The 72,089-nt window shown below is 33.0% G+C and overlaps 1 long non-coding RNA gene across 1 annotated transcript; it reads left to right on the top strand.

Annotated features, from left to right (window-relative positions):
• The first annotated feature begins 23,850 nt into the window (after positions 1-23,850).
• LOC142335077 (uncharacterized) lies at positions 23,851-48,942 on the top strand. The gene is made up of 3 exons (XR_012758848.1): positions 23,851-23,910; positions 47,177-47,280; positions 48,835-48,942. It is a non-coding gene; the product is annotated as an uncharacterized LOC142335077 (long non-coding RNA).
• The last annotated feature ends 23,147 nt before the right edge of the window (positions 48,943-72,089 follow it).

Here is a 72,089-nt window from a genome sequence, read left to right as displayed (position 1 = left end):
ACTTGGCTTAGGAACCACTACGAAACGTAACAATTCTCACTGAAAGAAAACCAACATTTATGCAGTTGTGGGAGAATGGAAACAGGTGGTGGTGTAGGGAAATTTCGTAATGAGAGACTTGAATTTTGTTGAAGCGAAACAATGGAGATCTTCAGGCCCTAACAATGAAGATCAAAGCAGATAAGCAGCATTATCTGATTTTTTTCTTGTATACATATATATATATATAATATATATATATATATGTATATTTATATATATATATATATATATATATATATATATATATATATATATATATATATATATATATTTATTTATATAATGTTCCCTCTGGGAAACAAAACGTTGTAAATTTTCAAAGGCTAAAAGATTATTTAGATACCTTACCAATTGATCCTGAAGCTAAGCATATACTATGCGGAGATTTCATTTTTTTGGTTAATAGTGCAAATTTCCGGAACATAGTCTTTTTGCTGGATTGAATTCACCTCTTTTTAGATTTTAGATGAAAACGTTAAATCAACACGCGAAACCTTGAGCACAAAATCAACACTGGATGCGGTTTTTTTTGAACACTTTGTCATCTGTCCACACTAATGGCTCTGGTTTTTCAGACCGCGTTTATCATACAGTAACGCTAATGTTTGAACAATCTCTAAAAATTTCTTCCAACGGTCACGAAAATGTACAAGATAATGAACCAAATTGGAAAACTGTAAATTTGCCGAAGACCTCAACAATATCGTGATGAACAAATTAAAAGTGAATGGTCCCCCGATAAAACACTCTACACTAAAGTCTACCAATATTAGATATAGCTCAAGGTCGAGCACAAAAACATGGATAGATAGTCACGTGACAATTGGTGCGGCACAAAAAAGTTCCTAAAAAAAGTTTGTCTACAAGTCCCAGATAATAACGATCTACAAAATGATTACCAGGCTAAATGCAAATTTGTCAGAAGTCTAGTTAAACAAAAACTAAGACATTTTTTTACAAAAATAAGATCGAAAAAGAAGCAACCAACGGCAAAAAAGTTTCTTCAATTATTCAAGGAAACAAGGGGCAAAACTCTACCGGCTCACCACAATAAACAAATAGTAGACAACAAAAAAAACCTTTAAAAGTTTTTTCGCACACCTTGGAAAAGAGATAGCAAAAAAATTCGATACAATGCCGAGATAAAAAAGCTAAACTAACAGCAAACCCTCTTCCTATTTCCAATAACTAGTACCAAAATAATTGACACACTGCAAGTGCTTCCATTGACATTTAGTTTAGATTGCAACAACATAAATTACTTTTTCTCAAAAAAGTTCCTCTGGCAGTTTTTGCACTACTTCTAACATTATATAATGAGTGTGTTATGCATGGCTTATTTTAAACAGTGCCTGAAAATAGCCTAAATTTACTCTTTTCTCTAAAGCGGTGATCGTAGCGAACCCACAAACTACAGACCAATCTCATCACTTACAGCCGTTGGCAAATTGTTTGAAAAAGTATTATATAAACGAATTCACAGGTTTTCGAATAAAAACAACAATTTTTCAAAAGTTCAATTTGGTTTTCGGATCAAATTAGGTACTCTTGACGCCATAGCTTCACGAGCTGAAGAAATTGGAGAAGACTGGTTTAAATCAAAAAATTTAACTAAATGCGCTTTTTTTATCTAAACAAAACTTTGGATGCATTGAATCATGAGCTATTGCTAAAAAATGTGAACACAACGGACTTCAAGTAACAATAATAATAAAAATGCTTGATTCCTCTCTGAAAGAACGTTTCCCTTATTTTAAAATGGGAAAAGTTAAATCTGAAAAGAAAAGCGTGAAATGTGGTGTCCAATAAGGATTAACTCTTGGTCCACTTCTTTTAGTTATCTACCTAAATGACCTTCCAAATCAAAAAGCATTATAAAGCAGGACTAAACTCTATGCTGACAATATAGTTGTTTCTAATGAAGGTAGTACTGAGACTATAGAAGAAATAAAACACTAGCCACACTAGCCGCAGTTGCGAGCAGGATTAAAAAAAATTGAAAAAAAATTAATACAACAAAATAAAACACATGGTGTTTGGAAAAGGAACGAATCTAAGCCAGGGCAAAAACAACAATTGATAGAGCAGAAATTGAACAGACGAACTCATTTAGGTTTATATATTAGACAACCAGATGAAATTCAAAGATCATATTAACTACGTCAGAGAGAAGCTTTTAAAAATCGTTTCCATTTTTTACAGATTACGCCTTATTTTTATGAGAACACAGCTTCTAAGTTTGATTTTGTAATTTATGTCAAACCAATAGTATAATACAATAATAATCTGATCTATAGCTCTATCATTGAAAAATTTCAAAAACCAATCAACATGTTAATTAAAAGAATTTTGAAAAGTAATTATTTGGAAACATAAATACGAGTCAATCGATCAAATTGGAGTCTAAAACTCGTTAAGTAGCGCCTCAGAGTCACTTGCGTTCGAAAAATTCTAACTCCTAGTAAAACCACTCAAATATCAACCACTAACTGAAATTTTTTCAACCATAATAGCGGACTCGGACCTTAATGATATAATGAAAAAGCGAAATCGTGGACAGTATGAAAAAAGTGGCAGACAAACATTCAATTGTAATTTTTTGAAGTTTAGATTTTTTTGTAATGCTAAAATTGGCATTGGATTATAACATTTCATTTGTTGAAGATGTTAGAACAATAAAAGAGGCAGACATAAAGGATTTTGCCATACATTTTTGGAGCTTTAGATAATTGGTTACCAGGACTTGCTGGACAAACTGTTCCATGTTTATCGGAGCGGAAATTTTTGATTGCTACAAACAACGCTTCTTCAATAGTTAAACTCTAGTAGCAGGGATAACTTTTCATTTTAAAACACTTTTTTATTATTTAATTTTAAATTGCACACCTCTTCTGTGAGGCGCCTGAAAACAAACCAGATAGGTTTAATGGCACCCTTGAGGTGTCCAAAGTGTTATCGATTGAATTTGTACAATGTTTGTATTGTTTTGCTATTTTTTTATGATAACGGCACTGCGAACAATTTATTATTATTGTTAGGTTATTAAGTCTTGGAACTTTAGATAACAACTAACGATTAATGTGTCGAGGTTTTTTTAATCCTCAAAAAAGAATACCAGATATTAATTTCACAAATACCGGGGACCCTTTTGTTTCAATAAGCTGCCCGTATTACAAATTACTTCGTGCGAGGAACTTCTCAACATCATGTATGCCGATCCACTTGTTTTTCAGTAAGTATTACACAAATCTCGTCCTATCACGTTCTATTGACCAAACCCAAAATCAGTTGTTTGGGCATGAGCGCACTAGTAGTCTGATGAACGCAAGAAAGTGGGGACATGATCAGACCAATTACCTGGTGAACTTACGAAATAGTGGATATGAATTCAAAAAAGTACAAATACACACATACGCACAACACACAAAACACAAAACACACAACACACACAAAACACAAACACACAACACAAAACACACTCACACAACACAAACATAACATAAACGCACAGAGCAAACAACAAACACTCAACAATCAAACAACATACAAACAAACACACACAAACACTATAGAAATTCTGCGATTCAGACTATGTCTTAAATCTGCTTAACCAAAGTCTTTAACCGACGGGGTACAAGCTGGTCTAATCTGACCACCCTATTTTGAACAAAAAATTTATTAGACAAACAGTAATGAATCGACTTGATTTCTGGGAGACAAAAATTGCACGACTGCAATACAAGATCCAGTGGCAAGTCTCTGATGAATCCCAAAACATTCCTAACAGAAATGACAAAGTTATCTGAGGCAGAAGCAATATCTCAATTCAGATGTCACTGCTATCCTTCTGGATGGGAGCAATTAGAAAACGTAAATCATTTCTTTTGTTGAAAAAGTTAGAACAATAAAGGAAGCAGACATAAAAGGATTTTGCCATACATTTTTGGAGCTTTAGATAATTGTTACCAGGAGTTCCTGGACAAACTCTTCCATGTTTATTGAAGCGGAAATTTTTGATTGCTACAAACACCGTTTCTTCAATAGTTAAACTCTAGTAGTAAGGATAACTTTTCATTTTTAAACATTTTTTTATTATTTCAATTTAAATTTCACACCTCTACTGTGAGGCGCCTGAAAACAAACCAGATAGGTTTAATGGCACCCTTGAGGTGTCCAAAATTGTTATCGATTGAATTTGTACAATGTATGTATTGTTTTTCTACTTTTTTTATGATAACGGCACTGCCAACAATTTATTATTATTATTATTCTTTTTCTTATTATTATTATTATTAGTATTATTATTATTATTATTATTATTATTATTATTATTATTATTATTATTATTATTATTATTATTATTATTATTATTATTATTATTATTATTATTATCATTATTATTATTATTATTATTATTAAGTTATTAAGTCTTGGAACTTTAAATAACAACTGAATATTATGGTGTCGAAGTTTTTTTAATCCTCAAAAAAGAATCCCAGATATTGTTTTCACAATTACCGGGGACCCTTTTGTTTCAATAAGCTGCACGTACTACAAATTACTTCGTTCGAGGAACAATTTATTATTATTATTGTTATTATTATTATTATTATAATTATTATTATTATTATTATTATTATTATTATTATTATTATTAATATTATTATTATTATTATTATTATTATTATTATTATTATTATTATTATTTTATTATTATTAAGTTATTAAGTCTTGGAACTTTAAATAACAACTGACTATTAATGTGTCGAAGTTTTTTTAATCCTCAAAAAAGAATCCCAGATATTGTTTTCACAATTACCGGGGACCCTTTTGTTTCATTATGCTGCACGTACTACAAATTACTTCGTTCAAGGAACTTCTCAACATCAAGAAAGCCGATTCACTTGTGTTTCAGTAATTATTACACAAATCTCGTCCTGTCACGTTCTAATTACCAAACCCAGAATCAGTTGTCTGGGCGTAAACGCACTAGTATTCTGATGAACTCAAGAAAGTGGGGAAATGATCGGACCAATAGCCTGGTGAACTTACGAAATTGTGGATATGAAATCGAGAAAGTACAAATACACACACACACGCACAACACACAAAACACATAACACACACACACAAAACACACACAAAACACAAACACACAACACAAAACAAACTCACACAACAAATATAACATAAACGCACACAGCAAACAACACACACACAACAATCAAACAACATACAAACAAACACACACAAACACAGAACAGAATTTCTCCGATTTAGACCATGTCTTAAATCTGATTAACGAAAGACTTTTACCGACGGGGTACAAGCTGGTCCACTCAGATCTCCCTCTTTTGAACAAAATACTTGTTGGACAGACAATTCTGTATCGACTTGATTTCTGGGAGACCAAATTGCACGACTGCAATACAAGATCCAGTGGCAAGTCTCTGTTGAATCCCAAAACATTCCTAACAGAAATGACAAAGTTATTTGAGGCAGAAGCGATATCCAATTTCAGATGTCACTGCTATCCTTCTCGATGGGAGCAATTAGAAAACCTGAATCAAGATTGAACCTCCCTTCAGTGGATCAAAACCAAGATGGTGGAAACCATGTTTTGTTTGAAAGGATTTTTTATTACTATTTATATTATTATTATCTTTATATATTTAATATTATATATATATATATATATATATATATATATATATATAAATATATGTTTTAATATGATGCATAGATTACTCCGTATAAGATTCATTCGGGTGTACGCAAACAAGTTTATCACACTTGTTCACCTGAGTTGCAAACTCCGTTAAAATTGAGAAATTTCTTAAATTAAAGAAATACGTATAATTGTATAAGCTAAATGTGTTGTGAAAATTGGTTAGAAGTTTGTGTATATTGCTGTGTTGAGCATTGTCTTCTGTTCAGATCTATCCCAGCAGAGACACGCTTCCAGGACATTGCGAGAAATCGAATAAAAGTTTAATTTTTATGCAATCCCGTCTGATCCTGATAAGACAATTTTCCATTCTGGGCTCTCCAATCAGACCAATTTCAAGAGTTTGCCTCCTCCTTAGCATGTTTTTGGACATAAGTTTGTGCGGCTATGATGCAACCCAGTTTGCATTCTCTGGATTTTATTTTGAAAAAATTTATGCTATATTTCGTTTCGAACCGATTAGATTCAAATCAGTTAACTTTTTCACTATTTCCTCGAGTATTTCTCCCTATAGTAGACCGTTCTACAGATTGGGTTTTCTGATCAGACTTCAAAACATCCAGAAATGCAGATTTACATTTAATTTTCTGTAGAAGAATAAACTCTTTTCTTATAAAAACAGGTTATTGAATCGAGATGTATCAAATCAATTTCAAATTTCTCTGAAATTACACTGTGGTGTTTTTTTTGTGAAAAAAATAATTGTACGAAAGAAAAAAAAGAAAAAGAAGCTTCTTAGAATCAGCAGAGAAAAAGTGGAGTGTCAGTCACGAAACTGCATTAAAAAAAACGTTGCTTGAAAAGTGGATTTTTTACAACTACGAGAATTCAGCGCTGATATTTAAGGTAGAGGAAAAAAAACGGGAGAAAGATTTAGAAAAAGTAGGTGAGAACGTGCTGCTGTGATCTGATATTTTAAAGTTGCGATATTATTATTGCTATTGTTAATACCATTTTCGGTATTATAATATTAATAATAATAATAATAATAATAATAATAATAATAATAATAATAATAATAATAATAATAATAATAATAATAATAATAATAATAATAATAATAATAATAATAATAATAATAATAATAATAATTATTATTATTATTATTATTATTAATATTATTACTATTATTAGTATTGTTTTCATTACTATTATTATCATCATCATTATTATTATTAATATTATTATTATTATTAATATTATTTTTGTTATTATTTTTAGTATTAGTTTTTTTACTATTATTATTATTATTATTATTATTATTATTATTATTATTATTATTGTTATTATTATTATTATTATTATTATTATTATTATTATTATTACTATTATTATTACTATTATTATTATTATTGTTATTATTATTATTATTATTATTATTATTATTATTATTATTTTTATTATTATTATTATTATGATTACAAATACTATTATTATTATTATTATTATTTTTATTATTTTGTCCTTATTATTTTTATTATCATTATTTTGATTATTAAAATTATCATTATTATTATTATTTTATTATTATTATTATTATTATTATTAATATTATTATTATTATTATTATTATTATTATTATTATTATTTTATTATTATTAAGTTATTAAGTCTTGGAACTTTAAATAACAACTGACTATTAATGTGTCGAAGTTTTTTTAATCCTCAAAAAAGAATCCCAGATATTGTTTTCACAATTACCGGGGACCCTTTTGTTTCATTATGCTGCACGTACTACAAATTACTTCGTTCAAGGAACTTCTCAACATCAAGAAAGCCGATTCACTTGTGTTTCAGTAATTATTACACAAATCTCGTCCTGTCACGTTCTAATTACCAAACCCAGAATCAGTTGTCTGGGCGTAAACGCACTAGTATTCTGATGAACTCAAGAAAGTGGGGAAATGATCGGACCAATAGCCTGGTGAACTTACGAAATTGTGGATATGAAATCGAGAAAGTACAAATACACACACACACGCACAACACACAAAACACATAACACACACACAAAACACACACAAAACACAAACACACAACACAAAACAAACTCACACAACAAATATAACATAAACGCACACAGCAAACAACACACACACAACAATCAAACAACATACAAACAAACACACACAAACACAGAACAGAATTTCTCCGATTTAGACCATGTCTTAAATCTGATTAACGAAAGACTTTTACCGACGGGGTACAAGCTGGTCCACTCAGATCTCCCTCTTTTGAACAAAATACTTGTTGGACAGACAATTCTGTATCGACTTGATTTCTGGGAGACCAAATTGCACGACTGCAATACAAGATCCAGTGGCAAGTCTCTGTTGAATCCCAAAACATTCCTAACAGAAATGACAAAGTTATTTGAGGCAGAAGCGATATCCAATTTCAGATGTCACTGCTATCCTTCTCGATGGGAGCAATTAGAAAACCTGAATCAAGATTGAACCTCCCTTCAGTGGATCAAAACCAAGATGGTGGAAACCATGTTTTGTTTGAAAGGATTTTTTATTACTATTTATATTATTATTATCTTTATATATTTAATATTATATATATATATATATATATATATAAATATATGTTTTAATATGATGCATAGATTACTCCGTATAAGATTCATTCGGGTGTACGCAAACAAGTTTATCACACTTGTTCACCTGAGTTGCAAACTCCGTTAAAATTGAGAAATTTCTTAAATTAAAGAAATACGTATAATTGTATAAGCTAAATGTGTTGTGAAAATTGGTTAGAAGTTTGTGTATATTGCTGTGTTGAGCATTGTCTTCTGTTCAGATCTATCCCAGCAGAGACACGCTTCCAGGACATTGCGAGAAATCGAATAAAAGTTTAATTTTTATGCAATCCCGTCTGATCCTGATAAGACAATTTTCCATTCTGGGCTCTCCAATCAGACCAATTTCAAGAGTTTGCCTCCTCCTTAGCATGTTTTTGGACATAAGTTTGTGCGGCTATGATGCAACCCAGTTTGCATTCTCTGGATTTTATTTTGAAAAAATTTATGCTATATTTCGTTTCGAACCGATTAGATTCAAATCAGTTAACTTTTTCACTATTTCCTCGAGTATTTCTCCCTATAGTAGACCGTTCTACAGATTGGGTTTTCTGATCAGACTTCAAAACATCCAGAAATGCAGATTTACATTTAATTTTCTGTAGAAGAATAAACTCTTTTCTTATAAAAACAGGTTATTGAATCGAGATGTATCAAATCAATTTCAAATTTCTCTGAAATTACACTGTGGTGTTTTTTTTGTGAAAAAAATAATTGTACGAAAGAAAAAAAAGAAAAAGAAGCTTCTTAGAATCAGCAGAGAAAAAGTGGAGTGTAAGTCACGAAACTGCATTAAAAAAAACGTTGCTTGAAAAGTGGATTTTTTACAACTACGAGAATTCAGCGCTGATATTTAAGGTAGAGGAAAAAAAACGGGAGAAAGATTTAGAAAAAGTAGGTGAGAACGTGCTGCTGTGATCTGATATTTTAAAGTTGCGATATTATTATTGCTATTGTTAATACCATTTTCGGTATTATAATATTAATAATAATAATAATAATAATAATAATAATAATAATAATAATAATAATAATAATAATAATAATAATAATAATAATAATAATTATTATTATTAATATTATTACTATTATTAGTATTGTTTTCATTACTATTATTATTATCATTATTATTATTATTAATATTATTATTATTAATATTATTTTTGTTATTATTTTTAGTATTAGTTTTTTTACTATTATTATTATTATTATTATTATTATTATTATTATTATTATTATTATTATTATTATTATTATTATTATTATTATTGTTATTATTATTATTATTATTATTATTATTATTATTATTATTACTATTATTATTACTATTATTATTATTATTGTTATTATTATTATTATTATTATTATTATTATTTTTATTATTATGATTACAAATACTATTATTATTATTATTATTATTATTTTTATTATTTTGTCCTTATTATTTTTATTATCATTATTTTGATTATTAAAATTATCATTATTATTATTATTTTATTATTATTATTATTATTATTATTATTATTATTTTTATTGTTATTATTAATTTTGCTGTTATTATTATTACTAGTTTATTATTATTATCATTATTATTATTATTATTAATATTATTATTATTATTATTATTATTATTATTATTATTATTATTATTATTAATTTATTATTATCACTATTATTACTATTGTTATTATTAATATTATTGTCATTAATATTATTATTAATTAAATTTTTTTATCATTACAGCTCTTAATTTTATTATTAATCTTATTATGATTATTATGATTATTATTATTATTATTTTTATTATTATTATTATTATTATTATTATTATCATTTTTCTTATTATTTTATTGTTATTATTATTATTATTATTATTATTATTATTATTATTATTATTATTATTATGATTATTATTAATTTTGTTAACATTTAAAAAATTATTTTTATCTTTTTCTTTTAAAAATTATTCATTTTTTATTATCATTATTTGTATAATAATTATTATTATATGATTAGTTTTTTTAATACTCCTTTTATTAAAAAATTAAAATAATGACAATATTATTATAGTACATTTTATTATAACTATGGGGTTGACTTACAAACATTGAAAAAATTTATTGCAGGCTGATGAGCGGACGCTAATTATCCCAGGCGTCTCATAAGTTAAGTTTTTTTGTGCGAAGAAACTGAGGTACGACAGTTATCAATTCAAAGTGCCGTCAATCTTTGGTCTCCATTCGGGAACTGACACAGACTCCTTCTGCCTAGCATTGGTTGCAGTATAATAAAAAACTGGATTTATATTTCAGTTCATGTTTTTCAGAATCACTGAGGTTAGTTCTAACGCAAAAAGTCGGATTCTCCTTCTATGAGTCGTTTTATATTTTTTCCAACATAGTTCGCAAATATTGTCATCAAGAGCTCCCATTTTAGACCGTTAGTTTGGTAATTTCTTTGAGAATCATTAGAAAGAATAACGTAGACTCATAAGGACCGTAGGTACCGTACCAATTTTTACAAAAAGGGCGGAAAAATTGTGATTCAAAGGAGGTTACAGGCATCCCTGCTATCAAAAACAATTTGGACGAGTAAGAAAAAGTTGTGCTTTATCAACAATTAACCAGTATCATACAAGTATCATACAATCAAGTTAAAAGTAAATATAAAGATGTTTGAAGTTACATTTGTAGCTCCAAAATTAGCCTTTATTGTGATACTCTTACATAAGGGTCATTCAACAGTTTTGTTCTCAAAATAACAAAAAAATGAATGAGTGAGAAATCAATTTTCCGGCTATTGATAATTATCGGGTTGCATCGTACGGTAAAATTATTTAAAAATAATAGTCGAGGAATTATAATACAAATCAGAATTGTACAATACAGATCACGATTGCAGCTTGTATACAATGATACATGAAGGTAACCTCGCTAATTGAGTGGCATGTCAAGCAGAATTTTTCAAATGAAAACAAAAAAACAACCAACAACTTTAAAGGATCAAAACTTCTTTTTGATGAAAAAGCCATCATAGCGAACTGCTACCAAGTTCATTGAGTGTAGCTTTGATTTTGCAATATGTCAGTTATTTACAAACAGCTGATAGAACTTGCTTCTTCCATTTAAGGCAAGTTCTAGAAAGATACAAATATTTTTGAGTTCCAAAGCAACTTAAAAGATATATAACTAGTGATCTCAATTTAAATTTTTTTCCATTGGCTATTATATACGACAATTGAGGAACTTATTAAAAAACTGATAGACTTTCTGATAACATTACTAAAAAAGAAACACTTTAAATTCTGATCAGTATAAGAAAACACCTTCAAATTGCGCAATCAGAAGTGTATTTTAATGTAAATTTTACATGCAAAAATCATTTACGTTTAAAACAGTGAACGTACAATTTGAACCAACAATATTTATTGATGTTAAAATTTTTTTAACTGATTAAACACAAGGTGATCCCAGCAAATAAGGTGCTAATGAATTTAAAACTATGCCAAGACTGATTGATTGACAATTGAAAAAAGTCTGTTCTTTGTTTTTTATTGACTCTGGTAAACCATTCCAATCCTTGATTTCTGTACGAGTAAAGCAGTTTTGTAATTTTTGGCCTTTGAACTTACAGTTCCAGAAAAGAGTTTTTGTTCGGCGTGATTGTACTATTGACCAAGTAGCAAGCGATTGACCCGTTTTTGGGGAGAAAGCAGGTAGCTGGCCCGATTTAATTTTCCAAAAGTATAATAATTTTTTGGTTTCAATGAAAAATTTTAAAGGTAAAATGTTATGTTCTAATCTCAATCCTTTGGTTGACTCATATTTCGACCATTAAAAAGAAGCTTTCAAGGCCCAGTTGAATTGTTTTTCTATTGAAACTAAAAAATTTTTTCCAATCGATAGAATGACTACGGCAGAGTAATGAAGGTGACTCAAAACAAGAGCATTCAAAATTAGTTTTGAAGATGATTTTGGTAAAGAGTTGCGAATTTTTTATATAGTTTTTATTCCAACAGCCATTTTTTCAGCAAAATTTTGACTTTGCTCTGGAATGTCGATCTTTTGTCTATATTAATACCTCAGTATTTGATTTACTGTTTTTCCTCAACGAGAGCGCCATCATTTTTCAGAAGTTCCTTCTGATTTTTCTCGCGATTTCGCTAAAAACAATAAACTCAGTTTTTGAAGCACTTAAACTCAGCTGAGGTTCTTTGAAATAACTGGTTAACTCCATAGCACGTGATGAGAGCTGGTTTTGGCTTTTTTCAATTGAATCGCCAGATGTGAAAATAACCGTGACATCTGATTATTGAATTAGCTCTGTTTTGTTGTCAACTTGTTCATGCATATCATTGATATACGGATTGAAAAAAGAGGTCCTAAAACAGTGCCCCGAGGAACAACTCTTTCAACACTTAAGCTGTCTAAAAAATATCATTTAATACCACTGACTAGACTCGATCCGATAGAAAACCACCAATTAATTTCAGTGCAGATGTGTCGAAGCCCAGATTATCAAGCTTGATGCTTAGTGTTTCAAGATTAAAGGAGACAAAGGCCTTGGAGAAATCAAGGCACGCTGCTGTTACAAATTTGTTTTCATCTGTTCCTTTTCCGATGAACTCTGTTGCGTACCTTATTGCATATATTGTAGATCTTTTTTTCTTGAAACCATATTGATGTTGACTGGAAAGGCGATAAACATTCAAATAATCGTTGATTTGATTTCCCATAAGGTTTTTAATTAAACCAAAGAGACAGGAGGTAATTGATATTGGTCTATAATTGTTCGGTTTTTCAAGTTCAACTTTTTTGAAACTGATACTGAATGGGCTTTTTTAGGCATTTGGGAGAATAAAGTTCCTTTATGCAGATGTTCACAATGTAGCTTAGATGATGAGTAACAATAGGACTCACATCTTTAAGAGCCCATGCTGGAATAAGAGATGGACAAAGAGTTTTTTTTACCAAGTGACTTTATAGCATCGAAGCATTCTTTTTCGGTGACAAATCTAAACGAAAATGTTTTCCGAGGATAGCTTTTTTGCTTTGGAAGAGTTTTCTCTGAACCGGAAAATTTACCTAGCAACGAAAATTTATAGTTCTTTAGTTAAGAAGATTGGATATTTTGTAAGGGTCTGTGACATAATCGTTGAATACATTTTTCAAGTATGTTATGTTCGGCTGAGTTTCTTTCGAGTTTCTGATCTTGTTAATAAGCAACCATTTCTTCCTGTCGCTTTCAGCGGCTTCAATTAACTTCTGATAAAATTTTTTATAATCTGCACCAAACGACACAATTAAATTTTCTTGACAAGAGAAAAGTTGTTTGAAATTCTCATCGTGCAGGAAATTTTCACGATTATTCATCAGCTGTTTTGTGGTATTAGATATCTATTTTTTGATAGAAAAAAATTGTTTTTGGAATATTTGATAAAACACTTTTTTATCGGAGCCTGTTTCTCAAGGTTGGAGAAATGTATTAGTAAAAAGATCAAACATTACATCAATATCCGAAATTTGATATAATTTATCCCAATTTGATGAATACAAAGTTTGTCTAGACTGTTCTGCCTTATAATCTTTTTTTAATCAAAGAAAATTGTTATTGTGCTATGCTGCTTGCAGATCTTTTTGTATTTTAAAAAACCTAATGTAGCAAAAAGGTCACTAAAAGTAGCATTGTCAAACACTATAGTACTGTTCACCGTAAAATTGTCTGCAAGCATATAATCAATAAGACTTCTAGTAAAAGTATTTCTCTTGATACGAGTTGGAATTTCTTTGTTCTGAACTTCTAAACTATACGGTATTAAAAAGTTCTCCAAATTTTGTTTTCGACATCTTTAAAATAGTTGATATTATAGTCCCCCACTAAAACAATGGTCTCGTTTGGTGAATCAACGTTATCAATGTTTATAGCAAGCTCATCCAGAAATTGCATGCTTTGTTGTTTGCTTGGGCAATACGTCAAGTTAAGTAGCAGGTTCTGCTTGTGAGGTAGTTTAAGACTAATCCAAAGGCTTTCAAGTTGTTTTGAAATTTGTTTAGATCGTTTCGTGTTTTTGTTGATAAATGTTTCGGGGACAAAATCATTACTCCAACACCTCTTCTAACTTTGTTTTCATTCATTACTTTCCTATCGTATCTAAAGCAGCAGAAATTTTCTTTGTCAGGGTTGTACAACTGTTCATGGTCATTTTCAGTGAACCAAGTTTCTGTAAAACAGTAAATACAGTTTCGACCCAAGTCATTAATCAGATTTATTAATTGATGTTTTTTCTTAACTAAACTCTTGCAATTGAAACGAAAAATTTTGAATTCATTTTTTGCTTTCTGCGCTCTCAATACTGTTGAGCGGTAGCTTTCGATAGGGCTTGGTTTTCAATGGGGCCTGGGTTTTTCAATAGGGCCTGGGTTTTTCAATAGGGCCTGGGTTTTCAATAGGGCCTGGGTGTTCCAATAGGGCCTGGGTATTTTGAATAGGGCGTGGGTTTTTCGAAAGGGCCTGGGTTTGTCCATAGGGCCCCGGTTTTTCAATATGGCCTGTGTTATTCAATAGGGCCTGGGTTTTTCAACAGAGCCTGGGTTTTTCAATAGGGCCTGGGTTTTTCGATAGGGCCTGGGTTTTTCAATAGGGCCTGGGTTTTCAATAGGGCCTGTGTTTTTCAATAGGGCCTGGGTAATTTGAACAAGGCCTGGGTTTTTCGATAGGGCCTGGGTTTTTCAATAGGGCATGGGTTTTTCAATAGGGCCTGGGATTTCAATAGGGCCTGGGTTTTCAATAAGGCCTGGGTTTTCAATGGGGCCTGGATTTTCAATAGGGCCTAGGTTTTCAATATGGCCTGGGTTCTCAATAGGGCCTGGGTTTTCAATAGGGCCTGGGTTTTCAACAGGGCCTGGGTTTTTAATAGAGACTGGGTTTTTAATAGGTCCTGGGTTTTCAATAGGGCCTGGGCAATTTCAATGGCACCTGGGTTTTTTTGGTAGGGCCTGAGTTTTTCAATAGGGACTGGGACTTCAATGGGGTCTAGGTTTTCAATAGGGCCTTTGATTTCAATGAGGCCTGGGTTTTCAATAGGGCCTGGGTTCTCAATATGGATGGCCTTGTTCTCAATAGGGCCTGGGTTTTCAATAGTGCCTGGGTTTTCAATAGGGCATGGGTGTTCAACAGGGCCTCGGTTTTCAATAGGGCCTTAATTTTCAAGACGGCCCGGGTTTTCAATAGGGCCTGGGTTTTCAATAGGGCCTAGGTTTTCAATAGGGCCTGGGTTTTCAATTTGGCCTGGGTTTTCAATAGGGCCTGGGTTTTTCAATAGGGTCTGGGTTTTTCAAAAGTTCCTGGGTAATTTCAATAGGGCCTGGGTTTTTCGATAGGGCCAGTAGTTTTAATTAGCAACATGATCTTAAGCCTGTTCGAAAAAAACGCACAAAAAATTAGAGTTGGGAGGTTAAATATCATCCTAAAGGTTCTCAAAATTAAAAACTGGCCATGTTTTGAGTGTTTTAGGCTATTTTTTTCCGAAGTCAATTGTTATAAGTAACTTAATTACATTATATTCACTGTAATTCACTTTTAATTGTTTTTCTTGGAATTCACCAAATTTCCAGAAAACCTTAGTTCAAGACTTCCGCCTAATGGCTACAAAATCCCCTTCGCTTAATCGAAGTTATCACTTTATTTTGACTTTAGAGTCATCAAAGTGTATGAACAGTTCTTTAAAAAAGACAGCGCCACAATACTATTCAAACTCTTGCAATTGTAAAAGATTGTCTCAATAATTTTCCGTTTTGGGACTCAAATATTATTCAGATGTTACTTGGCCATGATTTGACAAAGTGGTACTATGAAAAAAATAGAAGAAAAAGGCTTGAAAATTGGACTGTAAAAGGAATGTTTGTTAAAAATTATAACAGTCATTCTGCTTCTTGTTGGCTCATTCTGTGTTCAATATCATAAACTTTTTCCCTCTCAGAGAGCATAGATGGGTGTAGGTTTTCTTGGATACCATATCCACAACTATCCGAAAACTAAACATTGCTCCAGTTAAAGTCTGTTTGATCTCACTAAATGTTTTGAATTTAATAAATTGTCAATGATTTCATGCCGGGCCGAGGAAATTTGCCACAATTGTGCGAGGGAATCGGTAACTAGCGTTGACAAGCGTTGAGAACAAAAAAAATTCACCGCGGTTTTCTTTCATAATTCTGCGTTGGCGGTGTTGAGTTGTGCGTTTCTAAATGTAGATCTTACATATTTTTGCGTTTCAAAGCGTAGATCTTACCTAATTTTTCGTTGAATTAGGCGCAGATCTTACAAAGATTAAACACTTAGTGCTCTGCTGGTCAGACTCGTACCACTGACCTCCCGAGTGCTTGTTAGCTCCTCTACCACTGTGCCACCGTATCCTTTTACGTTTAAAAACGTTATTTTTTATAGGTTATTTGTAATTAGCAATATGTTCAACCCAAAAAATGTAAAATCAACTCTAAAATCAACGCATATTCATGTAAGATCTACGCTAAGTTCAAATCAAAATCATGTAAATTCTACGCTAAACTCAACGCCAAAAACTGCGAGATCTACGCTTAAAAACAAATTTTTAAGTAAGATCTACGCTGAAATCATTGCGCAATTATTTAAGAGCTACGCGACATTCAACGCAAAATTATGTAAGATCTAAGATAAATTCAACGCAAAATTATTCAAGATCTACGATATATTCAACGCATAAATATGTAAGATATACGTTCAAACGTATATGGTACATAAATTCAACGCAATCAACCCAAAAATTACATAAGTTTGCATTTTTTGGCGTTGACACTTGAGCCCGGATGGTCATAAAAGCGCGATCATGAACAAAATGATTTTGCCTCGTCTCTGGAACCCTATATGGACTTCGATTAGTTTTCTGAGAAAGCCTAATACGGGATGACTTGGTTTGAAGATCATTACCCAAATTATTTTCCTTGGTTGTCCTTTTTTTCATTTTCTGCTCCCATATTGGTTTTTATGGAAGAGGGAGAGGGGGAGTTGTTATTTTTAAATATCTGAAACAGTTACTTTCAGATTTTGCTAATTTTGAGTTTGCCTTTTTGTTATAGATATGCCGAAAAAAGCTTCAAAATATCTACAAAGCCGGCGACCCATTTTGTCTGAAATTGACTCTATTCATAGATGCTCAGAAAAAGATTAGAACCCTTGCTCCATGGACAAGAGCCAGAGTTTTAGTACTTGATCCGTACATTATTTCCGACGACGGAGCCAGCATAATTGCAGCTTCGCCCGGAGAAGAACTTCCATCAGCATAAGAATGTATTGAACTTCGCTTTCGGGTGATGAGTACGGCCTTTGCGCTACTAAATTTCCTAATATTTTGATGTTTGACAAAAAAATTTTAGCAAGCAATCCTAAAATATTCCCAAGATTTATGCACAACACTTTCCTTGTTCATTCCAAATCTTTGTGTTGTTGTTGCTTAGTAAGTCTTTTTTGCATGAGAGGTTTCACCACGAAAAAAAATCGTGAATAACTGTCCTCAGAATGTTTGCGATGCAAACAATTCAAGAAAAGTAAAATTGCATGAATAGAACTTACGAAGAAATCAAAGAAGGAGAGTTAGGTTGCGAATTCCCTCTGGTTTGTCAATCAACTGATTATATACTAACTACTTAAAGGTCACCATGGCCTTCCAAAGGTCCCGCGCCATTTCTCACCTCAAAGTCAAGGCGAATTTCGGAAGACTACCAAAACTTAGTATCGTAACCGAACATTACAGGTTAAATCTTGCAGAAAATTGTCCAAGAAGAATTATTGAGCGCGGATATTTTTTGATAGATTAACATTTAAAAAGATAACTTCGCCCCCATCGTATGAATAAGTTAATATAGTGAGCGACTTTTGAGGGTACATTGGGCTATGTTTTGGGCGGAGTGTTTTTGTTTTTTTTTATTTTATTGAGTTTATAATTCATTGCTTTGAGGTGCTTATTTCAAATCAACTCAAAACTGCTTGGAGTCAATATTAAACTTTATAAATTTCAAAAACAGTTGGCTTTATTTTGTAAGACTCTATTATCAAATTTTATTGAGTTTATAATTCATTGTTATTGAGTTGAAATCAAAAATTCACGACCTGAAATCAAACTTGACCAGAAATTTGTGAATAAAATTTGATAATAGAGTCTTACAAAATAAACCCAACTGTTTTTGAATTTTATAAAGTTTAATATTGACTCCAAGCAGTTTTGAGTTGATTTGAAATAAGCGCCTCAAAGCAATGAATTATAAACTCAATAACATGAAAAAAAAACAAAAACACTCCGCCCAAAACATAGCCCAATGTTATTGAGTTTATAATTCATTGCTTTGAGGCGCTTATTTCAAATCAACTCAAAACTGCTTGGAGTCAATATTAAACTTTATAAATTTCAAAAACAATTGGCTTTATTTTGTAAGACTCTATTATCAAATTATATTCACTAATTTCTGGTCAAGTTTGATTTCAAGTCGTGAATCAAACAATTCGACAATGAGCAGCAAGCAAAGACTAGTTGGAAAATGATATGCCATCCCAGCCTAGAGGATAGTATAACAGACAAAAGTCTTTTTCAAAACCATTTTCTGACATAAATCATGTGCGCATTATAAACAAATCACAGAATAAGGAAAAAAAACTAGTTGAGTTTTGGAGTGAAAGTTACAAATTTTCACTCAAATTCTAAACCAACATTTTCATTTCTCTGAATGATGTGTGCTGCAGTGATCAATATGTGAGTTCTAATCTTCAGTACTTGAAGTTTCATGTCCCAAGAGATGATTTTGCTTATGGTGAAAATCAGTTTGGTGATGTTGAAATAAAGAATCAAAGGCAACCCCTGACATCTGAGAACTTTTATCGTGTAAGATCTTACAAACTTCTCACAAAACTGTCTTTTAAGTACTTATAAGATTATTCGTTGCCTGACTAAGACTTTTTGAGACAATTTATCAGGTAAAACACGATAAAAATTTTTCATCAGGTCTTATAAGATCTTAAACGATAAAAATTCACTTTTGTCAGATCTGACAAAAGTGAATTTTTATCGTTTAAGATCTTATAAGACCTGATGAAAAATCTTTATCGTGTTTTACCTGATAAATTGTCTCAAAAAGTCTTAGTCAGGCAACGAATAATCTTATAAGTACTTAAAAGACAGTTTTGTGAGAAGTTTGTAAGATCTTACACGATAAAAGTTCTCAGATGTCAGGGGTTGCCTTTGATTCTTTATTTCAACATCACCAAACTGATTTTCACCATAAGCAAAATCATCTCTTGGGACATGAAACTTCAAGTACTGAAGATTAGAACTCACATATTGATCACTGCAGCACACATCATTCAGAGAAATGAAAATGTTGGTTTAGAATTTGAGTGAAAATTTGTAACTTTCACTCCAAAACTCAACTAGTTTTTTTCCTTATTCTGTGATTTGTTTATAATGCGCACATGATTTATGTCAGAAAATGCTTTTGAAAAACACTGTTGTCTGTTATACTATCCTCTAGGCTGGGATGGCATATCATTTTGCAGCTAGTCTTTGCTTGCTGCTCATTGTCGAATTGTTTGATTCACGACTTGAAATCAAACTTGACCAGAAATTTGTGAATAAAATTTGATAATAGCGTTTTACAAAATAAAACCAACTGTTTTTTGAAATTTATAAAGTTTAATATTGACTTCAAGCAGTTTTGAGTTGATTTGAAATAAGCGCCTCAAAGCAATGAATTATAAACTCAATAACATGAAAAAAACAAAAACACTCCGCCCAAAACATAGCCCAATGTACCCTCAAAAGTCGCTCACTACATTAACTTATTCATACGCTGGGGGCGAAGTTATCTTTTTAAATGTTAATCTATCAAAAAATATCCGCGCTCAATAATTCTTCTTGGACATTTTTCTGCAGGATTTAACCTGTAATGTTCGGTTACGATACTAAGTTTTGGTAGTCTTCCGAAATTCGACTTGACTTTGAGGTGAGAAATGGCGCGGGACCTTTGGAAGGCCATGGTGACCTTCAATTAGTTAGTATATAATCAGTTGATTGACAAACCAGAGGGCAATCGCAACCTAACTCTACTTCTTTGATTTCTTCGTAAGTTCTTTTCATGCAATTTTTTTCTTTTCTTGAATTGTTTGTATCGCAAACATTCTGAGGACAGTTATTCACGATTTCTTTCGTGGTGAAACCTCTCATACAAAAAAGACTTACTAAGTAACAACAACACAAAGATTTGGAATGAACTAGGAAAGTGTTGTGCATAAATCTTGTAAATATTTTAGGATTGCTTGCTAAATTTTTTTTGTCAAACATCAAAATATTAGGAAATTTAGTAGCGCATTTGCCGTACTCATCACCCGAAACCGAAGTTCTATACATTCTTATGCTGATGGAAGTTTTTCTCCGGGCGAAGCTGCAATTATGCTGGCTCCGTCATTGGAAACAATGTACGGATCATGTACTAAAACTCTGGCTCTTGTCCATGGAGCAAGGGTTCTAATCTTTTTCTGAGCATCTATGAATAGAGTCAATTTCAGACAAAATGGGTCGCCGGCTTTGTAGATATTTTGAAGCTCTTTTCGGCATATCTATAACAATAAGGCAAACTCAAAATTAGCAAAATCTGAAAGTAGCTGTTTCAGATATTTAAAAATAACAGCTCCCCCTCTCCCTCTTCCAAAAAAACCAATATGGGAGAAGAAAAGGAAAAAAAGGACAACCGAGGAAAATAATTTGGGGAATGATCTTCAAACCGAGTCATCACGTATTAGGCTTTCTCAGAAACCTAATCGAAGTCCATCTAGGGTTCCAGAGACGAGGCAAAATCATTTTGTGCATGATCGCGCTTTTATGACCATCCGGGCTCAGGTGTCAACGCCAAAAATGCAGACTTATGTAATTTTGGAGTTGATTGCGTTGAATTTATGTACCATATACGTTTGAGCGTACGTCTTACATAGCTATGCGTTGAATATATCGTAGATCTTAAATAATTTTGCGTCGAATTTATCGTAGATCTTAAATAATTTTGCGTCGAATTTATCGTAGATCTTAAATAATTTTGCGTTGAATTTCGCGTAGTTGTTAAATAATTCCGCGTTGATTTCAGCGTAGAAATTTTGTTTCTAAGCGTAGATCTCACATTTTTTGGCATTGAATTTAGCGTCGAATTTACATAATTTTGATTTGAACTTAGCGTTGATCTTACATAAATATGCGTTGATTTTAGAGTTGATTTTACATTTTTTGGGTTAAATATATTGCTAATTTCACATAACCTATAAAGAATAACGTTTTTAAACGTAAAAAGACACGGTGGGACAATGGTAGAAGAGCTAACAAGCACTCGGGAGGTCAGTGGTACGAGTCTGACCAGCAGAGCACTAAGTGTTTAATCTTTGTAAGATCTGCGCCTAATTCAAGGAAAAATTAGGTAAGATCTACGCTGTGGATATGGTATCTAGGAAAACCTACACCCATCTATGCTCTCTGGGAAGGAAAAAGTTTATGATAATGAACACAGAATGAGCCAACAAGAAGCAGAATGACTGTTATCATTTTTAAAAAACATTCCTTTTACTGTCCAATTTTCAAGCCTTTTTCTTCTATTTTTTTCATAGTACCACTTTGTCAAATCATGGCCAAGTAACATCAATATGATATTTGAGTCCCAAAAGGGAAAATTATTGAGACATTCTTTTACAATTGCAAGAGTTTGAATAGTATTCTGGCGCTGTCTTTTTTAAAGAACTGTTCACACACTTTGATGACTCTAAAGTCAAAATAAAGTGATTACTTCGATTAAGCGAATGGGATTTTGTAGCCATTAGGCGAAAGACTTGAACTAAGGTTTTCTGGAAATTTGGCGAATTCCAATTAAAACAATTAAAAGAGCTACTGCATATCCGATTGTGAATATAATGTAATTAAGTTACTTATAACAATTGACTTCGGAGAAAAATAGCCTAAAACACTCAAAACATGACCAGTTTTTAATTTTGAGAACCTTTAGGATGATATTTAACCTCCCAACTCCAATTTTTGTGCGTTTTTTTCGACAATTAGTTCTTATTTATTTACAATAAAGCTATTGATAAGTAATTTCATACATTCTCTGTTCTTTTCTCTTTAGTTTTTTTTAAAAAAAAAAATTGACTGTAATGAAACCGAGTAAAAAAAATGCAAAACTTTGAAAAAATGATACAGTTGGCGTGCACTTTTAACGAGTCTCTTGCATGTAAAGACGACTGTCTGGGACACTTGACAACCGAACACCTATACAAAATCAACTTAACTTTGTATGTTTTCCGCGATTAGCTGATATCAACGTGTTCGTCACACAGGAAAGAAATGAAAGACCAAGTTAAGATTAACTGAATTAAGACACCTCATTTAATTTTACTCATTTTGGCTCTGAAAAATAAAGTTTTAATTAGCAACATGATCTTAAGATAACCCGCGATCATCAAGAAAGTCCTTTTGATAGTAACTCATTTTTTAAGTGTCACTATTTTTCATTTCAATATGTTGCTTATACATTTTGGGTTTTTATGCGGATAAGCGCAATGGCCAAAATGCACTTGAACCCTAAGAAGTGCACCTTGAAATTTTTAATGAGAATAATGAAACCCCACCCAAACATAAATACCGTTCTAGGAAAACAATCTTTACTCATAAGCTCGGAAGAGACCAATTGATTTAAAATAAACAGGTGGAAAATGATTTTTAACATTTGATTGGATAATGCAGGACTGTAAAAAGCTATAATGATTTTAAGGGTCAATTTCCTAAATACAATAAATAAATAACCAAGTATTTAAACTTTTCCTGAAAATTGATCTTGATAGCTGAGCATCTAGCACATTAGCACGAAGTTAGCATTTCTTTATAAGCAGGTCACTCGATTCGCAAATTTACTTCACTCTCGACCCGTTTTTTGCCTGTTTTTTTGGTTAGCGGCACTTTAATTTTTAGACTATAAAAGCTGGATCTTCACTCTGCTAAATTTGACCGAAAACTCCCGCGATGCTCCCTCATATTGTTGAGAGGTTCATTTTTATTAGATACTTACAGCTGATAAAAATTATCTTCTGAAAAATATCGAAAACTTTCCATCGTATATCTAGTAACAGCGAACCTTGGAGAAATACCTTTTATTTAAAACAATATTTATTTTAATTGCTCTGTTACTTAAAAGAAACAAAAGTTTTCATGTCAAAAACGTACCGGAGAATCCCTCTAATAGAAATAAAACAACGCAGTGAATAGTTTTAATCAAATTTTCAATACAATCATAAAAGATTGTGCCAATGGGCACTGAAATAAACGTTTTAATCAAATTTTTGCTTCCCAGGCCGGGATATCGGTGCTAAAAAAACAAAAAAACTAAAAGAGATTAGCGGTGAATGCTTTTATTTTTCACATTATAACCGCCAAAGTCTTTGAAATCAAAGTTCCAACAAGTTTTCTGCTCTTACGGAAAATTAAGCAGATAAATTTTTGTTCACAGTACAAAAATTTGTTCTTCAATTTTCAGCCTTGATTCTACAAAAATTCAACTACATTTATTCAACGAACTTACTTAGTTTTTACTTAGTACCGTTTATTGTACCGTTGAATTTTTTTCTATTTTATTCAATTTTTCCTTTAATTTTCGGTTTCCTTTATTTTTTCTTGACTTATTATATTTGCTGGCTCACAATTTACCTCAAAATTTCAACTTTCACCACTTCCTTAAGTTAGGAATAATTCAAAGAATTTGCTGCATTGAGTCAGTTATATCGTTTGAAGAGACAGAACTATGGTTTAATGTTTTTTTAGATTTTAGTTGTTTTAAAATTTTGGATTTGGAGAAAGTATGGAACAAATTGGAAAAAATATGATTTCTTATTAAGAATTCTACTATTTTTGTATTTAATGGATAAATAAACTTTCGCTTTGTCGATGAGTTTGCCTACTTGGTCCAAAATATTTTTCAAATGTCGTATTTCAAATATTTATCCGGCAAATAGTTCTCTCAATTAGCGGAGTGTAGTTCCATCGATATCCACAACAAACAGATTTGAAAAGAAAATTAGCTTAATTTTTTAAATAAACAAATTTTTATCGTTCAGAACTAACTTAATCTACTCCGAGTGTGAAATTACGTTAGAAATTGGCATCACTTTAATGCGGGAAAAAGCAATTGTACTTCAATCTAGTATTTGACATAATTCGTAAAAAACTAGAAAAAAAAAGAAAAATAATTTTTTTTGCAAATCATTCCACTTTTAGTCAGAGCAACTTCTAATCAGACCAAGAACTTTCTGACCAGAACCAAGTGCGCTCGAAACGTCTCTTATTGGAATCAAGTGCGCTCAAATTGAATTCTAATCAAACTGAAGTGCAATCAAAATTGTCTCTGATCAGACAGATTTTTTAGCCCCTAAAGTTTCTGTGATAAGACAATCCTGCGCTCAAATTGGTGTGCGATTAAACCAGCCTGAGCTCGAAATCGTCTCGCTTAAGACTTTACTGCGTTTGAAAGAGTCCGATCAGAAAGAAGTTTAGTATGGCAAGTTTTTCAGAATCCGTATAACATCGTGTTGTAAAAAAAATGGCAAAAATGTTCGCGTGAAGGGAAACAAATTTTGTCTGCTATAATTAAAAATTTTGAAGTATAGACTTTTCGTAAGTTAGTGCAGGAGTTTTACAATTTTGCTAAGAAAGGGCAGATTGCATAAAAATGCCTCTCCTAGCAGTTGTCTAAATAACTGTTGTTAAAAGGAACAACTCTTGATAGCTGCTGGACCTGTTGATTTTGGTCAGAGCCAATAATCTACAGTGCAGTCTCTGAGCGGATCCAGTCTGCGGTGTTGGTTTCTGATAGAGTTCACAAATCATAATCAAACAAAAGGTGTACTTTAAAATGGGGGGTTCCCATTAGACTCATGTGAGCCTGATATTGTACCTGAGTAGTAACAAACCTATACACCTGAACTCACTTTTTGGCTGATTTTCCCCAAACATGTTCGATCATGCACGCGGATGAAAAGTTCTTGGCAATTATTCCCTTTTAGTTTAGGATTGTTGCCTGAAAATTCAATGGACTTACTTTTTTGAACGGGACATGTTGGCTTGCCTCTTTAATAAGGTATATAAACACACTGTGGAGAATACTGTTTGTATACAAATGCCTAAGGGCTATAAATCCACTCTATATTTGTCATGAACACTTTTGCGTTGAAATCGGGGCTTCTAATGTGAATAAACTATATATATATATATAAAGGTATTGTGAATGCAGGCTTAATTCCTGCTTACGCAAATTTGAAGAACACAATTTGATAAGTTTATGAGGGATATTTAAACCCTGTGAAGAAGATTGTTTGTATACAAATGTCTGAGGGCTATAAATCCAGTGAACACTTTTGCCCAGTAGCAGAAATCTGGGTGTCTAATGTGAATAATCTATGTATTGGTATATGCAGACTCACGTTGAAGATTTTGTTTTTTAACTACATGTGAAACGTCTGGGTAGGAAGCGTTCTACTTTCTGATGAGATTATTACCTAAGGGCTATTTTTAGAACACAAACTCAAACTCAAACTCGAACTTGTCTGGCTCAGACTGTTAAAAGACTTCCCTTTCATTTATTACACAATAAGCCATACGATTCAGACGTATTACGTTTTGACGAAATTCGTATCTGAAAACAACAAGTTCGAACACGATAAAAGGAAGTAATTGATTCTTCAATAGAATTTATATAAAAAAGGAACAAAAAAGCCTTTTGAAAGATATTAATTTACTGAAACTTTGACCTCATCAACTGTTGTTTTGTCCAGCAAAGACCAATTGACAGGGAAGACAATAGTCGAGTAGAAAGAACACAAGTTGAAAGTAACTTCCTGCAATTTAAATCAGGTTAATTCAACATTTGAAAAGAATTCATCGTTTGAAGTGATACTAAGAAGTTAGGTCCTTGAGGAATCCGAAAAGTATAGAAACATCTTGTTTTTAGTTTTGAAGGATCTATCAGAAAAACGAGTGGTGTCAAGAAGAACAGTTGGGTGGAACAACATCTTGTCACTTTGGTTGCAGAGAGCATACGGACACAAAAGACGGAAAAAACTCTTGTTTGAATTCCGAGCGCTTCAAAAACAAATTGACATAAGAAAGCAAAAAAGAACATCTGGAAACCAGAGGAGCAGCATTTTGTGTCTATCATCAGAGCGCATCAAGAATCCCTAGACTAGTGGAGTGGTTCAAAACTTGTGCAAAGTAAGTTAAAAATCTTCTTTAATCATCATTTATCTCCGCCATCATTTCAACCTATATAACTCATCCACGGATCAAGAAAAGGTAACAACATAGTTAAAGATTAGCATCCCTTATTCATCAGGAAGCATTTTTTTTATGTTTTAAAGGCGAGGAGCTGAGATTAGTCGATTATCAAATAATTAAGACACATATTTAGTTGTTAAGATTGCATCCCAAAATTTCTGACCTATCAGATGTGAAATATGAAAACTCCTTTTAAAAACCAACACAAAATTACCTTAAAAAGCGTCATTTTCAATGTCAAAGTTCAATTGTACATCATTTTTTCCTCTTAATGTGTAAGTCCTAGAGAAAAAATTCTTAAGGAAAAATTGTTCCATTAGTGAAAACTAACACAAATATGCTTTAAAAAACATCAATTTTGCTCATATAACATATGTATGAGTCATCAAAGGTCAATTGTACATCATTTTTTCGTCTTAATGTACAAGTCCTAGAGGAAAAATTCTTCAGGAAAAGTTGCTCCATTAGTGAAAACTAACACGAAAATACTTTAAAAAACATCACTTTTGCTCACATAACATATGTATGACTCATCAAAGGTCAATTGTACATCATTTTTTTCCTCTTAATGTACAAGTCCTAGAGGAAAAATTCTTCAGGAAAAGTTGCTCCATTAGTGAAAACTAACACAAAAATACTTTAAAAAACATCAATTTTGCTCACATAACATATGTATGAGTCATCAAAAGTCAAATGTACATCATTTTTTTCCTCTTAATGTACAAGTCCTAGAGGAAAAATTCTTAAAGAAAAGTTGTTCAATTAGTGAAAACTAACACAAATATGCTTTAAAAAACATCAATTTTGCTCACGTAACATATGTATGAGTCATCAAAGGTCAATTGTACATCATTTTTTTTCTCTTAATGTAAAAGTCCTAGAGAAAAATTTCTTAAGGAAAAGTTGTTCCATTAGTGAAAACTAACACAAATATACTTTAAAAACATCAATTTTGCTCACATAACATATGTATGAGTCATCAAAGGTCAATTGTACATCATTTTTTTCCTCTTAATGTACAAGTCCTAGAGGAAAAATTTCTTAAGAAGAAGTTGCTCCATTAGTGAAAACTAACACAAAAATACTTTAAAAAACATCACTTTTGCTCACATAACATATGTATGACTCATCAAAGGTCAATTGTACATCATTTTTTTCCTCTTAATGTACAAGTCCTAGAGATAAATTTCTTAAGGAAAGATTGTTTCATTAGTAAAAACTAACACAAATATACTTTAAAAAGCATCAATTTTGCTCACATAACATATGTATGAGTCATCAAAGGTCAAATGTACATCATTTTTTTCCTCTTAATGTACAAGTCCTAGAGGAAAAATTCTTAAAGAAAAGTTGTTCCATTAGTGAAAACTAACACAAATATGCTTTAAAAAACATCAATTTTGCTCACATAACATATGTATGAGTCATCAAAGGTCAATTGTACATCATTTTTTTCCTCTTAATGTACAAGTCCTAGAGGAAAAATTCTTAAGGAAAAGTTGTTCCATTAGTGAAAACTAACACAAATTTACTTTAAAAAACATCAATTTTGCTCACAAAACATATGTATGAGTCATCAAAGGTCAATTGTACATCATTTTTTTCCTCTTAATGTACAAGTCCTAGAGGAAAAATTTCTTAAGAAAAAGTTGTTCCATTAGTGAAAACTAACACAAATATACTTTAGAAAGCATCAATTTTGCTCACATAACATATGTATGAGTCATCAAAGGTCAAATGTACATCATTTTTTTTTCCTCTTAATGTACAAGTCCTAGAGGAAAAATTCTTAAAGAAAAGTTGTTCCATTAGTGAAAACTAACACAAATATGCTTTAAAAAACATCAATTTTGCTCACATAACATATGTATGAGTCATCAAAGGTCAATTGTACATCATTTTTTTCCTCTTAATGTACAAGTCCTAGAGGAAAAATTCTTAAGGAAAAGTTGTTCCATTAGTGAAAACTAACACAATTTTACTTTAAAAAACATCAATTTTGCTCACAAAACATATGTATGAGTCATCAAAGGTCAATTGTACATCATTTTTTTCCTCTTAATGTACAAGTCCTAGAGGAAAAATTTCTTAAGAAAAAGTTGTTCCATTAGTGAAAACTAACACAAATTTACTTTAAAAAACATCAATTTTGCTCATATAACATATTTATGACTCATCAAAGGTCAATTGTACATCATTTTTTTCCTCTTAATGTACAAGTCCTAGAGATAAATTTCTTAAGGAAAGATTGTTTCATTAGTAAAAACTAACACAAAAATACTTTAAAAAACATCACTTTTGCTCATATAACATATGTATGACTCATCAAAGGTCAATTGTACATCATTTATTTCCTCTTAATGTACAAGTCCTAGAGATAAATTTCTTAAGGAAAGATTGTTTCATTAGTAAAAACTAACACAAATATACTTTAAAAAGCATCAATTTTGCTCACATAACATATGTATGAGTCATCAAAGGTCAAATGTACATCATTTTTTTCCTCTTAATGTACAAGTCCTAGAGGAAAAATTCTTAAAGAAAAGTTGTTCCATTAGTGAAAACTAACACAAATATGCTTTAAAAAACATCAATTTTGCTCACATAACATATGTATGAGTCATCAAAGGTCAATTGTACATCATTTTTTTCCTCTTAATGTACAAGTCCTAGAAGAAAAATTCTTAAGGAAAAGTTGTTCCATTAGTGAAAACTAACACAAATTTACTTTAAAAAACATCAATTTTGCTCGCAAAACATATGTATGAGTCATCAAAGGTCAATTGTACATCATTTTTTTCCTCTTAATGTACAAGTCCTAGAGGAAAAATTTCTTAAGAAAAAGTTGTTCCATTAGTGAAAACTAACACAAATATACTTTAAAAAGCATCAATTTTGCTCACATAACATATGTATGAGTCATCAAAGGTCAAATGTACATCATTTTTTTTCCTCTTAATGTACAAGTCCTAGAGGAAAAATTCTTAAAGAAAAGTTGTTCCATTAGTGAAAACTAACACAAATATGCTTTAAAAAACATCAATTTTGCTCACATAACATATGTATGAGTCATCAAAGGTCAATTGTACATCATTTTTTTCCTCTTAATGTACAAGTCCTAGAGGAAAAATTCTTAAGGAAAAGTTGTTCCATTAGTAAAAACTAACACAAATTTACTTTAAAAAACATCAATTTTGCTCACAAAACATATGTATGAGTCATCAAAGGTCAATTGTACATCATTTTTTCCCTCTTAATGTACAAGTCCTAGAGGAAAAATTTCTTAAGAAAAAGTTGTTCCATTAGTGAAAACTAACACAAATTTACTTTAAAAAACATCAATTTTGCTCATATAACATATGTATGACTCATCAAAGGTCAATTGTACATCATTTTTTTCCTCTTAATGTACAAGTCCTAGAGATAAATTTCTTAAGGAAAGATTGTTTCATTAGTAAAAACTAACACAAAACTACTTTAAAAAACATCAATTTTTGCTCACATAACATATGTATGAGTCATCAAAGGTCAATTGTACATCATTTTTTTCCTCTTAATGTACAAGTCCTAGAGGAAAAATTCTTAAAGAAAAGTTGTTCCATTAGTGAAAACTAACACAAAATTACTTTAAAAAACATCAATTTTGCTCACAAAACATATGTATGAGTCATCAAAGGTCAATTGTACATCATTTTTTTCCTCTTAATGTACAAGTCCTAGAGGAAAAATCCTTAAGGAAAAGTTGTTCCATTAGTGAAAACTAACACAAATATGCCTTAAAAAACATCAATATTGCTCACATAACATATGTATGAGTCATCAAAGGTCAATTGTACATCATTTTTTTCCTCTTAATGTACAAGTCCTAGAGAAAAATTTCTTAAGGAAAAGTTGTCCCCTTAGTGAAAACTAACACAAAAATACTTTAAAAAACATCACTTTTGCTCATATAACATATGTATGAGTCATCAAAGGTCAATTGTACATCATTTTTTTCCTCTTAATGTACAAGTCCCAGAGATAAATTTCTTAAAGAAAGATTGTTTCATTAGTAAAAACTAACACAAATATACTTTAAAAAGCATCAATTTTGCTCACATAACATATGTATGAGTCATCAAAGGTCAAATGTACATCATTTTTTCCTCTTAATGTACAAGTCCTAGAGGAAAAATTCTTAAAGAAAAGTTGTTCCATTAGTGAAAACTAACACAAATATGCTTTAAAAAACATCAATTTTGCTCACATAACATATGTATGAGTCATCAAAGGTCAATTGTACATCATTTTTTTTCTCTTAATGTAAAAGTCCTAGAGAAAAATTTCTTAAGGAAAAGTTGTTTCATTAGTAAAAACTAACACAAATATACTTTAAAAACATCACTTTTGCTCACATAACATATGTATGAGTCATCAAGGTCAATTGTACATCATTTTTTTCCTCTTAATGTACAAGTCCTAGAGGAAAAATTTCTTAAGAAAAAGTTGTTCCATTAGTGAAAACTAACACAAAAGTACTTTAAAAAACATCACTTTTGCTCATATAACATATGTATGACTCATCAAAGGTCAATTGTACATCATTTTTTTCCTCTTAATGTACAAGTCCTAGAGATAAATTTCTTAAAGAAAAGTTGTCCCATTAGTGAAAACTAACACAAAACTACTTTAAAAAACATCAATTTTTGCTCACATAACATATGTATGAGTCATCAAAGGTCAATTGTACATCATTTTTTTCCTCTTAATGTACAAGTCCTAGAGGAAAAATTCTTAAGGAAAAGTTGTTCCGTTAGTGAAAACTAACACAAATTTACTTTAAAAAACATCAATTTTGCTCACAAAACATATGTATGAGTCATCAAAGGTCAATTGTACATCATTTTTTTCCTCTTAATGTACAAGTCCTAGAGATAAATTTCTTAAGGAAAGATTGTTTCATTAGTAAAAACTAACACAAATATACTTTAAAAAGCATCAATTTTGCTCAAATAACATATGTATGAGTCATCAAAGGTCAATTGTACATCATTTTTTTCCTCTTAATGTACAAGTCCTAGAGGAAAAATTCTTAAGGAAAAGTTGTTCCGTTAGTGAAAACTAACACAAATTTACTTTAAAAAACATCAATTTTGCTCACAAAACATATGTATGAGTCATCAAAGGTCAATTGTACATCATTTTTTTCCTCTTAATGTACAAGTCCTAGAGATAAATTTCTTAAGGAAAAGTTGTCCCATTAGTGAAAACTAACACAAAAATACTTTAAAAAACATCACTTTTGCTCATATAACATATGTATGAGTCATCAAAGGTCAATTGTACATCATTTTTTTCCTCTTAATGTACAAGTCCTGGAGATAAATTTCTTAAAGAAAGATTGTTTCATTAGTAAAAACTAACACAAATATACTTTAAAAAGCATCAATTTTGCTCACATAACATATGTATGAGTCATCAAAGGTCAAATGTACATCATTTTTTTCCTCTTAATGTACAAGTCCTAGAGGAAAAATTCTTAAAGAAAAGTTGTTCCATTAGTGAAAACTAACACAAATATGCTTTAAAAAACATCAATTTTGCTCACATAACATATGTATGAGTCATCAAAGGTCAATTGTACATCATTTTTTTTCTCTTAATGTAAAAGTCCTAGAGAAAAATTTCTTAAGGAAAAGTTGTTTCATTAGTAAAAACTAACACAAATATACTTTAAAAACATCACTTTTGCTCACATAACATATGTATGAGTCATCAAAGGTCAATTGTACATCATTTTTTTCCTCTTAATGTACAAGTCCTAGAGGAAAAATTTCTTAAGAAAAAGTTGTTCCATTAGTGAAAACTAACACAAAAGTACTTTAAAAAACATCACTTTTGCTCATATAACATATGTATGACTCATCAAAGGTCAATTGTACATCATTTTTTTCCTCTTAATGTACAAGTCCTAGAGATAAATTTCTTAAGGAGAAGTTGTTGCATTAGTAAAAACTAACACAAATATACTTTAAAAAGCATCAATTTTGCTCACATAACATATGTATGAGTCATCAAAGGTCAAATGTACATCATTTTTTTCCTCTTAATGTACAAGTCCTAGAGAAAAATTCTTAAAGAAAAGTTGTCCCATTAGTGAAAACTAACACAAAACTACTTTAAAAAACATCAATTTTTGCTCACATAACATATGTATGAGTCATCAAAGGTCAATTGTACATCATTTTTTTCCTCTTAATGTACAAGTCCTAGAGGAAAAATTCTTAAGGAAAAGTTGTTCCGTTAGTGAAAACTAACACAAATTTACTTTAAAAAACATCAATTTTGCTCACAAAACATATGTATGAGTCATCAAAGGTCAATTGTACATCATTTTTTTCCTCTTAATGTACAAGTCCTAGAGATAAATTTCTTAAGGAAAGATTGTTTCATTAGTAAAAACTAACACAAATATACTTTAAAAAGCATCAATTTTGCTCACATAACATATGTATGAGTCATCAAAGGTCAAATGTACATCATTTTTTTCCTCTTAATGTACAAGTCCTAGAGGAAAAATTCTTAAAGAAAAGTTGTTCCATTAGTGAAAACTAACACAAATATGCTTTAAAAAACATCAATTTTGCTCACATAACATATGTATGAGTCATCAAAGGTCAATTATACATCATTTTTTCCTCTTAATGTACAAGTCCTAGAGGAAAAATTCTTAAGGAAAAGTTGTTCCATTAGTGAAAACTAACACAAATTTACTTTAAAAAACATCAATTTTGCTCACAAAACATATGTATGAGTCATCAAAGGTCAATTGTACATCATTTTTTTCCTCTTAATGTACAAAACCTAGAGGAAAAATTTCTTAAGAAAAAGTTGTTCCATTAGTGAAAACTAACACAAAAGTACTTTAAAAAACATCACTTTTGCTCATATAACATATGTATGACTCATCAAAGGTCAATTGTACATCATTTTTTTCCTCTTAATGTACAAGTCCTAGAGATAAATTTCTTAAGGAAAAGTTGTTCCATTAGTAAAAACTAACACAAATATACTTTAAAAAGCATCAATTTTTCTCACATAACATATGTATGAGTCATCAAAGGTCAAATGTACATCATTTTTTTCCTCTTAATGTACAAGTCCTAGAGAAAAATTCTTAGAGAAAAGTTGTCCCATTAGTGAAAACTAACACAAAACTACTTTAAAAAACATCAATTTTTGCTCACATAACATATGTATGAGTCATCAAAGGTCAATTGTACATCATTTTTTTCCTCTTAATGTACAAGTCCTAGAGGAAAAATTCTTAAGGAAAAGTTGTTCCGTTAGTGAAAACTAACACAAATTTACTTTAAAAAACATCAATTTTGCTCACAAAACATATGTATGAGTCATCAAAGGTCAATTGTACATCATTTTTTTCCTCTTAATGTACAAGTCCTAGAGGAAAAATTTCTTAAGAAAAAGTTGTTCCATTAGTGAAAACTAACACAAATATACTTTAAAAAGCATCAATTTTGCTCACATAACATATGTATGAGTCATCAAAGGTCAAATGTACATTATTTTTTTTCCTTCTTAAATTACAATTCCTAGATAAAAATTTCTAAATTAAAAGTTGTCACAATAGGGAAGCAAAATTACTTTAAAAGATATGTTGTCTTTACAAATTGTATATGAGTAATCAAAAGTCAACTGAACATTTTTAGTGCGTGTACGAGAAATACAAAACAGATTATTTATTGGAATTTTCCTTAGGTAAAAAATTATGCAGTTTTGAAAATTAGGTTGAAAAATTAACTCGCCAAAAAAATTCTCCAAAAGCACTTTTGTTCAATTTTCTCTCACTTCAAATCTGTGAAAAAAAATGACATCAAAGCTTTCCTACTTGAGATATATAAAGCAAATATTGAAATAAACCTGTCATTCAATCAAAATTCTTCAACCATAGCAAAGATTTCTCGCTTAAACTTATTTAGGCTAAATGTCCATGGCAAACTTATTTAGGCTAAATGTCATTGTATTCAGGCTAAATGCGGGCTAATTGTCATTATACTTGATTAAAATAACGGTCCCAAAAAGCACTATTTTCAAGATTTCAAGCCAAAAATTTCAAGCCAAAATTTCAAGCCCAAAAAACATTTCTTGTAGGTAATTTTTTTTATTAATCAACAAAGGATTTTAACAGAAACTTTCAAAGTTCAGTAAAACCGCTATGCGCTTTTCTAGAGACTTTCACTTATATTTAAACAAAACTAAACTTCTTCCTAGAGGCTGTACACTTGTGAAATTTATATGAGAACAAAAACATACCAAAGAGTTCATCTATTTAAATTTTAAGATCAAAGAAAGTTTGAGATAAAAATTTGTGAACATAAGCAAAAGTTTCTCATCAATAAATAACTACTCATGATTTTTTGTTGAGGTTGTTCTTCAAAACCATCCTTAAGCAGTTAATAAACGTTTCCAGCAGTCCGTAGAAGCAAACTAGTTCTTATTAGATGTCATAAGCTAAGACATAGTTTCTTTAACTTTGTTTTTGAATGAAAAACTAAATTAAAAACGTTCAGACCATTTTGTTGAAGAAGCATTTATTTTGCTGATTTGTTTGGCAGCACCAAAAAAGAAGTTCAACAACATGAATTTTGTCAAAATTACAGTATGAACTTTGAACGATATGTACTACATATGTATCTGTAGTAACATTATTTTCAACCAATTTACAGAACCAAAAGAAATTTAGTGAGATAATAGTTGCATATTTCGTAATCAACGGAAAATTTGCGCATCTGTTTTACATTATATCATTCTGAGTACAAGGATCTGCAAGGATCTAAATTTTTGTTAAACTGACAAAATAAAAAGAACAGAAACAGAATGTTGATTGGTATGACAAAGATAAGCATGGTAAACTATGCTATGCGTTACCAAAAAAAAGCCAGTTTTTTCCCATGCTATAAAAAGCGGCGATGAAAAATCACAAAACTACAATCCAGAAATCCTTTCTCCTTCAGGAAACTATACAGCTCTTTTACAATCTACTCGAAATTTATGATAAACTTACCAAGAGAAGCAAAACATTTGGTTTCCTGGAAAATAAAATGAGACAACTATATGGATTTCGACGCTTTCTTAATGTGTTCGTCAACTTTAGCTAAAATTCGTGATCCTGCAAAGTACGATAATAAATTAGTGTGCAATGAGACAATGTAAAACTTGATTTGCTCATCAGTCTTAACTTTTGGTTGACTGTTGAATTAATTGTGTTCGTCAACCACAAAAATGTTCTCAGTTGACTTGTGAGAAAATTCGAACACCAAGGTCACAATCATCAATTTTGAAAATTCAGTCCATTTTTTCTGTCATATTGCATCTAGAGATTGCTTTTATCAAATTGTTTATTGAACTTCAAAAGTATTAAAAAGCAATCCAAATTACCAACGATTTGATTCTGTCACTTTATTGATAACATATTTGTCTATAAAAGATTTGTGTGACAGTTTTAAAAGGAACCCAAAAAACATCAACAAAAAGTCATTTGGAAATTTTAAGCAACTGTAGACCGAATTTCTAATCAGATATAAAACTCATTAATAGTAAAACAAGTTGCAAGTCAGTCATAAAAACATTAGGGCTTCATCTTAATTTTATCCAGTGTTCTCTGTGTCCACACAAATAGAGAAATCAATTCAACACAAATTCAAACAGATTTTATAGAGACAAGAGTACAATAAAAACTTTCCTTGCTTAAAAAATATTCATTTCGAAGCTTTCAACAACTACAGATCGGTCGTTCTTTTTTCTTTCTCTATGAAATAGTATTGACTTGTAAAAACTTAACAACAAAAATTTTATGGAAGTAAGCTTAATCTTATATAATTGAATCTAGTTGTTGCAAGTGGTTGCAATATAACGAGTTTCCGACTTTTTTTTCCTAAACTAAAGCAAACCACCTAATTTCGGAAAAGAAAACGGAGGACTACCAAGTTTTTGTTTTTCAATCTCCGATTATCTCATCAGTATAAGGCCAGTATTTTGAAGGTAATTTTTTTGCCATACAAAACTGCATTCCCAACTAATATTTGCCAGAATTTAGGATCACCTGTAAAAAACTATGGAAAAGTTTTCAAACGGTAAAGTTTCCCCTTCATTGAAGAGGTTTACGCGTAACAAAAAAATTTGATACATGTAAATATTTAATGGAAAAAATTAGAAAGCAAACGAAAACTATAAAAGCAAGTTATTTAGTTAGATAAATCATTTTAAAGCATTCAACAACTGCAAGCCAGTCGCTTTGATTGGAGTCAAGCAAATTGTTTTCCAAACTAATTTTTTGCAAAATATTTCAAACAAATTAGAAGTGTAAGTTTCTATTTTTCTCATTAAATTTTTCAACAGCAGTTTAAATATAGAAAAATACCAAGAGGAACGTCTAAATATATTCGCTTTTCCTTTTCATCTCTAAAAAAACTGGCTCATTTTTTCGGAATTTTTAAAATCAAGTGTACACTTATTGTTTCCATGATTAATTGTGTTAGTGAATTTCAATCAGGTCTTGTGAGCTCACAAAATTTAAAAACCACAAAAGCTTATACAAGGTGAAGATCATTGATTTCATAGATAGTATTTCTTAGGAATCTTAAGTGAATAAGTTAAGTGATTAAATTCCTTGTATGGCAAAAGTTACAATATATGATCCGTGGACGAGTCTTTTTAGAAGGTTTTTTCAAAGTGTTAATCAGTAATCAAATATTAATATACCTTTTTCTGTTTTAGATGAAGACTTTCAACTGTGACGAGTGCTCGAAGAAGTACAGCAGGAAAGAGAAACTATTGCAGCATATGGAGAAGGAGCATAACACAAAATTGGAAAAAACAGCAAGCTATGAATGTGGACAATGTAATAAGAAGTTCACTCAGAGCAGGAACTTGATTCAGCATTTGAAAACAGTTCATGGAAGTCAGACGTACACAAAGTGCAAGCATTGTACACAAATTTATGGCGACACTTCATCGTGTGCTAGCCATGAGGAAGACGCTCATGGTACTCACAGAGAGGTTTCCGAGAAGACTGAATGCAATTTGGAGCTACAAGAGAAACAAGCTATTGGAAAGTTTTTTCAGACATTCAGGATACAAGCGGACAACCAAATTGATGTCTTTAATTTTGTTACGGAGCATCTCGAAGACCTTAAATTATTTATGAGAAACAAAATAGCAGAGCTTGGACCTTTGAAAATTCAGCTCTCTGTTTTTGTACAGATGTTGAAACCAACAGATGATACCAAAGTCGGCTGTCATGCAAACACAAAGTCGAAAACTTTAACAACAGAACTATCAGATGATGAAATTTTTGAAATGGTTGACCAAATGAACAATTCAATCCAGATTTTTTCAACCGGTGGAAGTGGATTCGTTGTTCAGAAAATTGATCACTTGGATATTAACATTAACAAATTTAAACCTATCAGAGGAAGCAGCTACATTGCTACACCATCCGCTTTAGTTGGAAACCATTTTCTACTGAATATACGAAACAATGACAGCAGATGTTTCGCATACTCACTACTTGCTGCATTGTATCCTGAGAACAAGAACCGAGTGAGGCAAAACAAATACAAGCAAAATTTGCACAAACTCAATTTGGATAATGTTGAGTTCCCCATGTCTTTGACGGATGTTCCAAAGTTTGAGAAACAAAACAATATTGGAATTAATGTTTTTGGTTTCGAGAAAAACAAAATTTTACCACTTTATTTGTCTAAAATAAAAACACAAAAAATTATTCCTTTGCTTTTGCTGACCGATGAATTTACTAGTCATTACTGCTTGATCACAAACTTTCACGCTTTCATGGCTCGGCAGTTTGGAAAAAGGAATCATAACCGACATAAGTACTGCGAACGTTGCCTTCATGGATTTTGGAATTCAACGGCACTGGAGAAACATTTGGATTTATGTGGGGAGCATAAAGCTGTTCATATTACTATGCCAATGGAAGACTCAACAATTGAATTTACAAACTGGCATAAAACGTTTTCAGTTCCCTTAGTGATTTATGCCGACACAGAGGCTGTCAGCCTTAAGCACGACACTTGTCGTCAAAATCCTGATAACAGCTACACCTTGAACAAAGAAACTCAGAATCCTTGTGCAATAGGTTTTTGTGCTATTGATAAAACTGGTGGAAGTGATTATTATGGTTTTGAAGGTGAGAAATGCATCGAAGAGTTTTTTCAGTGGCTCAGAGAGAACGCCAAATCTATTTCTGAGAGAAAACAGAAGCATAGACGTCTCATAATATCTGATGAAGAACGAATGAGAATGATTGATCAGGGTAAAAGATGTGTTATTTGTCAGAGGAGTTTAAACGACGAAAAAGTAATCCATCATGATCACTTTACTGGTGAAATATACGGAGTTGCACACAACAGCTGCAATCTGAAGCTTCGTACGCAGACTTTTACGCCTATTTTTTTCCACAACCTTAGTGAATATGACGCACATCATCTATTGAAATACATTGAAATCCAATCGAAAGAAAAATTGACAGTCATTCCTTGCAACAGTGAGACATACATCTCATTCTCGTTCTTTGTTCCTGTTGGTAAAAGCAAAGATGACAAGCTACTATATGAAGAATTTCGTTTCCTTGACAGCTATCGTTTTTTATCCGGGAGTCTTGACACTCTGGTTACAACACTCGAAACAAAGGACTATTGTCAATTATCTAAACATTTCCAAAAATATTGCGACATTTTGCAAAAGAAAGGAGTTTTCCCATATTCGTTTCTCGATAGCTTTGAGAAACTCTCTGAAAAATCGTTGCCTCAATATGGTGATCAGTGGATAAATTCATTGTCTGGTCAAATTGATGTTTCTGAGGAGGATGTTCAACATGCTAACAAAGTTTGGAATATGTTTGGCTGCAAAAGCTTTGGTGACTATCTCATGTTGTATCTCAAAACTGATGTCATTCTTCTGGCTGACGTGTTTGAAAAATGCCGAAGACTCTTTGATCAGGTATATGGATTAGACCCCTGTCATTACTATAGTGCACCTAATATTTCATGGGATGCAATGCTGAAAACAACTAAAGTGAAGTTGGACTTGCTCTCTGATATAGATATGCTGTTGTTTTGTGAGAGATCTATCCGTGGAGGATTGAATGGAATTGGCGAGAAACGGTACATGAAAGCTAACAACAAATACTTGAATGACTTTGATGAAGGAAAACCAAGCACGTATGGACTTTTTCTGGATGTCGTTAACTTATATGGTGGAACAATGATGAAAAACTGCCAACCGGAGGATTTGAATGGTCAGACATCAGTTTGGAAAAGATCATGCAAACATCTGACGAAAGTGATGTTGGGTACTTTGTAATGGTTGATTTGAATTATCCTAGCAACTTACATGACTGTCACAATGATTTCCCTCTGGCTGCTGAGAAGTTAAAAATCGATGCTGAGATGCTTTCTCAGTATCAGGTAGAATTGGGAAACAAGACCAGTCATATCCCAAAGCTTCTGGAAACGCTTAAGTCAAAGCAGAATTATGTATGTCATTATTCAATTCTAAAGTTTTATTGTCAACAGGGGCTCCAAATAACTAGACAACATAAGACTCTGAAGTTCAACCAGAGTGACTTCATGAAGTGCTATATTGAGCAGAATACAAAGTTGCGACAGCAACCCGGTATTAGCACTTTCAAAAAAAACTTTTTCAAATTGTTGAACAATTCATGCTTCGGAAAGACGATGGAAAATTTGAGATGTCGATACAAGATGGTATTTGTTGAAAATGAGGAGAAAGCAAAATTTTACTGCAACAAGTACAATTTTGAGAAGTTCACTATATTTCGAGAGAACCTTGTTGGGATCACTCTTAGCCAGAAAGAGATCAGGTGGAATAAACCAACTTATCTGGGTGCTGCTATTTTGGATCTGTCAAAACTACACCTGTACAGGTTTCATTATGAAGAAATGGGGCCTTTGTTTGACAAAAAAGCTCGAGTGATGTATCGTGACACTGATTCTCTCTTTTATGAAATTGAGACGGATGACATTTACGAAGATCTCAAACAGCTGAAACACGTACTTGATTTGAGTGATTACCCCAAGGATCATCACTTACATAGTGAATTGAACAAAAAAGTGCGACTTAAATTATCAGATGAGCTGAATGGTGACATTGTGATGGAAGCAGTTTTTCTGAAACCAAAAGCTTACTCTGTAAAAACTTTGCAGAAAGTCAAACAAAGTGCCAAGGGTGTGAGCAAACATGTGAAAAAGACACTTCATCATGATAAGTTCAAAGAAGTGCTCGAATCAAAATCACCATTGAGAAAACTAGTAACATCTATAACTAGTGACAAACACTCAGTCAACATAACAGAGTCTAACAAAATTGCTTTGAGTGCATTTGACGATAAACGTTATTATCTGAGTGACGGTATAAGCTCATACGCGTATGGACACTACAAAATTGGTCACAAGCGGAAACAGCCCTCGGAAAAACCTCAAAAGTCCTATATTGAGATCAGTGAATGTGAAACCGCCAGAGATTTAACTGAACAACTTGATACTGAGATTGAAGAAACCTTTTCACCACCTGATCCTGGGTTCTGGAAAACTTCTCAAATTGAATCCGATGAGGAAGAAATATTTGATTTCGATGCAGCTCCAAAAGAAAAGCCGTTCTCAAGATGTCCATATATCGATTTCGAAGCAGAGGAAGAGCCGCCTGCAAAGAAGCAACGCATGTCCAGCAAGCGTTAAACATTGACGATGCTGCCCAACTCCACCCCGGTTGGGAGTCTCAAGAAGTTTTGACGAGGAGATACAATAACCTGCGACTGCTCCGCGCAGGAGCTTCTTGTGACAATAACAGCTTTTATAGGGGATAGCTGCCCAACTCCACCCCGGTTGGGAGTCTCAAGAAGTATTGACGAGGAGATACAATAACCTGCGACTGCTCCGCGCAGGAGCTTCTTGTGACAATAACAGCTTTTATAGGGGATAGCTGCCCAACTCCAACCCAGTTGGGGTCTCAAGAAGTATTGACGAGGTGACACAAAATCCTGCGAATGCTCAGCGCAGGAGCTTCCTGTGACAATAACAGCTTTTATAGGGGATAGCTGCCCTATTCCACCCCGGTTGGGAGTCTCAAGAAGTATTGACGAGGAGATACAATATTCTGCGACTGCTCCGCGCAGGAGCTTCCTGTGACAAAAACAGCTTTTATAGGGGATAGCTGCCCAATTCCACCCCGGTTGGGAGTCTCAAGAAGTATTGACGAGGAGATACAATAACCTGCGACTGCTCCGCGCAGGAGCTTCTTGTGACAATAACAGCTTTTATAGGGGATAGCTGCCCAATTCTACTCCGGTTGGGAGTCTCAAGAAGTATTGATGAGATGAGGAGATACAATAGCCTGCGACTGCTCCGCGCAGGAGCTTCTTGTGACAATAACAGCTTTTATAGGGGATAGCTGCCCAACTCCACCCCGGTTGGGAGTCTCAAGAAGTATTGACGAGGAGATACAATAACCTGCGACTGCTCCGCGCAGGAGCTTCTTGTGACAATAACAGCTTTTATAGGGGTTACAAGTTTTTCCACATGTCCATACAACACAAATAGATGTTGAAGAAGATGCTGACGGAGAAGCAGTTTTAAATGGGTACAATTATAAAACTTAAAACAATGACTTAAAACTGAGAATTGTGTCTTAAATTTTTTTAGATGCTTGTTATAAGTAGTTTATTGTTTGTTCTTAACATTGCTTTATTAATTTAATTTCTTAGTTTGTTTCATTTTTACAACTAAAGCAAAATAATAGTTCCAAGCTATCTGTTAACAGCATAGTTTTTTGTTTCCTCGGACTCAATAAATAACCATCAAGAGACAAGATAATGTTTGAGTAAATAACCCATAAAAAAGGTACCTCTCTATTTCAAAATGAAGTTGAGGTACGTGTTTTACATATTCAGGCAACAATCCTAAACTAAAAGGGAATAATTGCCAAGAACTTTTCATCCGCGCGCATGATCGAACATGTTTGGGGAAATTCAGCCAAAAAGTGAGTTCAGGTGTATAGGTTTGTTACTATTTACCTGAACAGGCCAAGTTTTGCTTAAAGTCGTCTGTTATCAGACAATCGTGCGCTCGAGTAAGTCTCCTGTCAGAATATCCTATGCGCTCTTGACCGTTTTTGATCAGATTAAAGTGCGATCGAAACCATCTCTGATTACACTCAAACGCACTCAAATCAGCCGATCTAATTCTGATCAGAGCTGATTTTGTTTCTTGGATTAGCGTCGAAGCCCAGTTACAATACAAGAATAGTGAACTTCTCGTGGATAGGAAGAAATAAGGATCTATTCTGTTTTGCCCTCCTCAGTGTTTTTTTATAAGCCCCCCCCCCAAGGTTACGATTTATATGTTGTTATATAACACGTTACTAAAATGGGGGGGGGGGGGGTCAAAACAGAATAGATCCAGAATAACGGCATGGTTTTTGCGCAACTTCTTGTTTCTGTTTTGTTTTAACAAAAATTTAAAAAGTTTGCAAACAATCAGACAGAAGAGATCAAGGTTTGAAAAAAATCCGTGCCAAAATTTTGGAATGGACTAGCTCTGTATTACTATTTTATTGGGTCTTTCCCATTATAGCCCCCATGAAATTATAGCCCCCCATTATGGTATAATTACCATGATGGGGGGCTATAGGTTATCTGACCACTAAGCTGGGGGGGGGGGGGCTATAATGGGAAAGACCCATTTTATTGTTAGTTGGCAGTGCATAAAATGGTTACATGCTGAGCTCTGATTCTCTTCCGACAATTCTACTAGAGAAAACTTTTTGACGATGTCAATGTTAAATGAAATTATTCGCTTGTCTCTATCATTTTCAAATGCATGAGTATGTTTTGTGGTTCTAAATTACTCCCTGTTGACCAAAGTTTATTTTGCGTTCGGAAAACCTGTCTAAATTTTTATGGAGTACACTAATTATTGATCCTCTGATATAATAAACGAAATCGTGTATCCCTATTTCATCACTTCAAATGTTCAGTTTTCTGCTATCAGGATACGAGTAAAGCTGAGAATCAAATGTTTTGTTGCATAGTTGCATGTTTTTCTTTGCCGGAATTCTTATAAAAATCGGGATTCTTAATTGAAAATTGGTAGCTTTTTTCCCTAAAATTTTGGTGCTGACTTTTTTATTAATATTTGTTGCCTATTAAAAACGCCCTTTCGTTCATGTCCAAAAACTATTTTTGGATTTTGGGACAACACTTTTTGGAAAGTTTTAAATAAGCATTTGAAAAAGGGTTACGTATCCAGTACTGTTTGTATGAAAGGTGACTACTCAGAATTATGCGCAACTAAAATTGACCACCAGCAGTTTTTCGGTGAATAATTCCTTAGGAAAAAAGTGGAAATAAGAAACTTTGTTTGATTTTTACAATTTCCGTGTTTGATATACACTCCTTGAATTTCTGACGGTTGAACCTTATCCCGATGAAGCTATTCATCGACCATAAGCTGCTGAGAAACTGGGGGGGGGGGGCGCAAATAATATGAGCCCAGGAAGCTGGGGGGGGGGGGGGGCACAAACGGAAAAGATCCGATAACTGTTTTCTCTCGCGTTTCATCCTAACATTGCCTTTTAGTTCTGAAAAATCTTAATCAGAACCAAGTTTCAACACTTTTGGGAATTTCGCCAAGAGCAGAAAAAAGTGTGTGACAAGTATTTTCAATAGACATTCATTTTTCATTTTCAAACATGAGCTATCAGTTTTTCTGGAAGACGTTTCTAAATCGAGATTCGACCGTATCGCCCGAACGCTAATTTTTCAGAAATGAAACATGGGAATTCAATTATAACAGTTTTCAGAAGGATTACCAATTCCTGTTTGGATTGGTAATCATAACTCAAAATCGGAGTTCTGCCATTTCTATAAGCAGCATAATTTGTCGCCTTTTCTTCAAATTTATTGCACTTAATTCAGTCAGCTTTTACTTTTTACCGCCGCCTAATTAGTCTGCATGAACACTTCAAAGTGTATGTGACTAGCCATATTTTGTTCACGCAGCTACAATCACTCAGTTTTATTTTCAGCGGCAGGCTATTTCTGTCTGAGATCAAAGCAACGGCGGGGGGTTAAATTGATTCGAAATCGTAACAACGGAGGACCAAATATGATGACCAAACAAAGCTGCGGATGGTGACTTCTCAACAAATAGACTTAGAAAAACATAGAATTTTCAAGAAATCTGATTGGTTGACGAACCTTGGTCTTAACTAACACATTACCTTATCTGTTGTGAATCATACCTTCAACGTTCGAGATGGATTTCGTCAAGGTGATGTATGGTCCTCATTCCTGTTGGGATTGGTAAACAATTACGTTTTTGGAAACTCAGTACGCGGTAAAATAGACATTGGCCGAAATGTGGCAGAACGTAACTTTGCTGACAATGTTGCCCTGGTAGGAAATTGTGATCAGGATGTTTAGAGAACCTACATAGGATTGAAGAAACTGCAAAACAGTTTGGTCTCCTGATTAACGTTATCAAGACCAAAAAATTGGGAGTAACTTTTGATCGCTCGATGGCTTCGTCATCAGCACAGCAAAACCAAGTCGAGATTATAACAGGATGTTACAAAAGGCAAACTGGATTCCTCTGGGAGATCAAAAAAGTCTTGAGATTATCCATTGGCATTGGTGTGCTTGAGGGAAAGAAGAAAATTGTAGGCTGTTTGTTTCGAACAATTGAATGACCACAAGATCCGTCTGAAGCAGCTGACATTTGAGATTAATGTCAGTGGAACATTATCAAAACCTACCAAAGAAAAAAAGATGTCCGGAAGTGATATTGTTGTTTTTGTACTGTGCTTCGAAGAAAAGTGCATGGGTCGCGATGTTGCAGAACAGCTTAAGAAAAAACAAAACCTGAGTTAAGGCATTCTATAGTTGAAAAGTTCGAAAACTTTAAGTCTGTTAACGGTCGAAAAATTCATGCAGCACGAAATGGCGGTAAACTAAAAACCAGAGTGACCACAAGTCTTTCTAGCAGTTTGAGTGATGCTTCTTGTACCGAACATGAGAGTGTTGAGGCTTTCAAGTGTATAGGATCCTACATCAGTTTAAAAGAGGACGATGCAAAAAAAATAGCTGTAAATTGTCTGAAATTAGACAACGTGTCAGCAATTTATGGAACATCTGGAAAAACAATAAATTAGCGAAAACCTGGAAGTGCAAGCGTTATACAGCGTTCATTGTATCAGCAGTGTTACACAGCTTAGACACATGGCATATGAACAAAATGCTGGAAAACAAACGCGGGTGCTGTTACAGTAACTATTTACGTTGCATACTTTGTTTGTCTTTCATGACAAAAAAATTAACCAGTCTCTGCTCAGAAAAACACAGATGCCAACCATTGGACAAATAACCATAATTAAACGCTTGAATTGATTTAATCATGTGCAATTAATAGCGAGCGACAGACTGAAAGATCTTGAATTTAACTCTGCTGAGCTTTATACAATTTCCGTGAAAGCTGTATGAGGACAACGAAAGACATGGATGGGTCAACAACAAAACGTTTGTAAATTTCTGTGGTTCAAGAAGAGCTAAATGCGATTCGAGATCAGTCTTCAACAAAATCGTCAACAAAAAGTTTTTTGTTTAACTAACAACTGGGCGTTGATTTGATATACTGATCTTTTCATTTATAATCGTGCTCATAATCAATGTTTGGTTTTTTTTGTAATATTGCCTATATTCTGAATTTAACTCAAGTGTTGTATCACCAGTAGTGTTATTAATGGTTGTTGATCGTTTTGTTTCTGATCACAGTCCCGTTCGACCGTTGTCCAGACTTTTGCTCGAACATTGTTTAGACTATAATCAGACTGTGGTCTCTCACCAGACTTGGGGTCTTGATCAGAACCTTTTGCTGCCATTGTTCAGACTATAACGCATCCTTAGCACTTTCCTGACTCTATGGTTTCGGTCACACGTAGACCCCTGTGTGTAACCCAATTTAGTATGATCAGAGGTGCCTTGAGTCTGGGACCTTGACCTGTGTTGTGTGTGTGTCTATGTTCTTATTTGCCACTCTAGCCACGGTTGACAATGAGATCAACTTAAGGATGGTTAACATAATGAAAGTGGTTAAGGTAGGGAAAGTGGAAAGTAGGGACAGCTAAATTAATGTAAGATAACAATGTAGATTATCGATAATACTTTCTGATGACCTTAAATATTTTCAGCACTTTCACATCAGCATAATACGCTAAAGTACTTATTTTTTTTGCAAAAAATCTTTGCCCTGGGTTCTGTGCGTTTAAAAATCCAGACTTGATTTTCCTTTATTTAAAAGCCTAGAATAATTCTTATATTTTCTTTTGAAGAACAAAACTGGTTCCTTTTTAGATCTGCAAATGGCGAATTATCCAGATTATGCTTATTACACAATGCAAACTTGGAAATATGAAGGAGATATTATGAATTTGAAGCTTCTAACTGAACTGCCTATGGTAATTTTGAATCTCAGTTTCTCAGTTTTTTTTTCAATTACTATCTGAGTTTTATAAAACAATTTTTTTCTACGATTTTATTTTGAAGGCTGGCAAATTCCTGGTGCAAAAATAGTAGTCTTAGAAATTCTGGACAATAGTTTTACGCCCTATTATATTTCAGGGTCTTTTTCAATTAGCCTAACAAAACGCGAAAACTCAGATGGTAACATAAAAATTTACATAATCTAAGTATTCACATTTCTTTGGAATTTTTTTCTAGCTTTCTAAGTATATCTTTCAAAGAAATTCAGTAATATTGAACTTTCACAATAACGTCCTGAATATTGGTTTTTTGCCAGTCTTTGCATATATATGATGAAAATATCTGGAACTACTCGTTTTTCACACCTCGGTAGAGGAAGTAAAGGTATAAGATCCTTGGAAACAGCCTTCCTATCGGATATCACACGATGAAAATTCTTCTAAGCACAATTTTCAATTTGTCAGCTCTGATCAAATAATTCTTGCGATAAGTAATCAATCATCTTTCGAGAACTTTTAATGTGTATGATATGACAAGTCAACTTAAAAGTTAATTAACTCTCTTATTAGAATTCTTATCTTATTACTATCTGATCAAACAATATGTTATAAACCGTTTATCTTATGTTGTCTGATCAGATCGGACAAGACAAAAATTATAAAAAGACTCCTCTGACTAAAAATTATATTGTTTATGGTCTGATAAGAAAACTTTTAGGGTAGATTTTCAACTAAGTGCAATTTTTGTCGGCTCAGATCTGATAAAAGAGTTTATAATATTAATGTTCATCTCACTAGAATTTTTTGTGTAAATTTTGACCAGACATCTTTTAAGATAAAGATTACTCCTACTACAGTTTTTATTGTTTAAGATCTGATAAGAGAACGTAGAGGAGGCTAGAATTTTTTGTGTAAGTTCTGAAAGGATGACATAAAATAATATTTCCCTTTGCAATATCATTGATCGTGTAATATCTGATAAGACGGGCCTTTTTTATTTTAGTTAAAACGTAAAAATAATCATATGTTGTAGTCAGCCGCTTAAAAAAAGGCACAAACAAAATCATGCGGCATTTTCTCTGTATTTTGAGCCTAAGTGACTCCTTATGACCTATGCTTTATTGGATAATAACTGAATGAGATATCGTATAAGATCCGAACAGAACTTGAAGCGCCTAAGATTTGGCGAGCCACAAAATTTGTCATGTAACAACTTATAAGATGAACATCTTTAAGATCTGATAAAACGAAGTCCAATTGTCCGATTGTCTAAGATCCGATAAGATGAAGTTTTATCCCGTTCGTTTTAAGTATTATCTTGTCAGATCTGATAATGAGATCGAAGGTATTGCTTGAAAATACTCTAATAGACATTGGTAAAATCTTAGACGATGAAAAACCCGGATCGCTGGGGTCCTCTGTGTGATTTTTTTAAAATAAGTTTCACTTTCGAAGAGTAACATTTTTTTGACAGTGGAGTTCAAATAACTAATTGTTGAATTATCTGTCTTGAGCTGTCATGTGTTTTAGGGCCTGATATGCTTACTTACTATTCTAATCAATGGGTATTTTATTGGAACAGTGTATTCGCAAAAGGAGCTTCACTCATTGGAATACACTCTTATTACTATACAGGGATCTATTCTGTTTCAACCCGGTGCAACCATTCCCATTATTGTTGCCAATTAGCTTTTCCCACTTTGAAAAACTTAAAAAAAATGTTATCAGTAATCCCATTGGGAAAATTATCAGGAAATTCTGGCGGTGTTAAATATTTGCATTTTTTTATTAATACTTTTTAATACTTTTACTGCTGAAGGGTAAAATTTTCTGACTCGATCTTTCAAAAAAGCCGCGATATTTCTTTTGATTTAAAAATAACAGCAACTTAAACTTCAGGAATAAATCTGTGATCGAAAAACGTTGAATTCAATGAAACTATTTGCACGACCAACACCATTTGCGTGAGAAATTGATGAGTTGTTTCCTTTTTATTTCTTTTTGCAATTTTTTTTTGCTTTAAGTGGTTATACGCAAGTGTCCTACTAAAAAAATATAATGGAGTTATAATAAAAAATTTGTCTCACCAGTTTAGAGAAAAACGTGTATAATTTTTTCTATCAAGAAATTCAGGAGATGCATGTGAAAATAATTTTCCGACTGGGAATTTTGGAATTGCAACTCCTGACAAGCTTCCTGTCAAGAAATTTTGGAAAAGGCAGTTTTGGCAAGAATATCCGGAATCCTAGTGAGAATAGTAGGAATGGTTGCACCGGGAAAATTGAGCGCATGAATTTTAAAATATCAGATGCAACTATTCTCCTATCTAGGTTGAGTACAGAACGAATTGACACCCTCAAACATACCAGAAATAACGCTTGTTAATTTTGTGCTCGAAAACCTATGTAGCCATATGTTACTAATCAAACAAAGGTCATATCATAGCATGATCAAATTATTTTTGTAGTTAAAACGTATAAGTTATACAAGGAAATCATATTAACCTTGAAGATATGAATTAAAAAATTTGGTAGTCTGAGAAAATAAAAATCTTCTTCTAGCGCGAATCAGTGAGATCATAAACTGCGTTGAACAATAGTTAATCTGATGACTCAAAGCTTCCTGAGCGCAAGTGGGACTTATCGGTGTCAAAAAGATTTAAATCAAAGAGTCCTTTTTTAATTTTTTTGTTTAACAGAAAAAATGTCTCCAAATTTTTTTCAATAAACAGTCGCGTTCTGATCAGAGATTTGTATAAAAACTTTGAAGTTGATAATCACCGCTAACTTGTTCAACAGCTAATAATAACTTGTTTTATTAAGAAAATTAATTTTAACCAAGTGTATATAGAGACTTTTTAAATTTTAGCAGTCTAAGTTATTCTCTTCATTCTTTATAACAGTAAAACTTTATTATAATTTAACCGCTTCAAATTTTTTTCGGGACAAAATTAAACTTAATAGTTCATAGGGTGAGGACGCCAAGTCATGTATCTCCCAACAACGACAATTCCGTTTCCAAGACTTCAAATACAACTTGCCTGGACTTTTTTGAAGGTCATCACTGTTTTTTTGAACAGCCAAGAAAACAATCAAAAAGCAGTTGAGCTACTACAAGAAGGAAATTAATCGTAATGTAGTGGTGGCGAAATTTTTGCGATTTCCTTTCCGCCGCAGAATATTTAAAAAAACGATCTCTAAGCATTTAATGATCTTTTTTTATAATTGATGGTGGCTATTTATCAGAAGACAAGATAAATTTCAAAAGTAACCGACTGATGAGAAACATATATTTGATTGTCTTGCAATGTCGCCAATTTTAGGAAAACATTTTTCTCGATTTGACGTTATTCATTTCTCGTGTTTTACTCAAATTTATGTTCATGTGAGTGTCGTCTTTTTTTGGTTTAGTGGTTAAAACGTGGAATTACATCCTATCGAGGTTCAAGTTAAAAATTTTGCTGCATCCGAGAAATTGTCATGGAAATAATTTTGTCGAACCTAAGAAAACTGCATCATTGACAGAAGAATATCGCCGAGACTTGTCAGAGAAACATCCAATAGTTTCTGGGTCCCCACTGTATGATTTTTTCATGTTTCATTTTTCAACGAATTTAGCTCGCTTTTTGCTGAAAAAAATATTTGGTTGGAACCTTTTTTGATTTTCAAAAAATGGGGAGAATTATTGCTTAACAGAATCCGAGTTCCGAAAAAGGAAATTGACAACGTTTAGCTTCGTTTTCGTGTTCTCATCTGGCGCTTATGGTGCACCCAAATTTCATTGGCCTCATTTTTTATAAACTTATTTACATAAGTAATGATAATCATATGTACAACTTATATTGTCAAAAATTCACAAAATGGTTTTGACTTCGTTACAACACAAAATTTTTTTTAATTGTTAAAAAAACCGAGAATGCTATTTTTTGTTGAGGTCTTTTAGTCTGTGATGTCTGTTACCAACCTTTGTGTGCTCAGCTTTTTTCTGTGGAACCTTGATTCGTTTACATCTAATCAGAGAATGAACTTTTTTCGGTGATCTTCGATGTTTTGAGTTGCCGAAGTAAAAAACGACTTCAAAAGTGATAAAAATTGTCTGTTTCATGCGCATTTCAATTTATGAGCAAGTTGTGCTTAGAATTCGCCTCGATACACGTTTCACGTGTTTCCTTATTGCGTAGATGGTAATTAGGGTTACATTAATTGATTTTTTATTCCTCCTTAAGTTTTAACTATTGGCCATCTAACTATTGAACTGTCGATAAAAACTAAATGATAAAAAATTATTCGACAAAAAACATTACATTGCGACTGTTGCCAGTTTCAAATTTGTTTTACATGTTCATGTTCTTCTTTATCAAATGTATTTCATGTATTCAGAAATTTTTCGTTTGTACTTTTGATAGCAAAATTTTTGAAGCAGTTCTTTTTTTTTTCTGTTACTTACTGCTATCAATAAAAGCATTTGATAAAATCATTATATCACCATAACTATTTTTCAAGCCCAAATATGCAGCTTTGCAATTGTTTTTCTGATGATTCTTTGTCTGCCCAACCTCGTCTTTCATTTTAAAATTGGAAAGAAAAGAACTTAATTTTGGTATATCTTGTTGACTTTCCATTTTTTGATACCATTAAAGGGTTGAGATAGAATACAAAGAAGAGTTTTTTTGAGTTTTTCATTTAATCGTGTCTCCATGTAAATTTTGAAGAAAAAAATGCCGTTAAAATATTGAATTCGCAATCTCTGTAGACATCAATTTCAGCCATTTAAAGTCCCAAATGTTGTAACAGTCAGGTTACCTTTTTTGTGTTTAACCAAATTAGCCATAACAAAAACTTTGGATGTGCGAAATAGAATTTTTCTGTGTTTTTTTTCATTACTATCAATTTTTTTGATTCATTGGATCAAAATAAATTTCACTTTTTTATCTGTTTGACCAAAAACTTGAACACATAAAGGTAAGGGAGGTAGTTTGTTAGTGTCAGTTTTGTCAGATCTGCCGAAAACTAAAAAGCCAAGCGTTTAATGCTATATCGAGATAACAACAATGCGAATTAACACTGAAGCGTGGATTTTGACTTATCTAGGCTAATTTGCACAAACTGTGTTCCTTCCCTGAACAAAAAATTGCGTGTATATTTTAAAGTTTTATTAGAGTGTCAGTAAACACTGTACAAAAATTGATGGGTTAGCCGGTTTTATTTTGCACCCATCATTTTTTGTATGTTCATTTTCTTATGGTTGGTTAAGTCTCCCAGCCGAGAACAGGTTTTCATTGGACAAATTTGAAAAACACTAAATTTCACAGATTCTGTTGAACCTCCATTTTTGGTATCAGTAATCGATTGATTTGGCTCATACATAAGATTTTCAAAATCAAATGCCTCAGTTAGTAAACACCACTTTTATGTTTTTTTGGGTAAGTTTTTCTTTCAATGTGAAAGATTTTCTATTGACCATGTCCATTGAGATACGGAAATGCTAAAGTTAACCCCAACGTGTAGTAGAAGGGAGTTGAGGTCTACATTAACTGAGCGGTAAAATTTGTGATCAGATTTTCTTTTATACCTACTCTTAAAAAAATAAAAATTTTAAAAAATTTTTAAATTTTAAAAAATTTTTAAAAATAAAAAAAATAAAACTTCCGAAACTATTTTTGCTCACATCTGATCGCACTTAATTTTTGGATAGCAATCTTGGATAAAGAAAGATGGTTGCCTTCCTGTGGAACGAAGAAATTGGCGAAGAGATTTTTTTTCGTCTACTTTTCTCTATGTCATTGGTTAATGCGGACAAAAATTTCTTGTGAAATCCCAGAAGCCCACTGCTGCGCTAAAATAATTGCATAAAATCGACTGTCGAATTCATTTTTTGCTACATGTAACATAAAGCATTGTCTTACATTACTTATCACTTTTACGAGCTCTTACAGGTTTTTGCGCAATAGCTAGAGAGAAGCGTTGAAGTATCAGCAAAATAGGATACCATCAACATCCTAGTGTACCAATATGAAAACATTCATCTCGAAGAACACCCTATGGAAATATTTTTGTCTATATTGAGGCTACAACGTGTATATGACGTTACAGTCGACAAAATTTTAGGATAAAATTTTACTATAAATATGTTTGCAAATATGAACTAAAAAAATTGGCATTAATCCGTCACGGGACTGCTGATCTGTAATGACCAATCGGCATCAATAATCATGAGTCAAAGAGAAAATAAATATCATAAATTTTGGACAACTCTTTTACCCGATAAAATTTATCTATTTCATCGTTTAATTTTTTATATACCGTTTTATTGGAAGCAAAATCAAACACTCTAACAATTGAAACAAGTTGTTTTCAGATCGGTAAGGCAAGACTTCTACCAACTTAGCTATCTTCTGAACAAAACCCAAAAACAAATTGTTATTGAATTCAATACAAAGACAATGAGAGTTCGTCTGACCAAAAATGAGCCGGAACGTTCATAAATTTTAACACACGATTGATGGATAGAAATGGCATCCTTTCGAAATCCAACCATCTCACGAATCAAACCTGATTACGCCTTATCCCATAAAAAGAAAAAAAATTCTGATGGTCTGTGTTTGATCATCTAATTTTAGGCACAAATCTGGCTAGATTTGATTTTGCCTTTTTATTGGGGGGGGGGGGAGTTGGGGATAGGTGTAAGCTCTCAACTCAGGAATAAGTTCTTTAACACATATAGGATCAGAAGCGGTTTCGGTATTAGAAGTTTTTTCGAATTTTAGTTTTTTTGGATCCAAGTGGTAATTCGAGCGACACTCTAGTCGGGGCCAAAAATTTATCTTGTAAGGTCCGGCAAGATTCTTGCAAAAAATTTACCTCGCAAGATATTGCTAGATAAAGGTTATCTTGTAGGATTCTTGCAAAAACATAAACCAACTGAAAAAAGCTGAAATATGAAAAAAACTAACCAACTAAAAGCACAATTGTTATAAACTGAGAGAATTGTCTTGAAAACCAATTGAAACGTCTGAAATTTTAACAGAGTAATTTTAAAGCTGGGACACATAGTTTCGGCAAGGACATTTTCTTCAAGGTCCTTTCCTCATGGACCCCATTTTTTCAGAGAACGCTTTGGTTCAAAGAACGCTTCAAGAAGAAAAAAAGTTGATCAATCGTACGATGATTATCAGTCGTAAGGTCATTCAACTAAATGATATTTGGGTGAGAGAAAAGCGAATGGGAGTGGGGAACAAATTGATGAAAAGTATCAGGCGAAACAAGATTTTGATTATACCTGTAACTGGCTGTTAGCTACAGTATATTTCAATACTAACGAGCTATTATACTAATAAATAAAAGTTTGACACACAAGAATCATTGGGGACAAGATTGCTAGCAACTAAGCTATCTTCTACTTAAAAAAAAAACAAAAACAAATTGTTGTTGAGTACAATCCAAAGACAATGAGAGTTCGTCCGACCAAAAACTAGTGGAACTTTCTTAAATATTAACACACGATTGCTGAATAGAAATGGCACTCTTTCGAAATCCAATCTATCTCACCAATCAAAGTTGATCACTCCTTATCCCAGAAAAAGAAAAAATAATTCGCTGAGGGTCTGTGTTTGATAATCTATTTTAAAGCACAAATCTGGCTAGATTTTTTTTTGTTTTTTTTGGGGGGGGGTGGGGGGAGATTGGGTTGGGGATTTGAATCAGGGTGAATCGTGTGTTTTTTGCAACTTTGTAAATAATTTCCCTATTTTTTTCTCTATCTCTTCTTTATTTGTTTTCGTTTTGTTTTTTTTTTCAAAAAACACTTGATGAAATGGTTTTTTTTCTCAAATAATCATCGCATCAAACCCTCAAGTATTGGCATAGTAATTCGGAATCCAAACTTTTGAGGTAGTCACTAGTTAATGATTTCCTAGAGTATTAAAAAATTTCCAGCTCAAAACAAATATCATAAAGCATAGACTATTTTGAACAAAAGTCAGTTTCCGTTTTGAACTAAGCTCTCAACGCAGGAAAGATTTCTGATCACATATAGGATTAGAAGCGGTTTGGGAATTAGAAAGTTTTTTCGGATTGTAGTTTTTTCGGATCTAAATGGTAATTTGAGCGACAGACTAGTCGAGGCCTAAAATTTATCTTGTAAGGTCCTGCAAGATTCTTGCAAAAAACTTAACTCGCAAGATAAAAATTATCCTGTAGCATTCTTGCAAATACATAAACCACCTGAAAAAAGCTGCAATACGAAAAAAAATTACCAACCAAAAGCAAAATTGTTATAGACTGAGAGAGTTGACATGAAAATCAAGTGGAATATCTGACATTTTAACGAAGTAATTTTAAAACTGGGACACCTAATTTCTGCAAAGACATTTTCCTCAAGAATCTTTCCTTAAGTACTCTTTCTTCAGAGAAGATTTTGAGTCAAAGAACGCTTCTTCGAGAAGAAAAAAGTTAGATAGAGTCGTTTTTCCGAAGATTAATGTCTTTTTTGACAAAAAACAGACAAAACTTTGCTTTTTATCACGTTAAATTAAAGAAATGTGAATTTGATTATTCAGCATTACGTCCAATAGCGAAAAAGTTTATGTTTAAACAAATTTAACAAATTCTTTTCTTGGATAGCGTTTTTGAGGAAACTACATGTTTAGGTTACGAAAAAAAGTAGAGTGTTAGCAATTGAGAGTTGATATTAATTTTTGTTTTGGTTGAAAACATTTCTGACCTAAGAATCTCTGTTGGACAGTTTTAAGAATTTAAAAACCTGAAGGCCCCTAAAAGCATAGTTTCATTTTTTTCCAGTGAAACTACAACCGCAAGCATCAAATGGTGCTGAAAGATTTGTTCACTGACGTTGATATGTCTCTAGGCGTCTAAGATTCTTGAAAGAAAAAATGTATCTTGCAAGATTCATGTAAGAAAAAGTGTATCTTGTAAGATTCTTGTAAGAAAAAGTGTATATTGTAAGATTCTTGTAAGAAAAAGTGTATCTTGTAAGATTCTTGTAAGAAAAAGTCTATCTTGTAAGATTCTTGTAAGATTTTGGAAGAAATTTTTGTTAGACGATGCATCGTCTTGCAAGATTCTGCCAGAATCATGCAAGATCTCACAAGATAAACTTTTTTCCGACTAGGGCGTAAACGCGATCAAACACCGGAGGAAGGACAGAATATCTCCCGTTTCAGTGTGCTCTCGATCTCTTCGTCTCTGGTTTTCTAAATCTGGTTCATTACGTCATAAATACCTTATCTTCAATTTCTGCTTTCTGCTTTTATAGCAAGTACGTGCTGCCCATTCACTATTCTTTTCGAGCTGAGTTAGTTTTCTGTCGTTTCTAATTTTCAAACATGGAGCTGCTCATTTGCCTGCCTAATAAATAATACCTAAATTAATCGCGTTTTTGTTCAGTTTTTCAGATGAACACAAAGATTATGTTGGAAGCGGACAGGAAGCTCTTCTGTTTCCACCATCTAAAATTACAAATTTTATGGCATGGTGGGGGTGGGGGGGGGGGGGGCGTAAAAGTTATATGCGCACTAGGTGGGCGGCGGGGGGGGGGGGGTTTGAATAGATCTGCGGACAGATTAAACAAATATGATACGCATTCAAAATTTGAGTTTAATTCCTTTAATTTACTTCTCAGGAATTTAGGACAATAAAAAATAATATATTCTGAGCTTACGTACGCATCTGCGGCGAATTTCGGCGAGTCCTGGCGCAAAATTTTGTTAGAAGATTTCGACTTTGTTTCAGTTTTCGACAAAGAGTCTAATTGTTTAAAAAATTTTAAGTGTTTTTCAAATCTGTTTTTCTTGTCAGAATTTATGAATTAGAAAGAATTTTTTTGTGAATTTTTAAAGAACTGTAGGCTTATCGCGAATTCAATCTAAACGTTGGTTGCTAATTTCTTTAAATCGCACTCGGCAAATTGATTACAGACGAAGCAACTACAGTATTTAAGCATCTAAGCATCAAATATGATTCAGTCGTTTTTGAGTCACAAATCATATTTTTGACGATCGCAAAAGGATTTTTTAACTGCTCAGATCTCGTTTATGTTTCGACTTTGTAAGATCATGCGATGTTTGCGCCTATGACTATGTTTTTTTTCTGTCTGATCATAATTGCGTTTTTTGGGGGGTTTAAATTGCGTTAATCTTATCAAGTTACGCCGAGAAAATTTCTTGACATATCTTGATTAGATCTTGTCAAGATCTTATCAAGGTGTTCCAACAAATGTTTGTCTATCAAGAACTTGACAAGATGTCTCATGTTTTGCAAGGGTTATCAAGATCTTGCATGACATGGCAAAGTGTATCAATTTTCGTTTCACTGGGTACCTGAATTTGTGCTGAAAAAAACCGCATTAAGTTGTGAAAAATGCTTGGCCGGTGTGGCCACATACCTTCGCCCGTTGTTTTTCGGGCCCTTTTTTTTTACAATTTGCATACCTCTTGCGGAAACTGTGAAAATAACACACTCAACCAAACTTAATCTTAGTCGCCCAGTCTCACAGTCTGCATTTTGGAATCGAATTCTCACTTATTTTCCACAGTCATATGATGCTTACAAACAAGTGCCCATTTTTTGCCCATGTGCACAAAATTTTGAATCTTTTGAATAGTTGAACTTACGATTCAAGGACAAAAATTTTGCAAGGTTCTGCATGTTCGATGTATAGTCCTCCATATCGTCAAAAAATTTTCTGTTTGTGCTAAATTGAGCTATTTCAACTCATGTTCTAAATGTTCTACTCCGAAAAAGTATTGCGCTACATGCAGTTTGTTTACACAAAGTCAAAGACATGTTTATGTTTTGTTCAGACAAATTTGGCCGATCGATAATTTCATCGCTGAGAGTTTTCAGTGGTATCATTGAAAAGCTGGTCCACCGTAGAATTCGAAATTAATTTGTTTTTAAATTTCGCATTGTTCAAGGTGTTATCGAGGCTTAAGTTTCTGTGAACATTTCACTAATTTCGTTGCTTCTCTTCTCATTTTCTCCGACAAAAAAATTTTTCCAGCACTTTTTCAACAAAAATTTCAACAATTCCCAGCACTTTATCAACCATTCATCATTTTTTCAACAAACATTGTAACAAATTTGCAACTCTAGTCAACTTTTTTTTTAAATTGTCGTAAGTATAGATACAAAAACTACTCTCACAATCTGTGGAAACCCCAAAGAGGATTTTGTCTACTTCCACTTCGTCGGAGGGTTTCCTAGATTTAAAGTTTTGCCTTTTTTTGCTATTTTCAAACGTAAATTAACAATGATGAAAAATTTTGATTTTTATTTGTAAACTCATTAACATCTATGAAACGTTGACAAATGAAGTGTTTGAACAAATAGGGGCAGCATGGGCGTGGCTGGTTTTGGAGCTAATCGAGGATTCTTACAAACTAAATAATAATCGGATTGCTTTTGGGCGATGTCTTTCTTGAAAATATTTTTGCTTTTTTTTGTTCTTTTGAGTTATTTACTGACCAATTTTTTTTTCAACTCATTTACTGGCCAATTAGTGGATAGAATTAGAACATTTTACCATTTATGTTTAAATCTTATGGATTCTTTGGCTTTAACATATTTTCTGCACACTTTCTACAATTTCTGCACAGTTTCTCTCGTCAACACACTGATATCTTCTTTTTGATTATCAACATATAGCTCAGTGTCAGCAGAGACAAGTCTTATTACGCTTCTCGTGACCAATATGTTAGTCATAATTGCGGATTTGTGTTTTAATAATGGTTTTGTGGCTTTGGTATTACAATTTTAAAGTTTTATCTTTGATTTCTAGAACTTTGCGTAGCTTTGCGATTATTTTTTTTGTCTTGCCAAGTTAAGCAAATTTCTAACATTAATCACATTCAAAACTTTCGAAGATCTTGTTTTTCTCGGTTTTTTTCCGTTCTTTTGAAGAGGTATGGCATATTTTCTAATATTTATAATGAAAAATTTTGTTTTCAACAGGTTTGACATCGTTTCATCGGAACAAATGAGTTTTTCATTTTGTTATGTAATTGCCATTCTGTTGCTTGACTTATGACGTATTCTGAAAACTGAAAGAGGTCTCATGGACTTCCTATGAGGGTTTAAGGGAGAATATTGGACGATTTAAGTTGATAGCTGATGCAGTCTGAAGTTAATTGTGTTCAAAAAGTTAACTCTATTTTGTTACATTGCCTTTTTGGTTTTTTGTCCTATTGTTAAGTAATCTCATCATTGGAAGTGACTTATCACATTGCTGGTTTTAAATAATCAAAATTGAACAAATCTAATGTTTTCAATGAATAGATTATGATCTACGCGGCTTCGAAACAGTTTTCTCGTAAAATTTGTTTAAATTGTTCAATTGTTTGCTGTATTATTTGCGTTCTTTTGTAATCGTTAGTTTTATAGTTCTTGGTTAGTTTTTTTCAGATGCTTTTTGATCTTTGTCAGTAGCTACTGTTTATTGAAGACATAAAATTTTGGCAGCAATTAATTCCGGTTGTTTATATTGGATTCTTTTATTTGTGTTGTGTCGTAGTCTTTTTAATGACAGTTCCCGCAGGCCCTCTAATAGGTACCTTATTATTTTATTTAGTGGTATGACTTCAAAGCAATTTTTGTTTTTATACGAAATTTTTTCTGGATCGATATGTGAAGTTTTAAGTATTGGCCATCTATCCCTTGGTAGAGAATTAAGCTAAAAGTGCACGAACGCACATAAAAGTCTTTTTTAATCTTAATTTAACGGTGAACTACTATCCTTAGTTTGGAAAAAAATTGCCTTTTTTCCCCGTTTCACTACTGTCATAAAAACGACGCCACAAAATATGTAATGGCTAAACCTCAATTAAAAAATCGGAAGCTCAAGAATCTTAGCGGAATCTTGTTCCATAGCTTGGTTCTTGAGCTTTACGGCGGCCTGATTCATAGCTTGTTTTACTTTTTGGAACAATCAGCGAAAACCGGTTGCTTGAAGGACAATATCGGAACTGGTTGTTAAACTACTAGCTGAGTACTTTGTCAATTATTCCACAAGATTGATTTAGAATTTCAATTTTGAAATTGGTTATTCGCAACGCGAATGACTGTTTTGTTTCTTGAACTTGGATTCGTAAAGCCGTTGACAAAGTTGAAATACAATTGATTTGTTTGAGCAAAAGAGATCATATGTTATTCAAACACAAGAAAGGAATTTGGATTTGTTTATACACGTGAATAGACAGTTTCCTGTCCGGAACCTGAGCAAATGATGATTGCAACTCAACTTACTGATGGATCGGATTAAATGAAATGAATTAAATAAACTGCCCCTGAAAACGGGAAAACTGAAACAAGAACTAAATACGGTAATTGATATGTTAATGACAAATATTCAGTCTGTATGAGACTTTCTTGTTGAGGAAATAATGAAGATTAATTGAATAAAATCAGAAAATTGGCTTTTATTCAACAGTTAGTTAATAGTAAAATATTAATACATTAAATGATTATATGAAGTTAATGACGTTTAAGATAGATTTTTTTCGGAATTGTCAGAGTGTTGTTGAGCCTCTAGAACAGTCATTTCTCTTTCTCATTTGGAAAATTTGCGTTTGGATCAACAGTCCAACGCTCGTTAGGGATTCTTGGAGAGACTGTGCCTATAAACGTTGTATCGGATACAAGAAGTTGGGCCGAATAGCCTTGCGTATCCTGTATTTCCTGGGTTACAGTATGTGTCTGCTGACTAGAGTCTGTCTTTGGTTTCTTGAGCTGCCTTTTGCTTCGCCTATTTGAGGATTTTTCTGAATCACATATATCACTAAATTGAATAGAACGCTTTTCCTCTCTGGGTGTTGGAGTTATTTGCTGCGCGGATCGGCTTGACGAAGATGGTTGTGTCGGTGGAGCTGCGATTGGTTGGGCAGGACTGAATATTGCATGGTCGGTTCATAATTAAGGTTTTAAAAAGGTGCAATATTTGAATTCAATCTTGTCGGTTTTTATTGGCCTCATCGTGCTTTGGACATTTTTGGGGATTCTCATTTTTAGGGCTCTTGCCAAATTACTTGTAATTGAAATGCATGATCGACCTGATGATATTTCCCTGCTTGAAAAATCTTTCTTGTGATTCTGGATCTTTTGTTCTAAAGTTTTTACGCTAATTTTTGGTGCCATCCTATCAGCATAATCTGTTAACTATTATTCTCACCCGTTTTTCGTTCCGAAATTAGCGATATCGGAGTTACGTACTCGTACCTAAAGCTTATTTGGCTCTTTTATTATGTTGGTTTTTGGGCTGATCTTTCCAATTAATCTTATCCAAAATTTTGTAGAGCCCGTCTAAAGTCTTCTTTTGTGAATTGGGAATTATTGGGCTGAATTGTTTAGATTGTCCAACTTCTTTACTGTCTCATTTTGCAATGTATTTGCAGCAAATTTGTTTAGGGAATTTGTTTATGTAATGGCAACCTATTTAGTGCAAATGTGTTTTAGAATGTGAGGAGGGCAATTGCAACGCGATTGGCGTTTTTGAGTGAAGATTACTAGGCTTATATGGTATCATGCAAAAAGCGATGCAATTGGTCATGAAGTATTAGAATCTGGTAATTGCGATGCAATTGACTTATTCTGTATTTATAGTTTTAAACTTTCAATAATAGTTGTTCGTTGTGCAATTTGTTTAATTGGTTTCGGAATGGGTGAATTCGACTTTAGAATGCTATTTAATTTATGTAAGGTGAGTAGTTTATGTTCAATAAAATGTTTACAAGAGTCCTGGATTTTGGATATTGTTGCCACCACAAAATCTTCATCGTATGATAAAATTTTCCTTGCTTTTGTAACGGGATTTTGAGAGATGTAGTCTACAAGACCCATTTATTGCCCCTGGCATGTGTTCTATGTCAAAATTCTACAGAAGTAGGCAATCAATCCATCTAGAAAGTTGGCTACTGCATGATTTATTTGAGCGATGTTCCTTAATTAATGAAAGTAGTGTTGTTTGGTCTGTAATGATTGAAATTTTTACCGTAGAGGTAGTATTTGAAATAATCAACTGACCAGAAAACTCGCAATAGTTCTAACTCATTTACAATTAAGCCTTCTTCTGTAGAGTTCAGAAAACGTAATGCGAATGCCAAATGCTATAGATTTCCACCCGTCAGGAGCATTTTGCTCAAATGGTGCACCAATTCCAGAACGTGAGGTGTTGCATTTTACACGCGCGTCCAATTTTGGATTTAAGGGACAGTTTTCAGTGCTTCCGTCTTTTTTATCCTAAAAAAATTTCATCTTAAGAAATGTTTGGTGTGTGTCTCAGTCCAGAAAATTTTGGTAGACCTTTTTAAAAGTGGTCTAAGGGGATGACAAACTTGAGCTAATTTTGGTATAAATTCGCTAATGTGATGTACTGGTCCAAGGAATGATCTTAAACATTTGAGTGTGGTTGGTGACGGTATTGCTAAAATAGCTGCAGTTTTTTTCTAGTAGTGAAACGCCTCTTTGAGTAAAGTCGTAACCGAGCCAATTGATTTCTGTCTTAGCAAAATGGCATTTGATGACATACTTGACATGATCGTATTCTAATCCAGTACTAACTATTTATGATAGCGTCTAGAAAACAATATGTGTTCTGAAAGCCTACGAGTGTGTAGTCCAGTGTTTTTTTGAAATTCAGCTGGCATGTCGGTGAGGCCGTAAATCCAGTTTTAAATCTGTATGTACCTTTACATTCTCCACAAATGATATTAAATTTACAATGTTTTGCATTGCCTTTGTGTAATTGTAGTTAACTATGTTCATAATTAAGTTCTATGTTTGAAAAATATGCTTGATGGCAGTTTTGTGTGTTGTTTATGTGGTCGTGAGATAAAGGCTATTAACATTTATATGTTATGCCTTTGATATTTCCTCGTATGATTTGAATTGTTGACTTTAGAATCTAATGCTAAATCTATTGATTGATCTTTCTTTACTGTAATTACTATGAATGAGATTTAATTTTTGTCAGAGCAACTTTTCGATATGTCCTTCGTTCTGTAATCGGTCTAATTGAATGCTAACTCTAAGTTGTAAGTTAATTCCGATGCGAAAACCTTTTTGATGCTTTGCTGTAACCTTTTGATGAAATTTTGATTTAACGACAGGTGTCTTTAATAAACTGATTCTTGAAACAAGGTCGGGAAGTTGCAACGCGATAGCCTGTTATACTTTGCATGTTGAATTATCAATATTGGTGACACATTTACCCTCTTTTTGCTTGCTGTTGCACCACTGCCAAACTAAGATTACTGAAACGGTCCCTTCCGACGATGAGTTTGTGTTCATTCTCTACAACTTTAGGGCATGCGTCCTCACATGTCCAATCGCTATAGACAACAGTGGCTGCAATTTCGCCAAGGACTTTGATCGGTTCATATGAAAATGTTTTGAGTACTTTCTTACATTCTGAAGTGATCCATCGTGCAGATGAGGTACTCTGAAGAATTTTGTTGGCCAAAGTTTTTCTGATTATGTTTCACAAACTGCCAGAGTTGATCATCGAATTTGTGGTATATTTTCTGATTTGGATTTTTGCTTGGAGTGGTTACGTAGTTGATAACTGGACAAATTCTTCATCATAATTTTTGGTAGTTGTTGCGTGGGTCTGTTTGACATTAGTTTGTTGAGACTGTAACACTTGAGATTTTGAGTTCCTTGGTTTTCGGCATTTTTTAGCAAAATAACCTAGAATTCCTCAATTGTTGCAATTCTTGCCTTTTGCGGGCTCATTTGACGGTGATTATGGCTCCGGCGTTGACCACAATTTGCGCAAACGCTAGTGTATATGTAGTTTTGGGGGACTGTTGGGTAGCGGGCGAATTTTTTCCGTTGTTGTCGGTAGTTCGTGGGGCGACTGCGGACCTGAAAGTTGTTGACTATGTTCGCTGAATGGAGGTTTGTGTTCAGTTTTGATTAATCTTTTGCTGGTTTTAAGCTCTCATTTCCATATGAATAGCTATTTCGAGTGCTTTTATGGTGATACGGTTTCGTTTAGAAGTTCTTTTTTGATATCGAAGTCCAATATACTCAGAATGAAGTTATCTCGAATAAGTGTTGTTTCCTTATCTCCCAAGCTACAATTTTCTAAGTGTTCTATGAGTTTTCCATACAAAACTTTCCGCAGATTCTCCTTTTTCTGCTGTTTCGTAGAGAAGAATACAAAACAGTCATAAGCTACATTCCGGGTTTTCACGAGGTGTTCCTCCGTCAAGCGGCAAAGTTCTTTCATCTACTCTTTCTCAATGAGGAAATACGGGTGTTTGCTCTCGAAAATTCAGCGACGCTCTGTCCCAATACAGAGGTAGAGAAGTGAGGTTGCCTCCTGGTCAAAATGCTCCCAAGGTTTATCTCTGCACAAACTGCCGATTTCGTCAATCTTTTTACATCTATTTTGCCGCGTTTGTAGTTATTGATTGCGAATGCTTCTGTTGCGTTCAGTTGCCTGATTGTGATTTTTCACTGGTTCCTCATGCACAAATTCTGGTGGGTATGTGACGGCTTTAGGTGGTTCACTGAGAAAATTTTCCAATTGGATCCCTTTCTTTGTCAACAATGCCAATTTCTATTGTTGCGTCCGTTTCTCCCACGAAATAGGAGGTGTGATGGTTTCTTTCTCCAAGAAGGCGTTAATATGCAGGGGAGTTTTTCGGGAAGCAGTAGCTGGCTGGGCCATGTTATACTGCTAGCTAATTATTTAGTCAATTGAGCCACAATTGACCACTGCTTGTTTGAATTGGGTAATTGCGGTGCGACTGCCAAACTTTCGAGATTGATTTAGAATTTCACCTTCGAAATTGGTTAATCGCAACGCGAATGACTGCGTTCTTTCTTGAACTTAGATTTGGAAAGCAGTTATCTAAGTTAAAATACATCTGATTTGTTTGAGCGCAAATAAGAGAATGAAATTGAAAATTAAACAAAATTAGGATTAAAGGAAGTTAAAAGAGATCGTATGTTATTCAAACACAAGAAATGATGCTTGATTTGTTAGATTTCTTTATACACACGAATAAACAGTTTCCTGTCTGAAACCTGTACAAATGATGATTGCAACTCAAAAGACTGATGAAATGGATTTAATGAGATGAACTAAAAAAACTGCCCCTGAAAAGGTAAAAACTAAAACGACAACTAAACACGTTACTGGATACTTTAATGACAAATATCCAGTCCGTACAACACTGATGTTTACTGATGTTGTAACTGAAGTTATTTTTTCAGGGCTTCAGTTAAAAATAGTATTGCTGTTCACTTCCAAGTTAAAACTGCTCGACTTAGATATTACAATCGCTCAGTTTACTGTATTGCAAAATTTAAGAAGCTAAATACTTATAATATACCACTTAGAAAAATTTAGTACAGTGAGAGAAATTTGCTATTTAGCGTAGATTGGTTTCTAAAACTCTATTTGCTTATAAATTAAGCTATTATAATGCCGAAAAAACGTTTCAGATTGTGAAATAAACAGACATAAATTCCCCTCATCCCAATGTGACCTTTTTATTAACAAATAAATTTTCAGTTTTTAACCAACGCTGTTTACTACGAGACCAGTTAGTTTCAAAAAATTTTTGTGAATTATAGATTTTTGCTGTTTTGTGTCGCTTTTTAAACCTGGCCTGACGTTTTCTGTCATTTTGCCGCTTTTTGGAATTTAAACGACACAAGTTAACGACTTTTTAACAATAAATGGTTTGAAGAGGTTAAAGATCTTCACATAAGGTTACATGCTCGTTTAACTTTGAGGCCACAGAAGTTTTTGGGAGTAGTGGGTAGTTATCAGGATTGGCAAAACCAGCTACCCGGGAATACCGGGATATTTTAAACTTAGAAATAGGCAATTAGCAGTTGAAATAGGAAAATTAGTAGAAAGATTACTAATCAAAAATTGGAAATTTTCCGGGGAATTAGAACTTTAACGGGGAATTGGGCAATAAATTAAAGTTGATAATCGTTTTTTTTTTAACAAAAGGGGTTTCAACAGGCAAAATGGAGTGAAAATTCACCGGGCAGAAATAATGAATTACTTGGAATTACCGGCTTTATTGTAGAATGTAGAGAGAATATTACAGGTGAAATCATGTTTTATATTTTTGAAAAAAGGGGTTTCCCGGGTCGAGGTTTTCGGGTGAATTTTTGTAAGAAATGCTGTGATTGCGGTGAATGCGGTGGAAAAAATGCGGCGAATGCGGTGAAAAAGAATAATTCATCGCATTTCACCGCATATATTATAAAAATTCACCGCAAAGTTAACCGCATTTCTTACAAATATTCACCGCATTTGTTTGCCAATGTTTACTTAAATTCAAAAGAGATATCATGAAGTAGGTGACAGTTGGTGCAGTTTGAAGACATGCACGAGGTTCAAACCCGTGTATGGAAATGACTTTTTTAAAAGAATATCATGAACGCAGTGAAAATAATTACTTCACCGCGATTCTCCGCATTCATCGCAAAAAGAGGTAAAAAATACTCGGTGAAAATTTTTTTTCTACGCATTTCACCGAATTTCTTATGAAAATTCATCGCCAAACCTCGACCCGGGTTAGACGAGGAAAAACCAACCAAGTTGTTGAATTGGAGTACTGAAAGCCTCTGGCACAGTCGACTACTGTCAAAATAACAGGCAATGAACACCTGAATTATTCATTTTTCAACAGTTTTCGCGTTGACTCATTTTTTTCATCAAAAGCAGGACTTTGAGTATTGAAAAAGTAACTTACGCAAGCTGTTTTTGTCAGAACTCACCAAGTATTTCCATGTATGAGTCAATGAAACGAGGGTCTTGTTAAGAAACTATCACCATCGAATGTATGTATCCCTTTAATTATAAGAAAACATGCTTGTAATGCCGACGTTTTGTTTGTAACCGCTAATTTACAAGATAACCCGTTGGAGTTCGTCTGTGGCAATTCATTTTAATTTGCACCCCTGTGAGGAGGTGGAAAATATGAATGGGTTGATCCAGGCAAAAAATGACCAAGAACAGACGGTCCAGGCAAAATAATAGCCATGATTCGAATTTGTCCTAATTAGTGCGAATTAATGCGCAGTGGTTCGAAAAAGCGCGTGCATGTTTCGACTCTCTATTCAAAAGTTCACGACTATGATTCAAAAGTGCAAAGATTCTAAACTGTGCGTTTTTGAATGGAAAAAATAGACCATTAGAGGAGAACTTACAATTCGATGATGCCAGATCAAGATGCGAAATAGTGCGACCCAAACATATGGTCCAGACCGTGTTTTTATCGTCTGGGAGAAGGTACTTTCAGATTAAAAAGTGTTGAATTATATCACCCCAGGCAATCAACAATTATCGTAGATTACACGCGCCTTAAAAATTACACCAGTTCCACTGAAATTCCACTGAAAAAAATTCACTGGCAAAATTCTACTGAAAAATTACTCCAGGCATTTGAGCATAATTTGAAGCTTCGATCTTGATAAACACCGTTATTGGCATCGCATATGCAATTTGGAGATTGAGAGGTCTTTTTCAACTCTGAGTAACCTTTTGATGTTGCTATAAACAACCTAATTCTCTCCGATGAAATACAAAATTCAAAGCCCGTCAACATGTTCAAACTTTGTTTCATCAACATATGACTATCGTAAATGGGGTTGCTCTAGAGTCTATACATGACCAGGATGAGGTCCGGGGCCCTAGGAAGCTATTGGCGCGATTGCGACCCAAACCAATATTCTGGAAAAAATTGGGGCGCGCCCTCCGTCTGGCCAATGGCACTCTTTGGTCTGTTCTGTCTTGCCAATACTGACATTTCGGTATCTTTGGTCTGGCCAATACCCGAATTTTTGTGTGTTTGATCTGGCCAATGCCCATATTTCCGTTTGTTTGGTCTGCCCAATGCCTACATTTCGATTTGTTTGATCTAGTTAATGCTCCAAATTAGGGACTAAAGGTGCAGCCAAAAGAAGAACCCGTCCTCTACAAAATGTGTAAATGTGTTCTATATTGACTGTTTTTCAAATCAATAGTCAATCATTGATAATCGAAATTTACTTCTGTTAACATTCCTCCATCAAACTAATTTCTGAAAAACGCTTTGGTGTTTAAATGGGCAGTTTTTTTTTCACTTTTTTAAAATGAATTTCATATTTATTTCTCGTTGAGAAAAATAAAACAAATAATTTATAAATTTAATTGGATGCTTCTGCACGTTTGAGTAGGTCTGGCCAATGATCTGTCTCAGGGTCTGTCCAGTTTGGCCAATGATTTGGACATCGGCCTGGGCGACGGTCTGGCCTAGAGTCTGTTCCGTTTGGCCAATTGTCTGAACAATGGTCTGGCCATTGATCTGAACAAAGGTCTGGCCATGGGTCTTGTCAGGCCGGCCAATGGCCTGGGCAAACTTTGTTCGGCCTGGCAAATATGGTCAAAGTCTGTTTGTTCTGACCAAGTGTGGTCAAAGTCTGTTTGGTCTGGTCAATGCATATTTTTGGGTATGACCGATCTGGAGCACCACTGTCTCCGACCCATGCCTGTCTGGGGTCGCGGACCTCATTCTGGTTGAGTCAGGGATAGGTCTTGTTATCGTCCCAGCCTCTCACAACTTGCATCAAAAACGCCCGTAAACAAAACTTAGTATTTTCTCTTCTCTTATTTTTACCCCTGTTACAATAACAAGGTATTAAAAAATTTATGTACAGACTACTACCCCCTTAACGCCAATGAACTCTCGAAATGTTTTACTCCCCAGATTTCTTGATTTTAGTGAAGTCACCGAGAACCCCCTAGTTATTGAAGATAATAGCCAGAAGTCTCGAGTGATTTTGAGGAATCAAAAGCCTGGGTCAAAAAATTTCTCCAAATTATGTAAGTAAAGCGCTGAAACATGCTAATATTTCAAAAATCTCACCGCAAAATCTTCCAAAATATTAAGCTAATATGGACATAAACGGTGTAAGATATGCAATGAAAGCCGCTGATCTTTCAAAATCTCAGCTTGTTTTTGACTGTTCTTGTGTTGAGTGAATATCCATCCCCCCTCTCTGTTCTCTTAGCTATCACTTAATCTGCGGTGCAATTGAACAGCTCTGAACTTATGTAAGCAATAAGATAAATTTTGCAAGCAATTTACAACTAATTTTAGAGCGAATTTCATCGTTTTTCAATGAGTTTTCTCAACGAAATACTTATTGCTATTATAAGTGCAACTTAAAAAGACAGAATTTCATAAATCAGCACAGAAGAGCGTTGAATTGTATTGAAGTTATTATAAAATGCAAGAAAATTTGGGAGAATTTCTCAAAAAGTTTTGGCGCATTTGACCTTACTATTATGTTGGTTAATTGAGCCGGAAATTTTGGGTTTCGTACAAAATTTTGTGCTGAAACGGTGCTTTCATCTCATCCCGGCTGAGCATTTTAAGACGCCGGTTGTAAAAAACCAACTATTGACATTTTTCATAGCGAATTCATAGTCGAGTTATCAAAGCTAAAATCACTAACAATTGGCCGATGACAAACAGACATTGTTGATCTCCTCTAATACACATAACAATAAAATGCAAACGGTAAAAGGCAATATGCACTTAAAAATAAGTCGCTATTTAAAATTGGAAAACTTGATTTACTTGCCCGAGAACTTGACCTTACATTAGTAAAAGCAAGCTAAAATTTTTTAAGTTAAAATTTTCTACGTCCAGTGTGAAAGCTACAATGTAGTTAAAAATTAAAATGAAATAAATGTAATGCTCATCAGTGACGTTCAAGCCTTTCTAAAGTTTGTTCCAAAATTGTTTTTTTTTCTCTAATCTTTTTTAAAGCAAGCTCTTCATGTTTGGGAGAGAAGAACTGGTTAAATTTGGTTACGAAGTACGAGATCTATAGACTGATTGTTTTTTTTTAATTTTTAGAAGCGGTTTTATTTCGGCAATTTGGTTATTTTTCCAAAATTGAAATCAACGCGTTTGTAATCTCGTCAAATTTATGGCTGAATAATGCATGCGACTTACATCAATTTGTTTTAGTAATTTTTTTTTGTATGATCTGGTGAGTTTTCATTTAGTGTACTCAAAACTTTTTTACACATTTTCTGAAATATCTCTTTCTCTTTTACAATAAAACTTCGATTTGCTATCAGTAAATGCGCAAATTGCTTAACAGTAGATACTTCGGTTTTTTTGTTGTCGATATTGAATACGGTATTTGTCAACTTCTTCCTTTTGCTGAATACTATATATTCTGCTAATTTTGTTATTCACCATTAATTGGAACTTTGCAAAGAAATATATAGTTTTTGCGATGGTTCGAGCTTCAATTTTGTATAATTTTTTTTCGATATTTGATGTTATTAGAAAAGTGCCGTCTGCATGCTGGAAAACTGAACAATCTTCTTATCCAGATTTTGCTAACTTAGACAAATGTAAAAGAAATGTGTTGTTGAAGAATTGGAATTTTGTAGGAAATACGTTGATTTTAGTGAAATAATAGCTCAGCTGAAAAGACTAAATTTTATCACAAAGAAATCACTACTGAATTGTACACGTTCATTTCAAAAGTTAACCGCGTGAGTTCTAATAATGTAGAGCACGAAAAAACTGACTTTTTTGCGTTGTAAAATGAGGATGTAGCCTGCTTTAAACTTACGATAATTGTTGTGCCACTATTGGAGTGACGAAAATTAGAACACTTCTGATATAGAATAAATGCGTGATAACCCGTTGAAATCAACAGCAGCTTATTGAAGAACATAGTAGGGAACTATACGCCGTTTCAAAGTTTTTGAATATCTTTTATTTGTCTTGGACTTTTTCATCAATGCTACAAAATTGTGCTATAATTTTTGCTTAGCTCCTAAATCAATTGATCTTCTGTCCTGATTACTCCAAATCAAAAATTTTAAGAGTACTTATCTATGTATGTGGGTTTCTATGCAACCCAACTCGCATACATCGATTTCAAATTTTGGAGGGTGATTGTTTATCAAGAGATTACAATAACCCAAAATTTCAGCATTTCGAAGAAAATTACGACAGATTTTTCTGCAAAAATTGACATTTTGCATGCCGAGTAAGACAAATGGCCTCATAAGACAAAAATTGTTACATGCTTGAGTGTAAAGGATATGATCTATAAGGTTGCAAATCAAGAACGTCCATTTTAACGATCATATTCTAAACTATGGAGTGTTTTGTACCCAAAAATTCAATTCAAAGTTTTACATTTCTGAATTTCCCCTATGAGTATCAATATCAAGGCAACATCTAGATCAAACAGTTCGTGGGTTTTTGGAAAAAATTTAGTGATTCATAAACAAAACTGAGCAAAAGGATAAACGTTTTGAGGGAAAAAAGTCACTCAAGAAATTTGCCTCGTTGCAGATGTCATAATATCTCCATTAACTACAAAAATTAATTGCAAAAATGTTCTTGAAGCTTTTTTTTGAAGGTGTGCACTCCAAAAAGGTCCAAGAACACAGGTCAATCCGAATGCCTATCATTCATGGGTTTCCGTCGTTTTTGTCGTCGTTTTTTGTCATGAAAAATTTTAAAAAATTAACAACTTCCAGCCAAATTTTTGCTTCATAACGGTTGAAACAAGTTTGCAATAAAAATGACGCACAAGAAAAAAATCTTAAAACAATCATGTTCAACTTATTAAAATGTACATGTCCTCTGTGTCGAAGATCAAATGACAACTTCCATTTTGCAAAGCCAAAAATTGACGCTCATATATGTTTGACTACCTGAGACAATTAAAAATCTTTTCAAGCAACTTTCTCTGACTATAAAGAATTTATCGGGGACTTCA

The sequence above is a fragment of the Convolutriloba macropyga genome, chromosome 2, assembly GCF_964194025.1.
Source record: "Convolutriloba macropyga chromosome 2, txConMacr16.3, whole genome shotgun sequence".
Lineage (NCBI taxonomy): Eukaryota > Metazoa > Xenacoelomorpha > Acoela > Convolutidae > Convolutriloba > Convolutriloba macropyga.
The sequence above is the reverse complement of the archived record's forward strand: the minus strand, read 5'-3'. Positions and strand labels throughout refer to the sequence as shown.